This window comes from Enhydra lutris, unplaced genomic scaffold (genome assembly GCF_002288905.1).
Source record: "Enhydra lutris kenyoni isolate GAN:26980312 unplaced genomic scaffold, ASM228890v2 scaffoldscaffold2, whole genome shotgun sequence".
Lineage (NCBI taxonomy): Eukaryota > Metazoa > Chordata > Mammalia > Carnivora > Mustelidae > Enhydra > Enhydra lutris.
Genome location: NW_019154086.1, coordinates 38186667 through 38258755, shown reverse-complemented (window position 1 = coordinate 38258755; position 72089 = coordinate 38186667). Strand labels below are relative to the sequence as shown.

At 40.6% G+C, this 72089-nt stretch overlaps 1 protein-coding gene across 1 annotated transcript; it reads right to left on the bottom strand.

The window, feature by feature from the left end:
• Positions 1-20917: 20917 nt before the first annotated feature.
• Positions 20918-52610, bottom strand: LOC111152052 (glutamate rich 6). The gene is made up of 14 exons (XM_022510338.1): positions 52196-52610; positions 51093-51150; positions 45597-45688; positions 42981-43043; positions 42667-42722; positions 42459-42575; positions 39880-39993; positions 38776-38933; positions 38266-38336; positions 37166-37311; positions 30594-30679; positions 28541-28696; positions 25817-26045; positions 20918-21181 (listed from the first exon to the last, which is right to left on the bottom strand). The coding sequence occupies exons 1-14, from the start codon at positions 52608-52610 to the stop codon at positions 20918-20920; spliced, it is 2025 nt and encodes a 674-aa protein (XP_022366046.1).
• Positions 52611-72089: the final 19479 nt, after the last annotated feature.

The window sequence follows — 72089 nt, the reverse complement described above, 5'->3', positions numbered from 1 at the left end:
ATCCCTGGAGATTCTGATTCGGTTGGTCTGAGATGGGACCAGGAAATTTGCATTTCAGACAAGCTTCTGGGTAACACTGGCAGCTGTCAGTCTGTGGTCCTAACTGAGGACCCCTGTACCTAGAACACAAGGCAAAAGAATTAATGACTTATCCGGGAAGAGAATGTAATTCATGTAGCAGAAGAAAATTTTTTCTATTTGCTTCCCATTAATAGAAAGAGGGGTGCATGGGTGGCTCAGTTGTTCAAGCATCTGCCTTTGGCTCAGGTCATATCTCAGGGTCCTGGGATCAAGCCCCACATGGGCTCTCTGCTCAGCAGGGAGCCCGCTTCTCCCTCTCCCTCTGCCTCTCTGCCTGCTTGTGCCTGCTCTCTCATTCTCAAATAAATAAATAAAATAATTTTTGAAAAAAGGATGACTTAATAAGAATTCAGCAAAATGGGAACTCAAAGAGGAGAGACACAATGAAATGATTATGTTTCTAGAAAACATTGAGGACTTCATTGTCCCAAGTGATCTGTTTTATCACTGCAGCTTATTTGTTAGTTAAACTTTGTTGAGTTTGCATTTTGAAACCTTTTAGATGGATGTTTTAAAAGGAAATGTTAAATCTTTGGATATAAAATTGATTTTAATTGCTAGATTTTCCCGGACGCTACATGATGCTTATATTTCATAGTCAAAACCAATCTTGATTTTTTTTTTTAAAGATTTTATTTATTTATTTGAGAGAGAGAACAAGCAGGAAAAGGGGCAGAAGGAGAGGGAGAATCAGACTCCCCGCTGGCCAGGGAGCTTGTTCTGGGACTCTACCCCGGGACCCTGGGGACCCTGACGCAAGCTGAGGGCAGATACCCAACCCACTGACCCACCCAGGTGGCCCACCAAGCTTGATTTTTACATAAAACAAATTATTCATTTTTATTTTTTAAATATTGTATTTATTTATTTAACAGAGAGAGAGAGCACAAGCAGGGGGAGTGGCAGGCAGAGGGAAATGGAGAAGCAGGCTCCCCACTGAGCAGAGAGCCCCTTGTGGGCTTCCTTGTTGGGGCTGTATCCCTGGGACCTGGGATCATGACCTGAGCCAAAGGCAGACACTTAACTGACTGAGCCACCCATGCATCCCAAAACAAATCTATTTAAATGCTTATAGTTCTGAGTAGAGAAATGTATATACTTCTAGTTTCATTGTAGTAACCATACCAGAACCCATAAAATCAGGGGATACCCAATCTGAACTTAATTCAACCTTCCCACCAAAGCAAAGGATTTATTAGTTCATGTAACTGAAAAATCCATTGTAGAGTTGTCTTTGGGATTCAAATGTGATTGTCTGAACTCTCCATCTAAGTTGGTCTTACTTCTCCATGAGCCTTCACCTAAGTGGGAGAAGACTGTGGGGGGCTGGGGTGAATGGGAGAGGAATGAACATGGATAAAGTCTCAGAAAACTACTCTGGTGCAACTTCAGTCACAGTCTTATCTTTGAATCCTATTTCTCACTTGATAGCCACTTTAAAAATATTGGGCTCTGTTAACCCTTTGTTTCCTCTAATTACTCTCTCCACCCAATCTCCTGTTATTCAGGATTATAATTCTTTAAGATAAATTTATGGTTTTGTAGTTATAAACTGCTCAGATTAAGTGTTTAGTTATTTGGGAATTAATCTGGAATGGATAGAGCCAGCATTGTGTTGCTTGGCCTGGTTAATACAGGTATTAGAACCTGGGCAGCCAGTTCTCAAATTCCCTCAGGCGGCCACTGGCTGTGCTCATTGACTTTGTGTACTAGCAACACATACTAAAGAAAAAAAACAATTACTATTCCTTTGTTTATTGTTACTCTTGAGTTGCTAGGAGCACATCTGTTTGTAGGTAAGTGTGCTGATGACATTTTCTAGAGACGGAATCTAGAGTCACTTTTTTTAAGGTATTAAAATATATGCTTAAACAATAGGTTACAGATAAATGTGATTGTCCCAGTAAAATTCTGTAATATATAGAAATCTGGTGTTGTAAAAGATTTTGAGATGTACTTCAGTATTTGAAGGAAAAGGCAGGAGAGGCTAAGTATCTTGCTGTGATTCTATAGTTTGTGCAGTGCTAAAACAAAAAGAAAAACAACTACATCCTTGGTGCAGCTTGGGGAAGAAAGAATGACAGCAAAGAGGGCTTCATTAGAAATTACTTTGGGTAGGAAGAGACAGTAACAAATCAGACTTAAAATTTTAATCTCAGCTTCACTTCACGACTGTTTATTTACTTTTACTTTAGCTAAGATGGACTGGAATTTTCCAAATCAACCAAACTAAAAAAGGCGAGGGAGTACAGGAAACACCAGGAGAGAAGGCAAGGTGACATGACAAATTCTTATCCTAACACAAGCAAATGCAAGTTACAGATTAACTCAGCCTGTTTCCCCACCTGGAAAGACCCTTTCCTAAAATCGGATTTACGAATTGTGGTTTTCCTGACCATTTATGCTCTCTACTGCTTGTGTGATAATTGCAAAAGCCTATGGAGAGATTTCCATTTACTTGTCCTAGGCAGGGAAGTTACCTCATCCATAAGATGAGTTTAAAAACACCATGCCTGCCTCTGAGCTCGAGTTTGGATCATATGTTATCTTTAGGCTCTTGGATTTTTAATTCAGTGAAGATTCTTCATGTCACCGAATTAGGGTTTCTCAGTGTTTCTCTTGAAGCACAGGTCTGCCTGGGACCATGGCTCGATGGGACCCAAGTGCAAAAAAACTTTGTTGATATCTTTTAGGTTAAAATCCATGCAAAAAAACCCTCATTTCACTCCAAATCGTTCAAACTAGTTTTAACATAAAAATTTTGTTTTATTCTTAATAACTTTCTAAAGCTTCAAGCAAAATTCATAGTCTTAAAAAACTTTCTCCTCAGGCTACGTGTAACTTCGGTTCCATTGCATCTATTTCTCTTGGGGTTTGCAGGAGTGTGCTTGTGTGTACACATCCTAGGAAACAACGTGATCTATGTTATAGACTCACTTTCTTTAAGTTTATATGAACTTTCTGTATAATCTGCAGTAAAGCACTATGCTCAAGAATTACTATAGTAACTGAAGGAGTATGTTCCAGGAAATTTGTTTCCAGAAGATGCATGTGGAAAGATCATATGAGAAGCACAACTGTGAGTTATAAAATGTTATATAGAGTCACAATACTGAAAAGCTAATTAAATACAGCGTAAAGTAATGACAAACATGCTGAGAACTTAAGCCTCTGAAAGTCTTGAAGGAGGGCAAAAATGGCGGTCCAATAAATGCCTCCTACAAGTGAATGGGTAGATGAAGGAATGGGTTTTGTTGCGCCATTGGTTCTCAACTGGGAGTTTTACTCTGTAGGGGACATTGGTGATGAGATACTTTTGATTGTTACGACTGGGAGGCAGGGGTTCATTGTTCCTGTCAGCTGTGTGTAGAGCCAGAGATGCAGCAGCAAAATAACCTATAATGTCGGAGACAGCTTCTTACTGCAGTGAATAATCTGGTCTAAAATGCCAGTAGGGCTAGTGTTGAGAACTGTGGGTTAAGGTTAGGAGAGTTGGAGGAGAGTGCTGGGAAAGGGAAAAAAAACAACTAAGACTAGTCAGGGGGCACATGCTCAGAGAAATGCTTGTGCAGAGTGGCCTCTTGGGGTCCTGGAATGGAGCCTCGCAACCACAGCCTCTAGTTACAACTTAGGCAGGCAGATAATAGCTGAATCTGCCCAATGGGGTGAGAGAGGGCAGCCCTTCTTTTCTACTCAAGCCTGAAAGGGATTTGCTATCAGACCTAGTGTGCCTTCAAAGCATCTCCTTTGCCTCTTTGAGAAGTTTTTCTGTGTTAATATTTTAAATTACCTTGACAGAGCAAGTCTTTCATTCCAATAATGAAATAAAGGCTAAATTGAAGGTGACTAACATTTTCGTGGGAAAGACTCAGATGTAACATGCCAACAAAGAGAAATGGCTCTGATTAAATCCTTTTTCTTTTTGAATAGGGGAAGATGCAGGGGAACTTTGAGAACTTAAAGTTGATAGTGAGCCACCTGAGAGGGCAGAAGGGGGTACAGAAAGAAGAGGTTTCACAGTGCTTTCTAGGGAAGTTCCTATTCCTTGAAATGTGTGGGAAAGTAAAGCTGTGATTAGAAGCAGCTTTGAAATGTTTATAACTTAAGGGGAAAAAAAAAGACTTTTGGTGTAGAGTCCCTCGCTACCCCTCTCCCCCCAAAGCTTTTGTATTAATGAGTTGGATGGTAAGAAGTGGTAACATTCTGAACCACTGGAGTCCAGAAATGCTTTCCAACAAACAAGATAACCTGTATTTTAATCCTCTGGGCTTCTACCTTTCCTTAGGCTGACTGAATGGGGAAAACTAGCTTTGGAATCTGCACTGAGAGCCAAGCAAATCTACACTTGTAAGTCAACCCTATTCTTGGAATTTTCCACCTTCAGAATAACATTTTCATTTAGTTTCTTAAAAGCTTTTTTTGGAGGGTTTCCTATGTGTTTGGTAACGAGGAAGATAAAAGTTGTGAAGATGTGTAACACAATTTCTCCATTCAGGGAGCTTATAGCAGAAGAGACAACCACTCAAAAATAAAAACAGCAAAACATGTTAAATCCTGGTAAAAGAAGCCTCACAAGAGGGCTACGGGAACAGAGGGATGAGGCATTGGATTTAAATCCTTGAAGACAGAATTTTCAATAAATTGGTGTGTAGGGGGAAGGCACAGAAGGATCAGCATCTCAGCACAGAGGCACAGGGTCTTTGTGGTAATGCCTGTAGGGGAAGGGGGCTGGAGCATAGCATATTGGAGGGTGGGGGCAAAGGAGGAAGGATGGGTAATATGGTAGGAAATAGGCTAGAAAGGGAAGCTGGGGAAAGATGATTGAGGGCATTAAGAGCTGAGGAACTGGGGGGCATTCTGTGGATGATAGCCACGGAAACTTTTTGTGCAGATGAGTGATACGATCAGATCTGGATTTTAAATGATTCTGCCTATAGTGAGGATATGGGGGTGGGAATGGAGGGGCAGCAGCAGAGGGAAAAGAAATATCCAGAGGCTCTTAACAAAAACATTATTATTCTGGCATTCTCTTTGTATTTCTTTAGACATCTTTGACCTTGGAAATATATAAAGTAATTTATTCAATTAAAAAATCACTGTCAGCTTTTGTGTTCTTTTAGTCCCTTTGTATTCCAGGGTTTTCTTTTATCTTAGGGTTCAGTGTCATGCCGAAACTAGACTCCCTCAGAATTCTCCTCCTTAAATCTAAAGTTTCATGTTTATGATCTAGCTTTTAACCCTTGGATATCATTTACATTCCTCTTGGTATCTGTTTTCTGTTGCTTGGTTAAGGAGTGTCCCTTCTTGCCCTGCGAGCATGAAATTCACTGTAATTAAAGTGCCTGTGATTTAGTGTGATTGTTCTTTCTTGTTTTTCTGAGAAGTCATCCTTGCCCTTTGTGGCCCATCCCAGAATATAATCTTGGCTTTAATCTCCAGGGACAATACATGTCCCCTGAGTACTGATTTCAGGAAGGGCACTGACCCTAGACATTCACTGGAGGGATTAATTTTTCTTAATTAATTCCAAGGAAAATTATATGATAGAAAGTAAATTGATTACCCTTTTGGACTAAATGAGAACTCCATGTCAGTACAAGTATGAATAGGACTAGAAGTGCTATCATGCTGAAATCTGAAATCTTGCTAGGGCTATGCTGGGTGTCTGATACATATAGGATCCTCACTCCCACCCCAATCAAGATGGTATAACATACTTGTTTTTTTTCTTGGAGAATAGTGGGTGGTGACTGAAGATTTCTCAAGTGTCCCTCATGGTGGGGTTGTGACTCTCCATCTTTTCCTCTTCTCCATAATTTCTGAAAATAATTTAGTTAAGAGATACAAAACGTGTTGCAAAGAGACTCGTGCTTCTGGCCATGATGGATTAACTGGAACTGAACTAGCCTTTCTGAATAAAGTAGAGGTAGATGAAATATGTGAAACAGCTGTTTTCAGAAATGGGACAGCAGGCAGTGCAGGACCTTGATCTCTAAGAGGAAAATAGCAAGGAACCACATATAGTGGTCCAGGATTTCTCTTGGAGGCTGTATTGGCCCAGGGTGCTCTAACAAAATACCACAGAATGCTTGGCTTAAACAACAGGAATTTATGTTCTCACAGTTCTGAAAATTAGAAGGCCAAAGTCAAGGTGAGATCAGGGTTGGTTCCTGGTGAGGCCTCCCTTCTGGCTTGTAGGTGACTGTTTACTCACTGTGTCCTCACGTGATTTTTCTTCTGTGCCCACATGGAGAGAGAGAGAGAAAGGTGTCTCTGCTGTCTTGTCTTATAAGGACACCAGTCCTACAGGATTAGGTCCTCATTCTTATGAGCTTACTTACTTTAATTACCTTACTAAAGGCCCTATCTCTGAATATAGCCACACTGAGGGCTTCGACATATTGGAGGGAACACAATTCAGTCCATAACAGGGGCACTTTCCAGACCAAGGTACAGAGATACCAAGCAGAACATAGTAATTTTACCAAGATGAGGATGCAGATTGGAGTTCAAAGTGGTGGCTAGAATTTTGGGGCAGAAACCATAGAAGTGGGAGCTATGTGAAGAAAGACACACAAAAGTCTCTGTAGGAGTTTCCTTGAGTATTGCTGAAACCCCAGGAGGCTACAGAAAGAACGGGGAGTTGTAGGCTGAACAAGTCCCAGAGCTCAAAAGGACTGGGAAACATTTGTGTTCTGAGCTGCCAGAATGGAGTTATACATATAGGGCATTCAGTTGAGACGCTGGAAGGGTCACACCTTGGCAGTAGGGCTAAACTAGCCCAGAGTAAAGACTGCCCTCACTCACACTTGTGAGCTTAATAACAAACCTTGAGCTTAATAACAAGCCTTGGAAGGCTCAACATGATTTAAAATTAAACCAAATGCCTCACAGAACACTCTTAACACCCTGTAAAAGAAACAACAAAATTTAACACTCCCAACAAAGAATTTGCAATGTTGATTTAATAAGATATGACTGCACATAGAAAGCAGGAAAATGTGAGTCATAGCCATTTGAAAAACCAATAAATAGAAATCACCCAGAAATGACTAAAATGATAGAATAAGCAGATTTTAATATATTTTTTTTAACGATTTTATTCATTCCTTGTGAGAGAGAGAGAGAGCGTGAGGCAGAGAGAGAAGCAGCCTCCCTTCTGAGTAAGGAGCCACATGTGGGACTTGATCCCAGGACTCTGGGATCATGATCTGGGCTGAAGGCAGACACACAACTGACTGAGCCATTCAGGCATCCCTCATATAATTTTTTATACATATGTTCAAATATTTAAAAACATGAATACGATGATGAGAGAAATTGAATGTATAAAAAAAGAACCAAATGGAATTTCTAGCAGTGAAAGAATGCATTACCTTTTATGAATAATTCACCAGAGGAGCTTAAGAGAAGATTAAACATTGATGAAAAGATTGGTGAACTTGAAGATATGGCAAAGGAAACTAAACTGAAGGAAGAGACCAAAGACTGAAAAAATTAACAGAACATCAGTGACCTGTGGGACCTACTATGAGATACAATTTTTGAGTAACTAGAATCTCAAAGGGGCAGGGAGAAGAAAATATTTGAAAAATAATGGAAATATTATTCCATTATTCCATAATGGAAATACTTGAAAAATAATGAAAAATGTTCCAAAATTTTAAAAGTTTTATTGAAATATCATTCACATGGCATACAATTCACTCTTTAAAACTATACTGTCTGGGGCGCCTGGGTGGCTCAGTGGGTTAAGCCTCTGCCTTCTGCTCGGGTCATGGTCTCAGGGTCCTGGGATTGAGCCCCACGTCGGCCTCTCTGCTCAGCGGGGAGCCTGCTTTCCCCTCTCTGTCTGTCTCTCTGCCTACTTGTGAGCTCTCTCTCTGTGTCAAATAAATAAATAAAATCTTAAAAAAAAAAAAAACTATACTGTCTGAGGTTTAGTATATTTACAGGCTTATGGAACTACCACTATAACCTAATTTTATTTATTTATTTATTTATTTATTTAAAGATTTTATTTTATTTTATTTTATTTAAAGAGAGAGAGAGAGACTGAGAGAGTGAATACAAGCAGGGGAAGTGGAAGAAGAGAAGCAGGCTTCCTGCTGAGCAGGGAGCCCGATGTGGGGCTCCATCCCACGATCCTGGGATCATGACCTGAGCCAAAGGCAAACGCTTAACGACTGAGCCACCCAGGTGCCCCACTACGACCTAATTTTAAGTCATTTCTGTCCTTCCTAAAACAAACCCCTGCAATCACAGTCAGTTTTAGAGTATTTACATCACCTCAAAGAGAAAGCCTATGCCCATTACCTATCCTCTCCCTACTCTGGCATCCTCCAGCTGGAGGCAACCCTAATTTATGTCCTGTCTCTATAGATATGTTAATTCTGGATAATTCATATAAGTGAAGTCATCATGTAATATGTGGTCTTGCCTGACTAGTTTCTTTCACTTAGTGTAATATTTTCAAGTTTCATCCATGTTGTAGCGTGTGGTCAGTACTTTTTATTGCTGAATACTATTTTCTTATATGGATACACCACATTCTATTGCATCAGTTGATGAACTTTGCCTGGTAAGAATAATGCTGCTATTAACATTTGTGTGAAAGTTTTGTGTGGAAATATGTTTTCAGTTCCCTTGGATATATACCTAGGAGTGGAGTTACCAGGTATTTTGGTAACTTTATGTTTATTATTTTGAGGAATGAACAGACTGTTTTCCAAAGTGGCTGTACCATTTTACGTTCCCACTAGCATTGTATAAGTAGTATATTTCTCTACATCCTTGGCCAGCACTTGTTATCTTATCTCACTGATTATAGCCATCCTTGTGGTTATGATGTAGTATTTCATTGAGGGTTTTATTTGCATTTTTTTCTTGGTACCAGATGATGTTGATCTCCTATTGGCCATTTGTATATCTTCCTTGGAGAAACTTCTATTCAGATCTTTTGCCCATTTTTAAGTGGGTTATTTGTCTTATTTCTGAGTTGTAAGAGTTCTTTATATATTCTGCAAACTAGATTTTTGTTAGATATGTGATTTGCAAATTTTTTCTCCCATTCTGCAGGTTGTCATTTTCCTTTATGTCTTTTGAAGCACAAAAAGTTTTAGATTTAATTTATTTATTTGACAGAGAGAGAGAGAGAGATCACAAGCAGGCAGAGAGAGGGCGGGGGAAGCAGGCTCCCTGCCGAGCAGAGAGCCCGATGCGGGCTCGATCCCACAACTCCGGCATCATGACCTGAGCTGAAGGCAGAGGCTTAACCCACTGAGCCACCCAGGCGCCCCTGAAGCACAAAAAGTTTTAATATTGATGAATTGATGTCTTTTCCTTTTGGTGTCATGTCTGAGAAACCATTGCCTAATTCAAGGTCATCGAGATTTATGCTTACGTTTTATTCTAATGGTCTTATAGTTTTAGTTCTTTTTTTTTAAAATATTTTATTTATTTGACAGAGAGAGAGAGATCACAAGTAGGCAGAGAGGCAGCAGAGAGAGGGGGTAGCAGGCTCCCTGCCAAGCAGAGAGCCCGATGCGGGGCTCGATCCCACGACTCCGGGATCATGACCTGAGCCGAAGGCAGAGGCTTAACCCACTGAGCCACCCAGGCACCCCTATAGTTTTAGTTCTTAAAGTTAGGTCTGGGATCATTTTGCATTAATCTTTGTATTTGGGTGGGAGGGGGGACTTTTGGGGGGGGTATGTGAATATCCAGTTATCCCAGACCATTTGTTGAAAAGACTATTTTTCATTGTTGAATTGTGCTCTCACCTTGTCAAAAATCAATTGACTATAAATGCAAGAGTTTATAATGGATTCTCAATTCTGTTCCATTGATCTGTATGTCTAGTCATATGCCAGGATGACACTGTCTTGATCACTGTAGTTTTGTAGTAAGGTTTTTTGGCTTTTTTCTTAAGATTTTTTTTTTTTTTTTTTTTTTTTTGAGAGAAAGAGGGGAGGGGCAGAGGGAGAGAGAGAGAGAGAGAGAAATAGAATCTCCAGCAGACTCCCTGCTGAGCACGAGCCCGCCTGATACAGGGCTCAGTGCAGGGCTTAATCTAACAAACCTGAGATGGTAACATGAGCTAAAATCAGGAGTTGGATGCTTAACCGACTGAGCCACCCAGGTGCCCCTGTAGCGAGTTTTAAAATAGGGGTGTTTGAGTCCTTCAGCTTTCTTCTGCCTTTTCAAAACTGTTTGGGGTATTCTGGGTCCCTTGCATTTCCACATGAATTTTAGGATTAGTTTGTCAATTTCTACAAAACCAGGATTTGGGTAGAAATTATGTCACTCTGTAGATTGGTTTGGAGTATATTGCCATCCTAACAATATTAAGTCTTCTGATCCACGAACATGTGTGTTACTCCATTTACTTAGGTTTTAATTTCTTTAAACGTTGTTTTGTAAATTTCAGTGTATAAGTCTTGGCTTCTTTTGTTATAATAATGACAAGGTATTTTACTTTTTGGTGGTATCATAAATGGAACTGTTTTCTTAATTTCATTTCAGAATGTTCATTGCTGGTGTGTAGAAATACAATTTATTTTTGAATAGTAATCCTGTGTTCTGTAACTTGACTGAAGTTGTTTATTCATTTTAATACTTGTTTGTATGTGTGGATTACTTTGGGTTTTCTGTATATAAGATCATTTCATCCACAAATAGAGATAGTTTTACTTTTTTCTTTTTTGATCTGGATACTTTTTATTTCTTTTTCTTGCCCTGTCAGAACCTCCAGTACAATGATAATTAGAAGTAACTAGAGCAGACATCCTTCTCTTTTCTGATCTTTGTGGAAAGCATCCAGTCTTTCACCTTTAAGCCTGATCCTAGCTGTTAAGTTTCCAGAGATGTCCTCTGTCAGGGTGAGGAAGTTCCCTGCTTTTTCTGCATTAATTGAAATGATCATATTTTCTCCCTTTTATATTATATTATGGTCTGTTACATTAATTTTCAGATGTTAAACCAATCTTATATTTCTGGGATAAATTTCACTTGGTCATGTGTATAATCTTTTTTATATGTTGCTGGATTTGGTTTGCTAGCATTTGTTGAAAATTTTTACATCTCTTTTCACAAGCAATATAGATCTTTACTTTCCTGTGCAATTTTTGTCTGATTTGCTATCAGGATAATACTGGCCTCAAAAAATGGGTTTGGGGGGGGATGCCTGGGTGGCTCAGTGGGTTAAAGCCTCTGCCTTCAGCTCAGGTCATGATCCGAGAGTCCTGGGATTGAGTCCCGCATCAGGTTCTCTGCTCAGCGGGGAGCCTGCTTCCTCCTCTCTCTCTCTCTCTCTCTCTGCCTGGCTCTCTGCCTACTTGTGGTCTCTGTCCATCAAATAAATAAAATCTTTTAAAAAAAAATGGGTTTGGAAGTGTCTATTCCTACTCTATTTTCTGGAACTTGTGAAGAATTCATATTAATTCTTCTCTGACTATTTGGTAAAATTTACCAGAGACACTATCTTTTCTTTGGGCCTGATAAGCCTTTCTTTGTGGAAATCTAAAAATTACTAATTTGATCTCTTATTATTATAGACCAAATCACATTTCCCATTTCATTTTATGTCAGTTTCAGTATTTTGTGTAACCTGGCAATTTCTCCATTTCATTTAAATTATCTGTTATGTTAGCATACAGCCACTCCTAGTTTTCCCTCATAATCCTTTTTATTTCTGTAAGTTTGGTAAATGTCCCCTCTTTTATTCCTGTTTGAAGTACTTTGAGTCTTCTCTCCTCCTTTGGCTGGTCTAGCTAAAGGATTGTCAATTCTGTTGGTCCTTTCAAAGAACCAAATTTTGGTTTCATTGATTTTTTTTTTTTTCCTATTGCTTTCTACCTTCTGGAAACCAATAATGAGAAAAATCTTTAAAGCAGCCAGTGGAACAGCAGACACATTGCTCGTAGAGGCAGATAAGCCCTGCAGTACAGCAGATGATGGAACAGCCTTACACTTGAAATAGTTGCATTGATTCTTTAGAGAAGTTGATTAAACAAAAAAAACCACATTTCCTTTGAGTCTGAGGATGTCCGCTTGATCTCTGCATGAGGCAGGCAGTATGCTTTACGAGAAAACCCTTTGCTGTCCCTGAATTCCTGACAACCGCTGTGTCCCAGAGTTCTTCAGAGTAGAGATGGTGATTTGTCTTTCTAGCACAAAGGGAGAGAACACAAGGAGTAGGCCCTGCTGCCCCTCCCTGCAGTGCTGGTCCCAGTGTCGGCAGGAGTCTCTTCTCATTATGATGCTTTTAGGGAAATGGTTTTTCTCCCTGATGTTAGCCCTAATCCAGTCGTTATCAATCCAGCTGCCCTGGAGAATCAGCCAGGAAGCTTTAAAAAAAAAATACTGAGGCCCATCTACATACCAGGCCAATTTAAATTTAGAATCCAGGCCATCTGATTTTGTGCATGTGTATGTGTATATGTGTATTAACTATAAAAAATACGCATTTATATAAATACAAAATGTATTTATATTTGTATGTTGTGTGTGGTTGTTTTTGTTTGTTTAGTTATTATGTGGAACTTTAAAAATATATCCCAAAGTGGAAAGAATAGTGATCATCATACTGGTGGTGTGTTGAGGAAGAGCTAGTTCGTATATTTTTTAAATACATTAAGGGTGGGTGTCACATTAAGGTTGGTGGCATTTAGATTCCACTGACTTCATCTTAGAAAGTAATGTTTTATTTCAAATTGTCAAGATTCACAGTATATTAGAAATTATGTTCATCACAACCTCTTAAACTTATTATGAATCCTTATAGACATCAATAAAGGATATGCAAGGGAGAACATGCATTAAAAATTTTTTTTAAGGGCACGAGAAGGGAAAAGTCTGACCATCACTCACCTGGATAGATTGCTATTTTCTTTTTGGAGGGCCTATGGCCGTTCACTCAGATATAATTTTAAACCTTGTCTTTGTAGTTCATTGAAGCAGAAACAGATCCATACTCTACATACAATTTCATCTGTTTTAGGATTGATAAACAATAAATGCGGCAGAAACTTAAATGTGCCCTTACAGAATTGTGTGCGTATGTTTGATCTAGCACTTTTTTCTTCTCTTCTCTTTTTTTTTAAAGATTTTATTTATTCATTTCACAGAGAGAGCAACAGGCAGAGTGAGAGGGAGAAGCAGGTTCTCTGCAGAGAAGGAAGCCGGATGTGGGACTTGATCCCAGGGCTCTGGGATCAAGACTCAAGCCAAAGGCAGCGGCCAAAGGAACTGAGCCACTCAGGCCATCCTGATCTAGCACTCTGTTACCTAATCTGTGGGTAACAGAGAAGCCAATGTGTTTGTATGATACAAAGTTACTATCACTGTTTTTAATATTTATTAATATAATTTTAATAGTAATAATGAAATTCTCTTCTGAAATCAACTTTCCATTCCTATTACTACTTTTAAATTATTCTGTGATCTATTTCTAATTCTCTTGGTCCTCAGAAGAGAGGTGAGGTCATTTCCTGGTTTAGGAAGGACTGTGTGAACAGGCTGCTTGTGTCCTTGCACGGGCTTTGCTGGGTCTCCGTAGCAATCACAGTGGCTCCCATCACTGAGCACTGTACCTGTATTCTCTCTAATGGCCATGATAGCTGTGGGAAGTTGATTTTATCTTTTTCAGTTTATAGCTGAGAGTACTGAGGCTCACAGAGATTAAGTAACTAGCCCAAGGACATATGGCTAGTTGGTGGAGAGGCAGGACTCACCCCTGGATGGTCTAACCGATGATTTCTACTTCAGCACATGGCTCTCGGAGTTCTGGCTCTGGGCAAAGAGCATCCAGGTGAGGAACAGAAGGAAGAACATTGGATCAGATCAGAAGACCAAGGCTCTCTTTCTAGTTCACTGCCTGGTCAGTTGTGAGACCTAAGTAAGACACTTAGCATCTTTCAGTCTGTGTTGTTGGAAATTTGCAGGATTATGTGAGATTTAAACTGTAATCAATATAGGAGTATGAGAGAGGATTAGTTTACTCTGTCTCCAGCTCTTACTTTGTTGTACAATTAGTCAGATACCATCATATCTATCTTTTGACCACAGAGGAGTTCATAATAAATCATTTGATTTTACGGAATTAGGAATGAGATTTTTTTCCCCCCATCTCCCCATTGTAGCATTGAATGCTACAATGAATGGATTGTCAAGAGCTTGGAAGTGTATGGAAGTGTGTAGTATCCCTGCTTAATTCTGGCGTTGGGGAAAGGAGTCAGGTAATGTGGACACAGGGAAATGTAGCACATCTTCTTAAATAGAAGAATATCAAGTGTGAGTATTCTAGGTACATGAATTGAATGAACCTGAGTAAAGAATTTCTAAATTGTTCATGTTAAGCTCTGAATCTGGTCTCTGTCTCTGGTGAATTATGTAAGGATAGAGTTAAAAAACAAGAATGTCATGTATTAAAGAAACATCACTTATTCTTTGGATGAGAAGAAATTTCTAAGTTCTGGCTTACATGATCTGATTCCCAACTCTAATTTTAAGAATCCAGTTAAAGCTTCTGCTGATTCAAAGGATTGTTGCTTCTCCTAAAAAATTCTTCAAGTGTCCTATATGTTTGCTTGCCTGCTTCTGGCTAGCCTTTTAAAAGAGAAAAGAAGAGCATTTGGGATATTAAAAATTCTTTATATATAAAGAATTAATGGAGGCCCATGAACTTACCACCTTGCTTGAGAGATAGTCAAAGCCCCTGCATCCCTCTCCCCATCACGTGTCCCTCCAGTGGGAAGCACCAGCCTGAAACCTGATGTCTACCACTGCCATGCCTCTCTTCGTAATAGGTGTATCTACTTCAATGATATGTGGGATTGCTTGACATGTTTTAAGACTTTATATAAATAGAATAATGCTGAAAGTATTCCTCTTCCCTTTTATGATTTTTTCCTTCAAAATGAGAATGTTTTTGAGGGTTTATATTAATTCAGATAGATCTAGTTTATTCATTTTCACTGTTGTATGGAATTCCACTGTATGGAGACATCGTGTCTAGTTTGGGCTGCTGTAACAAAGCACCACAGGCTTAATAACTTATAAACAACATGAATTTATTTCTTAACAGTTCTGGAAGCTGAAAGTCTGAGATCACGGTGCCAGTATAGTTGGGTTCTGGTGAAAGCCCTTCTCTGGGTTGCAGACTGATTCCTCCTTTTATTCGTACGTGGAGGAAAGAGCGTGAGCTAATTCTGTGGATTCTTCTGTTAAGGTCTAGCTCCATTCTAAAGGGCTTTGTCTTTACGACTAAATAATCTCCCAAAGGCCCCCACCTCCAAAGACCACTAATTAGGAATTAGATTTCAACATAGGAGTTTTGGAGGAACACAAACATTCAGTCCATAACACTCCACAATTTACCCATTCTTCTGTTGATGGATAGTTTGTTTTGCTGTTACAAACTGTGGCAGTGCGCAAGCTTGTTTTTGTCTCCTTATGTTGGGTATACACGTCCTCAGCTTTACTAGGTAGATTGCTGGCCAAAGTGATAGCTGCCAGTTTATATTTTCTCCAGAGGTACTTGAGTGTTCCCATGGCTTTTCATCCTTGCTCCCAGCTGTCGTTACTGGATAGAACAGAGAAAAAGTGCAGGGTGATGAGCAGTCAGATGCCCTTAAAGAACAAGTGTCTGTAGAATAAAATCCAAACTCCTTAGGCGTGGTACACACGCCTCTGCCTTACCTGGCTTCCTCTTACCTGGCCAGCCTCTCCAACCTCACCTCATTCCGGATGTCCTTCTATGGTGGGGACATGCAGGCAAACTCCTTTCCACCTCCGAACTGGCTGTTTTCTGCGCCTGGAACACTCCTTCCAGCTCCATGCATGACTGGTTTCTTCTCAACCTTTGTATAGCAACCCCTCGGAGAGGCCTTCTCTGATCACATAATACAAATGTAGTCCTTTTCTATTTATCTTCCTACTTACCCTATAGCTCTCATTCACATTACTGGGTTTGTTTGTGGGTTTTGGTTTTTTTTTTTTTTTCCATTGTATTTATCAGAATTTGAAATTTGTTTTTGCTCACTGGAATATAAACTCTGCAAAGGCCACATACAATGCCTGACATGTGCCAAACTTTTATTGAGTGAATGAATGTATATATGGATGCCTTCTCCACTTGGTGACTTGTTACCCTACCTCTTCCTGTCACTTCTCCCACATTCACTGTCCCAGCATTTTGCTGACCACTGGTGTGTAGATTAGGGTGAATGTAGAGGACCCTGATGGTGTCCATACAGACACCCTGTCTAGTGCTATCCGTTTCCTTCTGACATGTCCCAAGATCTCATGCATTGACTCTATCCACAGTTGAACCTTTCTCTTTGGACTGAAGTCAGGTCATCCCCCTGTACCTGCAATGCCCAGAACTAGTGACTCCTACCATTTTTCTGGAGGTCATTGTGGCTTCCATAAGTACTTAGCAAAGGATGAGGTTTGCCTGACTCACCTCTGGCCCTTTCTTGCTAACTGATAGGTGTGGAAGACTCCTCAAGGCACGGAGGATAGATTCATTTACTAATGTCCAGGCAGTGGTGACTTTGTGGGCATCATTTCAGTCACTTGTGATTCCTGCATCCAATTGACATACTAAAGGGATTACTTGTTGCTTATGGAGAAAATACTGTGATTATTCTGAGATCAGTCAGTTGATTCACTCACCTTCCTGGGCTGGGACAGGTGGTCTCTTTTGGGTGCTCCCTGTACTACTCCCAATCACTGCACTTACCTCATTGTTCTGTTATGCTCTCTTTTTCCCTGAGAAGAGGAGACTGTGAATTTAAGCATTGTATCACCAATGCTTGGCACAAAGAGGTCATTTAATGTTTATTAAGCAGATGAACAAATAAATGGATGGGGTGAATTCTGACCTGGAATGAAAACCGATTTATTAATATATTTGATTTATACAGAGAGAGTTGCCAGCTGTGTGTCTAACTGAAATTTGTAAGCAGTCATAGCTCAGCTCTAGAGAAAACCAGGTTCTCCACACACTGTTGAGGTAAGAACTAGCCTTTGAATAGGGCACTGTTAGTCTGTCCTAAACCCACAATGCCAAGCACGGCTGGAGCATCGATGAGACACCCAGAATTCCACTCCAGGCCGTTTATGTCCCTGGTAAAGATTTCACTTTGTTTCTTCATTCAGCATTTGTCAGGTGTTGGTATGTTTTCACATGAACAAGGGAGCAAGAGGCCGATTGTTTTCCCACTGTGTTATCACTTTGCTTAATAGTTTCACAGAGGATGTGCCTGGGGTATTCAGAAAATGACTCATTTGAGCATCATCACTGAAGAATCTGGATGGATGTTGCACTGTTTTCATTTCCCAGGGCCAGTCCTGTAGAGCAGTATGTAAAAAGCGGGTGCGAATAGCAGTGTTGCTTTGCACCTAGACTCTTATGTGCATCGTCTACTGCTGGGCCACCACGAGGTGTGACAGAGAGAGTTCAGCGGTTCTCTTCCTGGCTGTGGACACACATACAGTCTCTTTATCACCCTCTTTTGATTTGCCAGTTTGGCTTCAATCAGGGTATCCTAATTCCTAGATTTCACTCTGAATCATAGGGGAAGAAAATGGTTAAGACATTCCCCATCGCTTCTCAACCTGAAGGTCAAGTGTAGTATCTGATAAGACACTCCCTCCAAGGAAGCACGGAATTTGAGGAGAGTTACCTTTTCATTATAAGAAGACTAGAGGATGTGTTTTTGGAAGTTTAACTCATTTCATATTGCCTCAGTTATATTTACATGCTTTAAAATTATTTTATTTTCCTATATTGAATATATTCCTAAAAGATTCCTTACATTGTTTCTGGAATAAGGTAGAGCAGAAAATGTACATACATAATATTTGTTGTAGGAAAATGAAACAATAGAATGATAATAGATTTAGTTTGAAGTAAAATACATTTTTAAATCACCTTTTGTGTATTATCTAACATAGTTGGAGAAAAGCACAGTTCATTTCTGTGTTTTACAAATTATTATTATTATTATTATTATTTTAATATTTATTTGAGAGAAAAAGAACAAAGAGGGAGTAAGAGGGAGAAGTAGGCTCCTTGCTGAGCAGGGAGCCCAGTGCCAGGCCCAATCCCAGGACCTTGAGATCATGACCTGAGCCCAAGGCAGATGCCCAACTGACTGAGCCACACAGGCACCCCTAAAAATTATTATTAAAATATAAAATTTGCTTCTGAATGTTCACTGAAGGCAGGGGGAGCCTCGGGGCTCAGTCGGTTAAGCATCTGCCTCTGGCTCAGGTCATGATCCCGGGGTCCAGGGATAGAGTCCTGCATCAGGCTCCCTGCTTAGTGAGGAGTCTACTTCTCCTTCTCCCTCTGCCACTCCCCTTTTTTGTGCTCTCTCTCTCTCTCTGTCAAGTAAATTAAAAAAAAAAAAAAAATCTTTGAAAAACGTATCCATACATAAATCCAGATAAGGGACTAGAAACTAGCAATAGAGCACCATATTAAAGATGGCTATTTCCCTGTGGTGGGATTATGAGTACTTTTAACATCTTTATACTTCTGTAATCTCCCAGATTCTCTACGAGTTCATATTACTTTTGTTAGCAGAAAAGACCACCAATGAAACGGACTTTAAAATATTTAGTTCATATATCATAAAAAGTTTGCACAGGCTGATACACTGGATATGGTTTTACATTCTGATCCCAGCAGGGCTTTGCTGAACACACTGCTGCCACCTTTACCTGGAGCAAAGAATTATAATTTCTTTGCTTATCAGTTACATTGAAGTGCATATATGTCTTCTTAAAATGTGATCACTTTATCGGTCAAAAATGTATACAAAAAATCTAAAATATGCATAAACAAAAATAAAAGTCCTAATCCTGAGATCAGAAATAAAAAGAGACAAACCTTTATGCTTTAAGTACATCAGTGATTTCTTTAATTGTTTACATCTGGAAAAACCTACACATGTGAAGTGTTTTCTTCTCCCTCAATTTATTAAAATAACACTAAAGTATTAGTATATAACAACTTTATGGCCATAAGAGTAATTTTTTTGAAGAGCTTGTTATTATATTAAAAAAAAAGACCAACCACCCATGAATTAACAGACTGGATTATTCAAAAATGAGATTGCCTAAAACAGCCATATGGAAAAGCAGACATTGATATATAAAATCTATGGCATACCCCAATCCACTTTTTGTACATATTATCGTCGTATTATTATACTGTATCATTATTGTTATTTTAACAGTACAATCCTTTAAATAAAACTGCCCTGAGATATGATCCTAATAGATTAGGGTTAATAGATTAATAGATTTAGATATGTTTTTCACTTGGAAACATTTTTTTTTTAAAGATTTTATTTATTTATTAGACAGAGATCACAAGTAGGCAGAGAAGCAGGCAGAGAGAGAGAGAGAGGAAGGGAAGCAGGCTCCCTGCTGAGCAGAGAGCCCGATGCGGGGCTCAATCCCAGGACCCTGAGACCATGACCTGAGCTGAAGGCAGAGGCTTAACCCACTGAGCCCCAGGCGCCCCAACTTTTTTTTTTTTTTTTTTTTTTGACAGATTACAAGTAGGCAGAGAGGCAGTCAGAGAGAGAGGAAGCAGGCTCCCTGCTGAGCAGAGAGCCCTATGTGGGGCTTGATCCCAGGACCCTGGGATCATGACCTGAGCCGAAGGCAGAGGCTTTAACCCACTGAGCCACCCAGGCGCCCCGGAAACATTTTATTTTTAATACATTTTTAAAGAAGCAACATCAATTTCCTTATTACATGTAGTTATTTTTAAAGTTAATTTTGAAAAGTGAAAGCTTTATCTGATCTGAAGAGTAATCAGAGTATGAAAGTGAAGATAATTTTAAATAAATTCTGTCACTAAACATGAAGCAGATTGATTAAAGATGTCGTTTCATTACCCTGCCAGTCCCCAATTAAGGCCTCATTCAGTGTCCACTATGGGTTTAGCATCCCCAAATAATTCTTACTGATGTACAAAAACCAGATTCAGTTAAGGCTTTGTTGTGATTAAGTGTTGTACTACATGCTACTTTTTCAGAGCTGTACAGATACATATTAGTTCAATTAGTTTAATACTTGTCTCACTTGATAGAAACTAAAAGTTCATCAGTGAAAAGGAAGAGGGGAGAAGGCAAAAATAAAATTGAAACATTTAGCATTGATCAAGATGTGAGTCTAGGAACCTCTGTGCGTTCCCCAGCCAGAGGCACTTACTTTGCGAGGTGGGAGAGCAGCAGCCTGGATCAGGCAGGAGGGGTGGACATGGGGTAGATGGCACTTTCCTGTGATCCTGTGCTCCTGAAGCTGCAGCAGGGGTTTTCCTTGACCTTCACTTCCGGAGCCTTTCGGATGGGTTTTGGAAGCATTTAATCCTGCTTTCTTTCTATTTTTTTTTTTTAAGAGTTTATTTATTTATTTGACAGAGATCACAAGTAGGCAAGGAGGCAGGCAGAGAGAGAGAGGGGGGAAAGCAGGCTCCCTGCTGAGCAGAGAGCCTGATGCAGGACTCCATCCCAGGAACCTGGGATCATGACCTGAGCCCAAGGCAGAAGCTTTAACCCACTGAGCCACCCAGGCACCCTGCTTTCTGTTTTTCTGATAGAACTCTGATAATGGACACTTAGGAAAGATTATGCTCATTTTCTGGTGTCCTGAAAGTGAGTAGTTTTCCAACTATGAATGTAAGCTACTGATGACTCAGGATGTGTTCTAAATTTATAATAAACCATATTTCTTGGTATTTCCTGGTCATTATACTTTTCTTGAAATCTCTCGCACCCCCTCCCAAAATAACAAAAAATGAAGGTATCATCATTTAAGTATTTTCATTTATTATAGCTGATATTGTGTTCATTGTATCTTTTTTTATACCAGAATTGTGACAAAGGGCAATTAGTTTTACAGAAAGTGAAGAAAGATAGGAAGGTTGCTTTAATTTTTCCCAAACCTGGCTGGAGGGAAAATTCGCACATCCTTCAAGTTTATGAAACAGGCGCCGAATCTTTATTAAGTTGGCCAGCAGCAGCAGATCATCCCCATTCAGGTACCGGAGAACTGGAATCTCCTCAGGGTTAGGGAACTTTGCAGAAAAGAGAAAGAGAAGGGAAGCTCAGGGCCCGCCTGTGGCAGCGGGGAGTTTGTGAGGAGGCAGCACCAATTTGCAGTAGGATTCCCTTGATTCCTTATCTACAAAGCCGGGTGGGAGGGGGGATAAGGTTGGGCTGCAGTGTTAATCTAATCTGAAGGAGGAATGAGCTAAAATGCTGTGGAGATTTGAGAGACCAGAGCAGGCCTGACCACATAGAATTTGAATACTTTCAAACACTCACATTTTATTCAAGTAATTTATCAGCATAGAATGTATCAGCATATGCTGAGGGGAGCACCAAGATTCCTCGAGCACAGCCCCTTGCTGGAGAGATGCCCAGTGGGGAGAGCATGGTCAGTGCTGGACTGGAGGCTAGGAAGGCGCTGAGCAGGCGGCCTTCCTCAGAGAAGGGTAGTTTTCCTACCTGAGTTTTCAGGTAGGACCTGGACCGCTGAAACTCCTTTCCTTCTAAAATGTGCCCCTGCCCTGAGGAAGCCATTCCACGTTAACCTTTCCTTGACCCTCCCTTGGCCTCTGCTATTCCACTTCCTCACAGCCTTTGGTGATTCAGGCTGATGTCCGAATTCCTGCAGCTGCAGGAAGGGGAATGATCTGTCAGGACGGTTTTGCCTGTGTGTGCCCACATGTGGATTCAGGACCAGCTTAGGAGGGGCGTTTAGCCTTAGTTGGGGTGGGTAAATGCAACCTGCCGCCATCAGTGTTACCACCTACCTACAAGAGACTCAAGAACGCACAGCATTCCCTTCTGCATCGGAAGGTAAGAAGGGAGGGAGGGAGGAACAGGGAGTATGAGACAAGAATAACAAGGAATGGGCCAGCATTTAGAAGTTCCCTTCAATCCCGATTCCATAGAATCACAGAAAACTTTTTAAGAGAGTAAATCAATGATGGTTCTAGGAAATAGAAAAGATTCTGATCAGCAGGAATAATCTTACAAAATTCCTGAATATCAAAAAACAGATGGGACCATATCCATAGAGAGGTAATATGATCAAATAAAACCGCTAACCCAGAACACATCCAGAAATGAGAAGGAGGAGGGACCCTGAGGTAAATACTAGAACAATCAGTTGATCAGTTGGGAGGCAGCCCTTACGAGGGTGGGGCTGTACCTGTTTTCAATCATTGTGCCCCCCGGGCTGCACAGGCTGGAGCTGGAAGTCTGGCCCTGGGGCTAGCCTTCTCCCCCTCAACATATACCACTTTCCCAAAGGCCCCACAAACAAACTTCAGTAAGTAAAATATGCAGGAAAGTAGGGATTCTCAAATACAAAATGAACACACAACCTGGAATCACCAAATATATGAGGAAATTTGAGGCTGTGAGAGAGAGGCCAGATAAACCTATCAGAGATACCAATATTCAAAGAGACAGTAGCCAGAGGAAGACTCTTGAATATGGATGGTTAATATTTTCTGAGGGAGAGAATTCTTGTCAAAGAGAAGCAATAACTAGAGGACTTGGAAATTCTATGCACATAGGAAAAAGATGTGTTAATTTTTTTTTTAGAAAAGATTTATTTATTTATTTGACAGAGGGCAATCACAAGTAGGCAGAGAAGCAGGCAGAGAGAGAGGAGAAAGAAGGCTCCCTGCTGAGCAGAGAGCCTGATGCAGGGCTCGATCCCAGGACCCTGGGATCATGACCTGAGCTGAAGGCAGAGGCTTTAACCCTCTGAGCCCCCCAGGTGCCTGATGTGCTAACAATTTTAGAGTGATCATTAAAATGTATTAAAAGGTTGAGTCTGTTAGGTTGAGGAAAGCAACAAAATCCAGTTATATATCGTTTGCAAGAGACACATCTAACTTAAAATTGTATAAAAACATTGAAAATCAAATAATGCAATAAAAACAAAAAAACCACACCAAGCAAATGCTAACTAAAAAGAAAGCTGGTATAGCAATTTAACATCATACAGAATAGCATTTAAGGCAAAAGTCACTTGTACGGACATTGGGAATAATACATGTTGAAAATATAATATTTTTGTCAAAATAAAGACAACTTCACTGATAACACTGAATCTCATAATGGGCGGAGCTGAAGAACTAATAGGTGAGGTGGAAGATCCGGCTGGCCCAAGGCAGAAGGCACAACGCACCAAGGAGATAGTCAACATCTTGAATTTCCTAACCACAGCCTTAAGAATCAACTGGGGAAGACCAGAAGCAGGGAGACTCATTAGGAAGCTCTTATGATTTAAACAAGAGATGAACTCGGCACAAGAGGCAGACAAGAGGGTTGATGTTAGAGCAAATGAGAAGTTTTGAGACCAAGGCTTTGAGACCGGAGGGGTAGGGGACATGGGGTTTATAGGACCTGCAGGGAATAGATGTGAGGCTCTGACGTGGAGAGAAGGAATACTGCTCCAAAGTGGCCTCAGCAGGGAAGGAGTGCAGGTGTCACCGTCTGAGGTGAAGACTGGGTGGAGGGGGGTGGGCATTCTCTAGGATCTAATTTCCCCAAGTTTTTAATGCCTTCTTACACATGCAAATGGAGATGCAGGGTTGGAATCCAGGATGTGAAAGCTAAAAGTTCAGGAGAGAGAAAATGAGTATCAAGATGGAGGTGGTATTGGAAGGGCAGGAGACTCCATGAGACCACCTGAGGAGGGATTCACCTAGGGATATGAAGAAGAGCCCCCAGGGGGAGGCCTGGAGCCCCTCAATATGTAGAAAATGCAGAGGTAAAGAGAGCAAAGAAAAAGGAGAAGGAACAGTTCCCGAGGTGGAAGGAAAATCAAGGGAAGCAAGGCAAGAAATGCTTCCAAAAAGAGGAAATGAGTAACTAGCTGGTACCACTGGGAGGCCACTCCATGTGGCAAAAATTATACTGCATATAAAATGTTATGGAGCCATTAAGAATAAAATAGACAAATAACGCTTGGAAATGTAGACATGGAAAAACCTCTAATACTCCTTAAGTGGAAACCAAAAACAGAATCCCCCCCCAACAATACAAGCAATATGATCCAATTTTTATGGTAACAAAGATGTGTATGAATAATTTATAAATACATTGAACAGAGAAATACTAAATTTGGGGTAGTAATGACTTTTAAGAAAGGGGTTAGAATAGATGATGAAAGGATGAAAGTGGAATCTTGACTTTTCACTCGATTTCTATATTATCTGAATCTTCGAATATGAGAATATTTAACATATCACTTTGGTAATTTTTAAAAACCTAAAGAAAGGCTGATCATGAGGATAATGAGAAATGGAACATCATTTTTTTTTTTGGCATCAAAATGACTCTTCTGATTAAAATTCATTTCTAAGGAACAAAGGGGGAGAGAACATTTTTTACATTTTTGGTAAGAAGGCATTTACCATGAATGTAACCAGAAAGAAGCCTGTCTCATCAATTTCTAACAAATAAAGAAGCTTGTCTGGAGCATAAACAGAGGACCCCAATAGCCAGACAGATGGAAAGTGGCTGGAATAGTGCTGAGTGCGTGGTAGACCCTCTTGAGGGTTTGGAGTTGGCAGACTCAGAAGTGTCCCTTTTGATTGGTCTCTATGAGATATTCCTGCCTGTGCTGAATATGGAGGTCATATTTCCACTTATTTAAAAATGTAGAAGTTTTCGAGGTTGACAACACCTTTGAAGTCTGGAGCAATCTCTTCCTTTTAATAATTGGTGAAACAAAGGGCTTTGAGTTTAAGGGACTTGTTCAGAGCCACACCCTAGATATGCTACATAGACCTCTATTTATCTCTCTCTCTCTCTCTCCATATATATATTTCAACATTATTGAGTTATAACTGACAAACTCTGTGTGGAGCTATCATTTATTGAATACTTAGTTGGTACCAAGCACCATGCTATAAGATCTATACTTTGTATTATTGTTGAATATTTGGCAATCTGTTTGGTGGGAATCATTATCCCCATCTTATAGATGAGGGAACTGAAGTTCTATCACCTACTTAGCTAAGTGGCAGAGTTGAAGTATGAAACTATGTCCCTGTAACCTGAAGGCCACGTTCTTAACCACTGCCACTCACTGACAGTGTATTCTAGGCCATGCCCTGGGTAGGGTAGAGCAATCCATAAGGCAGAGATTTTGTCCTGGAGCTCACCATCTGGTAGGCAAGGCAGCCACAAGGGCAAGTAAGGCAGCATGGTCCATCAAATGCAGGGAGAGAGGTGAGTACATGAACACCCCCAGGGAAAGCCATGATGGACCCTGATTGGGCAAAGGTCTAGGTGGTCTGGGAAGTGTCTCCAAGGAGACGGAACTTATACTTGGTCTTTAACATGGTTGGAACCCAGGGTCTCCTGACTCAGCCCAGGGCTTTCTGCCAGAGCACAAAGGAAAAACAAGCACAGTACAAAATGCTAAACCCAAACCCCCAAAGTAGCACTACTTGGTCACAGAGTAAACACAGTAAATGTTAGTTTTATCCACTCTGTACTACAAGGAATTTCTGAAGAACAAACAATAAGGTTTTTCACTATGTGTTTTTTTCATTGAATTCCAAAACTCTTAGTGGATAGCAGATTACACACAAGTATAATCTCTCAGTCATAATACTAACAAGAATCATTTACTCTCATTATTCTAAATGGTTTGAACTGTTTTCAAAAAATGTACCTACCTTCACTTTGGTCCCAACACTGATTCTTGCCTGTTGGCCCATTGCTAGAAAAGTGATTGAAATCTTGTCTTGTTCTAAGATGCGAATTCCAATGTAATGGTTCAAAGCCAGAAAGACAGGTTTAAATGAAACAAAGGGTGAGGAAGCAACAGAACTGGACCAATTCCAAGCCCTTATTCTGTTGCCAGCTTGATCTGAGTATTGACCTCCCAAGATATTGATGTATACCCTGGGCAGAAAGGAAATTGAAAATTATAAACCATCATATTTTACTTTAACCTTGAAATTAGCCCTGTTGCTTGCTAGCCAAGGGGAGCAGAAGTTTATGCTAGCCAGCGGCATACAAATAGTGCAGAACCTCAGGTGATCTTGTGAGCGGTGATACTGTGACTGGATTTTATACTAATTTAGAGTGATGGATCCAATCCAAGACCTACTGATAAACCAAACTGGGTCCCAAAGATGGAACCACGATGGTAAAGGGATCTGGAAAACGGTGTGCTAGGAAAAAGGAAGGGGGAGCAGGAAAGGTTTACTTTGGACAAGAAGACATGGAGGTGAGGCAAGCAGGCTGTATCTGAAGAGGGGAGAAGACCAGTGCTTAAATTTTCCCCAGGACACAATGAAGACCAGTGGCTGTTCAGTCCTAGGGAAGACCCCATTGGCCTCAGTACAGGACAGCTGTGTTCTAACAGTACCCAGTGACCAGGAGCCAGGAGTCCTCCTAGGAGGGTTCTCGTCAGGGCTGGGTGTGGGCAGGAGAGACTCTGGGAACATCTCTGAAATGGCTCAGGATGCCAGTGAAGAGCCTTGTGATGGAGCACAAATTAGAGCTTGGACTAACGGGGCCTCTGTAGTCTCTTGGCATAGCTGATGCCGCATTTACTACATTATATACATATCAGGCCCGGCACAGCCTGAGTCTCAGTGGCACTAGGGACTGCCATTCTACTTAGTTATCTCCTCGTGCTCTCTCACTGTCTTCCAACTTGGATCTCCATCCCTTTCTTGAGAGGGAATACGTATAGCTCTGGGTATTTAGAAAGTTTGCTGAATTTGATAATAAATTATTTTTTTTAAACTAGATGAATTGGCTATCAGGGGTCCTAGAGTAAGATAATATCTTATTTCCCCACTGCTGATTAGTGACAGTAATCTAATAACAGAAGTGTAAATGAGAAATTGAGGTGATGATCTTATTGTATGTGGGAGGAAGAAGTTTCCTTTCATCTTGAAATGTGGATGAAAATAAAACTTGGGTAAAATTATGTAGACAAATTGTTCACTTAATAACATTCTTTGAGTCTGTATCATGTACATGCTTGTAGGGACAAAGATTCAGAGTGTGACTTCAAAGACCATCTGTCCAAGAGGGGAGATGGACTCGCTACACGAAAGGCAGAGGCAGGTAGAAGGGGCTATGAGAGTATACAGAAGTCACATTAGAGGGTCGGGTATTCAATTAGTGGGTCAGGGGACTTCACAGACAGGAGAACAGTCCTAGAAACCAATGAAAATCTGGTGACAATTAAGACAGTGCCCCACCACATGTAATATAGAATTGCTATTGAACCCTGAATGATAAATAGAAATTCTCCAGTACACATAGGGATAATGGACTGCTGCTTTAGACCTAAAAACACAAGTGTCTTAACTTTCTCAAGTACTGGTAGAATGTCCAGATTTTGTCAATTATGAACAGAGTTTCTCAAGATGAGATAGTTATTCCTGTACATAATTTAAAGGGAGAGTGTATGTCTTTCTGAAAAGTTCAGGAAGTTGGAACTGCATTTGAAGTTAGAACCCAAATTTCACTTTCTCAGGCTAAATAATATGAGGCAAAGTCACAGAGTAGATAAGTTCATAGATCAAAATGGGATCAGGATCTGTAGACATTTTGTAGGTATGTTATTGTAAGTTATAGCTATAGGAATATTGGAATAGTTATAGATATATCTCAAAACATAACACACAGAAAAACTATAACAACACAGTATGGCAGCTTCCATTATAAATTATTTCCATAGATGATGTAGTATAACATTATCAGGCATCTTGTATAACATTATCAGGTTTCTAGAGAAACCACCTGGGTTCGTATCCCAAATCCCTCATGTGACCATATAATTTGTTTGGAGATTTTTTTTTTCTAATACTGAAATACTGAAATCACAAAGTTCATATATTCTTACTGTTTATAGAAAGAATATGATGAGATTTTTGTTTTGTAGCTGTCTGGGATTTTTCCACTGAGAAGATATGGGACGACATAAAAAAAAACTTCTCTGAGTTGAACATTACTATCTAAAGACCACTAACTTAAAAAATTCTTACATTCTGTTTACTTTTATCATTTGAAAGAAAAAAAGAAACCCTCCAGCTATAAGATGAATAAATTCTAGGGATTTAATGTACTGCATAGAGATATAGTTAATACTGTATATATATTTGAACATTGCTGAGAGAGTATATCTTCAGTGTTCTCAACACAAAAAAGAAGTGGTAATTATGTGACATGATGGAGGTGTTAGCTAATGCAATGTGATAATCATTTTGCAATATGTAAGTGTATCAAATCAACACATTTTATGTTTTTAACTTCTATGGTGTTATGTCAATTATATCTCAATAAAGTTGGAAAAAATGAAAGAAAAATAAATTTTCAAAACCAGTCCCCCCTCCCAACTCCTGCAAAATGGCAGCAGGAGAAACCTAGAAGCCTACCAGACATTTCCATTGGGATGATAGCATGAACTTCTCCCAGAAGAATCTAACAATGCCAGGATCGCAGGGTCAGTTGGCATATCTTCTTGGACTATACAAGTAAAACCATTTATTTTGTTGGGCACTCGGATGATGGCTAGGTTTCCAGATGGGTAACTGAGATCAGATAAGGTCCTTTGAGTTGTTCTAATGTCCCTTGACTATTCCGAGAATAAATTCAATTTATGAGAGAGGCTTTGAAACCATTCTAGAATAGGAGCTACAAAAAGCATTTTATGCTTTTTATGGGATCAGAATACATTTACAAGATGCAAAAAGTCTCAACAAAATACCAGCAAATGGAATCTAGCAATGTATAAAAAGAATTATATACTATGCCAAAGTGGAGTTTATCCCAGGAATGCAAGGTTGGCTTGACATCTAAAAATCAATCAATGAAATGTATTGTATTGATAGAATAAAGAGCAAAAAAAAAGTGATAATCTCAATATACACAGAAAAAATATTTGACAAAATCCAATACCTTTTCATGAAAAATAACTCAATGAAGTAGGAAAAAAAGGGAAACTTCTCAACCTGATAATGTCTAACAAAAACCCACAGTTGACATGATACTTAATGGCAGGAGGCTGAGTGATTTCCCCCTAAGATTAGGAAACAAATGAAAATGTCTATTCTTCCCACTTCTATTCAACATTACACTGAAGGGTCTAACTAGAGATATTTTATGAAAGAAGAAACGAAAGGCATCCAGATTGGAAAGGAACAATGTGAAACTATCCTGCTCTTGTATATAGAAATTCCTAAGGAATCCACGGAACAATATATTAGACTAATAAACGAGTTCAGCAGGGTTATAGGCTACAAGACCAATGTACAAAAATTAAATTGTACTTCTGTATACTAGCAGGGAGCATTCTGAAAATGTAATTAAGAAAATAGTCCCATTTACAATAGCATCAAAACGAATAGAGTCTACTGAGGATAATTTACTGTTAATACTCAGTCCTATCTAAGCTGATCAGAGAAGATTAGAGGAAAGATAAACACAAGATTGACTCTGAGTCATTTTGAGAATTAAGAATTCTTCAAGAGAATTAAGAATTAAAGACAGGGCCTGAAATGATAACTAATGATAAAAGCTGAAAGGTGTTATGTAAAATTTATTGATGTAATTAAAATAAGACCTACACTTTTTCTCATGGGGCCTTACCTAAAACTTCATTATACTTCCTATGCCATGAAAGTCATTTTTCTGCTTGATTATTGGGGTTTGATTAAACTTTTAGGAAACTATAACCAAACATGTCTTTCTCCTATAAAAGTGGGGCCTTCAGCCACCAAAAATCTCTCCTCATTTCATAGCTCTGTTTTTTACTTTCCTTCATGTATTAAATGGCCTTTATGTCAAAATAGTCAATGGCTTGGCCATGAGGTGGAGGTTCAAGTGATGAATAACTTAGTGTTCCATAAAATGGATATCGAATTTTTGTATTAAAAAGTAATGTGCTGCTCAGAGATGTATAAATTGGTACACATTTTCTAGGGGACAAAATCTATCAAAGCTTTAAAATGCCTAATTTCTCAGTCAGAGTTTCTACCCCTAGACATTCAATTCAAGGAAATAAGTGAAAAGTATACAATGAAGTCTGCACAGAGTTGTTCATTTAGCTGTTGCATATAATAGCAAAAAATTGTGATACTGCCTTTGAGGTTAGGTTAAATGAATTATAGTACATCTCTATAATGAAATACCTTGTGGTTATAAAACCAGTGGTGTATTTCTATCTTTATTACATATTATATGCTCATAACATTGTTATTTAATATTATATAAAGAGGGCAAGTTGAACAATATGAATAATGAGTTGAAGAATTGACTTTTAAAGAATTATATATATATATATGCTCATAGAAAAAAGGAAAGGTGTATAAAAAAGATGTTAACGGCTTTTCTCTAGATGACAGGGTTTGGGGTAATATTCTTTCTTTATAGTTTTGTATATATCATATATATAATAAAGCTAATAAAAATAACTCATTGAAAGGATACAATATTTGTGTTGTTCCATCAGGAAATGAAGTCAGAAACTTGCTCCCATGTTTGTAGTGCTTCTCCAAGAGCTCTTTCCTCATGATCTATGTATGTACAACAGAAAATGAAAGGTCCCTTAATGTTAATTGTTCCAGATACAGTGTATTAATTATGATAATAACAGGCATTGGTTGCTTGCTAGGCAGTGATACAAACCATTTCTTAATTTAAATTTTCGGCCCTGCAAGAGTGACAAGGAACAATCTTAAGAATCAATCATTAAAGATTATTCCTAGCCCCTGCAGATAACTTGATAAAAGCTTTCAGGCAGGCATCTGACATTACATATCTGTTTGAAAGGCTTTTAAAAAAATTTTTTTTTACCTTATTCACATATTACTCTAGAAACAGAAAATTAAAGAGCAGCCCTAGCACAATGGAATATCTTGGCATATGACATATCGGATAAAGGGCTAGTGTCCAAAATCTATAAAGAACTTAGCAAACTCAACACCCAAAGAACAAATAATCCAATCAAGAAATGGGCAGAGGACATGAACAGACATTTCTGCAAAGAAGACATCCAGATGGCGAACAGACACATGAAAAAGTGCTCCACATCACTCGGCATCAGGGAAATACAAATCAAAACCACAATGAGATACCACCTCACACCAGTCAGAATGGCTAAAATTAACAAGTCAGGAAATGACAGATGCTGGCGAGGATGCGGAGAAAGGGGAACCCTCCTACACTGTTGGTGGGAATGCAAGCTGGTGCAACCACTCTGGAAAACAGCATGGAGGTTCCTCAAAATGTTGAAAATAGAACTACCCTATGACCCAGCAATTGCACTGCTGGGTATTTACCCTAAAGATACAAACGTAGTGATCCGAAGGGGCACGTGCACCCGAATGTTTATAGCAGCAATGTCTACAATAGCCAAACTATGGAAAGAACCTAGATGTCCATCAACAGATGAATGGATAAAGAAGATGTGGTATATATACACAATGGAATACTATGCAGCCATCAAAAGAAATGAAATCTTGCCATTTGCGACGACGTGGATGGAACTAGAGGGTATCATGCTTAGCGAAATAAGTCAATCGGAGAAAGACAACTATCATATGATCTCCCTGATATGAGGGAGAGGAGATGCAACATGGTGGGTTAAGGGGGTAGGAGAAGAGTAAATGAAACAAGATGGGATTGGGAGGGAGACAAACCATAAGTGACTCTTATGTGCTGATTGTAGTAGTGGTTACGTAACTGCCAAAATTCAGAGCACTGTACATCTAAAAAAGGTGAATTCAACTGTATATAAATTATACTTCGACAGAGTGTCTTTGAACTCAAGTACAATCTGTAGCATCTGGTCTCTCTTCAGGATTGCTCTTAAAGTTATTTGAGTAAAACACTGATGGCATATGAGAAGAAGAAAAAAATACAGGGAGATAATCCTTATTATATCTCCAATTTTAACTATTTTATATGTAGTACTTAATAGGGAAATGAGTTTGTGCCCAGTAACATTTTATAATGAAAGATTCTTTTTAATCCTAATCTTGTATTGATTCAATACAATTGATTATATTGAATTACAATTGTTGTATTGAATTACAACAATGTAATCGATTCAAGGATTTCTAGGGCTAAACAATGAAACCACTGAAATATGTAAGTGTTGCCATTTATTTTGGAAGATAACACATTTTTATTCATTTTTAAAGTTATGAATATGAAATACATTAAGAACAGTGCTAAAACATGCTGTTTTGTTAGTGAGTAATTATGAAGTGAACACCCATCGTTATCGCCAACCAGGTCAAGAAATAGAATAATGCCAGTACTCTAGGAGCCCCTTCTGTGTGTCTATCTCAAAGTCTTTCTTTCCTAGACATAACCACTACTCTGACTTCATAGTCATTTCCTTGCACTTTTGCAATTTCTAAACAATATAGCTTTAATTTTTCTTATTTTGAATTTTACATAAGTAAAAATATACATCATGTGTCTTTAATATTTTGTTTCTTTCTGTTAATATCATGTGTGAGTTTCATGCATGTTCTAGTGTGTAGCTGTGGTCCACTAACTTTCGTTTGTGTATAGTATTTCAGGGTATGAATTTATCCCTATTTATTTAATGGTTGCCTGAGTCATTCCCAGTTTTTGACTATTGTAAACTGAGAACATTCTTATGCATGTATGCAGGTACTCAGTTCCCCTTGGATATTATGACCATTTGAGAAAAATGGGCCAAAAAAACTCTTGAACACTTCTGAAAGGAGAAATCTCAAATGGTCAATAAATGAAAAGGTACTCAACATCATTAGTAACCTGGAAAATTAAAACCACAATTAGAGATCAGTATATATCTATCATACTAGCAAAGAAAATGTAAATTCTGATAGTACTGACTATTGGAAAGGATGAAGAACAAGAGTCACTATTGTTGGCCTCTAGTGGATCAATGTAATACAGTCCAACAACTTGGAAATCATTTTGGCTTTATCTAGTAAAGTGAAAGACAGGCATAGCCTGGGATTCAGCAATTCCATTTCTGGGTATAGTATCTGAGAGAAGGGTAAATATTATAGCTTAACTTCAGACTTGGATAAATTAAGTTTACTTGCTGAAAATTTTTAGGGTAGCCAGAAAAATAACAGAGGCAGAGAGTATAACTCCCAAGCTTGTAGAGGTAGAACAAAAAACAGAATGATATATTTTAAATACCCCTCCCCAAAAGACAAGAAAGGATAAAGGAAAAGAAAAACACATAACAGGGAACAAACAGAAAATATCAAAGAATGTCAGTAATTATGTGTAAATAGACTAAGTACTTCAGTTAATAAAAAAAAGAATGTCAGATTAGTTTTAGTTCTCTTTTTAAGGAAAAATTCCAACCATATATTTTTTACAAGAGACAAATCTAAAATCTAAGTATATAAAAAGATTATAAATAAAAAATGATATATGAAAATACTGAATAGTATTACTAGAGATAAAGAAGATTACTTCATAATGATAAAAGTTTAAATCCACTGGGAAGATATAACATTACAAAATATTTTTCCCATACTTAGATAATTTCAACATATATAAAGCAAAATTTCACAAAAGGAAAAGGAAAAATTAAAAATTCCATAATCATAATGGGATATTTTAGCCTACCTCTCTCAAAAATTACAAGGATTTTTAGACCAGAAGGTAATAAAAAAATAAAATATTTGAATAACACCTTTCATAAATTTGACCTAATGTTCATGGATTGGAAGATTAAGTATTTTAATGATGACTTTCTTCCCAAATTGATTTATAGATCCAATGTAACTACAATTCACATTTTAACAAGATTGTAGTATTTGTATGTGTTGAGGTAAGGGAGGTCCTCACAAGTTGATTCTAAAATTTATAGGAAATACCAAGAATTTAGAAGAGCCAAGATATTCTTAAAGAAGAAGACTGAGAAAGAGGAATGTGATCTACCAGATATTAAGATGTATCACAAATTAGAGTAATTAAGACAGTGTAAGGTTGGGGCACAATAAAGAAATCTATGATACAGGATAGAGAGTCCAGGGGTGCCTGGGTGGCTAGGTGGGTTGAGCCTCTGCCTTTGGCTCAGGTCATGATCTCAGGGTCCTGGGATCGAGACCCACATCAGGCTCTCTTCTCAGCGGGGAGCCTGCTTTCCCCTCTCTCTGCCTGCTGCTCTGCCTACTTGTGATCTCTCTCTCTCTGTCAAATAAATAAATAAAATCTAAAAAAAATAGAGTCCAGAATCAAGATCATGCAGTCATAAACATCTGATGTGGGACAGCTGTGCCAGTGCATGGTAATGGAGAAAGGAAAATCTTTTCCATACATGGTGCTAGATACAACCAGGTATATATATATATATATATTTACACACACACACACGCACATATATTTCAAGATTTTATTTACTTATTTGAGAGAGAGAGACAGTGAGCATGAGGGGAGGGGTAGAGGGAGATGGAGAAGCAGACTCCCCACTGAGCGGGGAGGCTGATTCGGGACTCCATCCCAGGACCCTGGGATCATGACATGAGACAAAGGCAGACGCTTAACCAACTGAGTCACCCAGGTGCCTCTCTATATTTTTAAAATGAAATTAGAACCACTACCTCACATTATATGTAAAACCCAATTCCAAGTGGATTAAAGACTTAAATGTGAAATGCAGAACTACAGAGATTTCTTTAACATAGGAGAATAACTTTATTATCTCAGGTCAGGGAAAGATTTACCAACCAATGAAAAAAAGCAGTATCCATGAAGGATTTGATAAATTACAGTTAAAATGGTGAAGGATAAACCAAGAAGGGAAAAATAGTTGCAGCAATATGACATACAAAGGACTCCTATCCTAAATGTATGAAGTATTTTTATAAATCAACATGAAAGAAAAAGTCTAATGTACCACTTTTTCTCTTCATTTTTCTTGAATATCAGACCATCCAATTACACAAAGCATATTCTTTTGAATTTCCTTTAATGTGGGGCTACTAGTGACAAATTTTCTTTGACTTTACTAGACAATATCTTTTTTGGACACATTTTCTTGAAAAATACTTAACCGGTTATAGACTTCTAGACTGACTGCTTTTTTCTTTAAGCATGCTAAAGACATTCCACTGCCTTCTGGCTTCAATTCCTGCTATTGGGAGGTTATCTGAGAGTGTAATTCTTCTTTGAATATAAACAGAACTTCTTGTTCTCTGCTGCTTTTAAGATTTTTTTTTTTCCTTCTGTGTTCCCCAGTTTTGCTCTCACATGTCTAGGATTTTTTTTTTCTTTATTTCATCTTGATTGGGATTCATTGGGCTTCTTAAGCCTGTGGGTTATTCTCATTGATCAGTTCAGAAAATTATCCATTATCTCTTCAGATACTGCCTCTTCCTGATTATCTTTCTCCTCTCCTTTTGGAATTTTGAATAGATATGTTTTAGACACCTCATTTTCATATCATATCATAAATTTTATTCTGTATTCTTTACCTATTTTTATTCCCATAGAGAATTTTATAATTTTTTTAAAAATCTTTTTTCCAGGTCATTAGTTCTCTTCTTAGTTGGGCCTAACCTGTGTTTAACTGTCATCTTTCAAGTTTTTAACTTCAGTTTTTATTTTTCATTTCTATAAGTTCCATTTTTTTCTTTATAAACTGATTCTGTCACGATAGTTTTCTGTTCCCTCCATATATCTTAAAGCTGATATTTTATTTTCATGAGCATAGTTTAATTTCCAAAGTCTTTGCAGGTCTTTTTTTAATTAGATATTATTCTTCCGGTTTTCAATTGTGGTGTTGAGTTTTCTTGTGTTCTTGATTCTTTGTCACTTTGTGCTAGTAACTGAACCTGAAGGATAATTTGCAGGAGAAATTGGAGGGCCAGGCAGGTGACTCTCCTCCCGACAGGATTTGGGTTTGATTCTGTCAGTCACCTCGGTTCACTGCCATGGCTTAAATTCTAAATTATACCCAAGAGAAACAAATATGGTCTCCATAAGTTAGTTTCTAGAGATCTATTCTGAAAAATATACTTATATAAAAAGCCACTTATACACAAAGATATTCAAAGCAGTATTACTTAATATAGCAAAAAAATTGTTAACCTGCATGTCTAATAATAGGGGAATGGTTAGACAAACTACATTAAAAAAACCACACAGATACTGAAATGCTGTTAATGTAAGCTATATAAGATCATGGAAATATTTTTTAATGAAAATTTTTAAATAAACTCTTAATTTTAGAACAGTTTTAGATTTACAAAAAAAATTGTGAAATAGTACAAAATATATCTCAAACCCAGTAGTGTATCCTATTATTCACATCTTACATGAGTATGGTACCTTTGTTATAGTGAAGGAAACAATATTGGTACAATATTATTAACTAAAGTCCTTACTTTATTCAGATTTCATAGAAATATTTTTATAATAAATTTAAAAATGAGATAAAAATTACACATGTAATATAATTACAAGTGTTATTAACAAAAATCAATGGGTAAAAGTCTAGAACAGTGCCATCTAATAGAACTTTTGGTGATCAAAAGAGTGTTCTGTACCATCAGTATGGTAGCTGTAGTCACACACAGCTGTTCAGCACTAGAAATGTGACTAGTGTGACTGAAGAATTCCATTTTAAATTTTATTTAATTTTAGTTATTTTAAATTTAGATAGCCATATGTAGTAGTTGCTACCCTATGGGAGAGTGTGAATCTAGAAAATATTGGAATATTAAAAACGAACTGGGGAAGTGCTTGAGGCTTTTGGTGATTTTTCCCCACTTCTTTTTAGTTTTTAAGGGTTCTAAATGTTCCAATGATCACATTTTAAAATAAAAACACTTTAACTAAAATAGCTCACCATAAATGTATGTAAAAGCATTGTTACAAAGTCTAGTAGAAGTTAAAAAGCCAAGTCTGTACCATTTCTTCTTGACAAAGAGTTAAATGTGTTCTGTAGCCAACCTGTTATATTCATTATGACAGCTTTTACAATTTTAGGAAAAACTGATTTTAAAGAGTTGTGAGTAAAAAAATTACAAGAGAATTACCTTTCCACCTGCTATTCTAGCATCACAGCAAACAATGGAAATTTTTCTGTTTTCTAGTTGGAAATCAAGTAGTCTGTCAGCAATTGGCTCTTTTTCCGGAATATCCACAGAAAGTTGATAAGAAATTGTTTTTAAGTGCTTTGAATCTAATGGGAAAAGAATCACATGAAAGTGGATATTTGTTTAAAATGTTCGAAAACCTCTCTTCTAAAATGAAATTTCAAACCCTATTACAAAAGGATCACTTCATCAGACTTTTTTAATGGAAGAAAAATGACGTCCTTCATTAAATTAAAGTGAGTATCTTCTTTTGTTAAAAAAATGAAAACGTTCCTTTGTTAAAAGAAGAAAGATAATTTTTTATTAAGTGGAATTTTCTGGCCTTATGTTTAGTAGGAAATAGTGGAATATCAAGGAACTTTATAGTAGAGATTTAGTTTAAACCACAACAAACATTGATCTTTTCTAAGTATCTTTTCAATAGCTCTGAGTGGTAGAGGAGCAACCCCATGTTCAGAAAGATTAAGTAATTTACCCCAAATCAGCCAGCCTAAGGGAAAAGAGCAAGGATATAAATCAAGAACTTCTGATTCTAAAAATCAGTGCTCCTTCAATTTTACCCCTAACTAGAACAACTTTACAGCTACCTGTAAAGTGGTCTATAGATGTTGCTAATTTATTTCGATCAATAACAACAGTAAGCAGAAGACAAAAACCTCCAAAAGCCACATAACCGAAATACCAGATTTTCTGAACCATTTTAACTGAGGCATTGACTAGAATGAACATTTTGTTTATTTTTTAATTATTACTATTTTTTAGATTTTATTTACTTGAGACAGAGCAAGCGAGAGAGAGAGAGAGAGAGAGAGAGAGAGAGAGGAGAGAGAAGGAGAAGGGGGAGGGGCAGAGCAGGCTCAATCCCAGAACTCCCGGATCATGACCTGAGTCAAAAAGGCAGACCCTTAATGACTGAGCCTCCCAGGCATCCCTGGAATTAACATTTTAAATATTATTTTTTAAATAAACCAATTTCAGCTCTTAGTCATCTGAGCTTTCTATGTTCAACTGATGGATAACATCAGCGTTGAGGAACTCACCTTCTTCAGAAAAATTAGTCTGTTCATTTGTCATTATTGCAAATTGTCTGGCCATTTGTCGCTCCTGTTTTCTACAAAATTGAAAAATATGATGCAAAAGTCTGAAATGTGTTTTGAAGCTTAAAACAGAATTTTAGTACAAATTTTAACTGTTTAAATGCTGCTCCTTATTATTTTTATCTTTAAATACTTGTGAATCCAGGCATTTGATCAGTACATACGGGTCTCTACTCTTTAGTCAACAAATTTCTCCAACATGGGAATTCTAAATTGAGCTGAGAATTTGCAGTTGGTAGATTTCTACTTTAACTTGGTGCGTTCACAGAGTTTCTGGGAGCTTCTGAATCTCAGTAACATCCACCAGGAATTTTAATGGGTTTGCTTTGACCAATTTTTATTTCTTTACTGGGAACACATCTTCAAAATTATAAATTTTGAAAAAACAAGGTTCATCGACAAAAAGCCCTCTTCTTCAGTGGGCCTGAGGTTCAATATCAAAGGCTCAGTTACCTCCGTAGGGCTTTTTCCTTTGCTTTGAGTCTGTCAGCTTCACTGCCATGGGCTGCGTGAGGGTTAATACAGATTAATTCTGCTGTAGGGCCCTGGGTTTTTTTCTTTTCCTCATAGATGTAGTCAATCAGATTTTGAAAATACCTACAACAGGAGACCTGAAAAATAAAGAGGCCATTTTTCATCTCACTAATCCTCAATGAAGATAATTAGAGAGGGAAAAAACAAAAAAAAACAAAAATGGCTAATGCATTTTGGATAACGATCAATGGTTACTTTTTTTGGTAACAGCTTTCTTGAGATAGAGTTCACATACCATAATTCACATCCATTTCAAGTGTACAAGCCACGGGTTTTTAGTGAATTCACAGAGTTGTGCAAAACGATCGCTGCAGACAACTTTTAGAACATGAACCCTTATCCCTCGACACTTCCTCCCCATCCTCTTCTCCTCTCAGCCCTTCAAAGCCACTAACCTGCATTCTGCATAGGTTTCCTGTGTGTACAGTTCATATAAGTGGAATCAGACACTTGTGGTACTTTATGATCGGCTTTTGCTTAGCATAACGTTTTCAAGTTTCATCTATGTTGGATCAATACTTCGTTCTTTTTATGACTGAATAGTATTCCATTATATGGATACACCACATTTATTGACCTGTTTATCAGCTGATGGTTATTTGGGTTGTTTTCACTTTTCAGCTGTTATGAATCATGTTACTATGCACATTGGTGTCCAAGTTTTTGTGGAGGTAGAGGTTGTCAGTTCTCCTGGACATAAACCAAGAAGTGTAGTTGCTGGGCTGTAGGTAACTATGTATTTAACTTTTCAAGGAATTGCCAGACTGTTTCTCGAAGGCCAAACCATATTATCTTCCAGTTTCTCTACATCCTTGCCAACATTTGTTAGTATTATTCGTCTTTCTGATTATAGCCATCAGAGGGGGTATGAAAAGTTGTCCTGTTGTGATTATGATTTACATTTCCCCACCAGGTAACATGTAACCCTGTTAAGCCTTGTAATGCAAGGGAAGATGCAGGAGAAAATACTTCATACGTTTAAAAATAACACCATTTCCTCCAAGAACCTGCTTTAGAACTTACTTCTTCTATTGATTCCGAGTTACTGTCATCAGAGATAATATCCATATTGGAAAGAAATGTTCTTAGGTTGCCCCCACAAAATTCACACTGGGGTGATATTTCCTCCTCTTCTTCCTTCAGGGAGGGGAAAGCAAAAATGAATCAATGCCCACAAGGAGGCCCAGAGCTTCTGGGAGCAGCAGGAGTCAGGGCTCTGGATGGGGCCAGCAAATGTCCAGTAGGGGAGCAGGGGTGGGGCTGGGGGATGTGCCAACCTGTCAGGATCCCTGGGGGCTGAAATAGTTGGTGGGGAACTTGCAGGGGGCTGAGATCCTATACCAGAAGGCACCAAACTAGCAAGGTCTGTATATTCCAGTAATGAGACATTATTTCTATTCAAGGGCTGAAGAGGCAGAGGTAGTGTTTTGAGGGCCTCTGTCTCGTTCACCAGAGCACAGAGAGCCCATTGGGAACTTGTGGGTCCTTAGGGTGCCTCCTCAGTGAAGAAAGAAAGTTGCACAAATGACTTTACTATTGACATCAGAGTCCGGTTGGGGGGTGTGTGACTGGATGCAGGAGACAAAGGATAACACACATTAGGCCCAGATTGGGGTTCTGAATTCTCCTGTCTGTGCTGTGAGGATAATTTTGAAGGGGCGTGGGAGGCCACAGGAAGCAACAGGAGACTTGGAGTTAGGGGCTCAAGGGTTGAGGCACTATGGCCATGTGAGTGTCTGAGGTCACGACTGTGACTGCAGGAGCTTCTGGGCAGGCCAGCAGCCAAGCCCAGCATAGGCCTCCAAGAGAAACCCATCTCATGCGTGGCTCACAGGTCTCCAGCACTACCAGGCCAGCTGTATCTTCTGTTCTCTGGGACTGGCAAAATGGCCACTGTGGGGCCAAAGGGTGGATGAGGTGTCCGGTGCCACCAAGCGTTCATCACTGGGGAGCGAGGGCTACTGTCTTGAGGCTGTTGAACTACCCGATAATAAGTACTGTGCATGGCTGAAAGTGGAACACTTTGGGAGGCGTGGGTAAAGCCCCGCCCTGGGCAGATGGTGGTGGAACGTCTAGTTTGTCTCCCATGTGACAGGACAGGCGGAAAGAGAGTGTGGCGATGCCATTTCCCTACCAGGGTCTGGGTCATTAGCTTTTCAGCCCATAGTCCCTTCAACCCTTCACCTGCGGGAGAAGGAAGGTGGAGATTCTTCCAAAGATCATGGGGGGGCTGGCCTCTGCACCTGAAGAGGCTGCAGCTGGAAAGGAGAGCTGGCAGGCCAGCACCTGGCGCCCCTGTCATAGCCCTATGAGATCTGCTGTGTGTAAAGATCTGGGGGCCAGTGTAGGGACCACTCCCCTGGAAGAAAGGCCACCAGGCTTTCTTCATGTTCAAGACCATCTCTGGGGGTCAGCAGAAGAAAACCCCAGACACTTCCTTGGGTACAAGCTTTTGTGGTTCAGCAAGAGGAAGGAGCTAGGTTTGAATCAAGAATTTCAGTCTGAAGAGTCTGAAGGATGAGCCCAAAGTTTAGAAAAACCTGGACAAATGTAAACAGCAAATACTGACCAATATTACATTCCATGGCATGTTTAGTATGTCCGCCTCATTAGACTTGTAGAGTTTAATGTGCTGCCCCAAGCGGCTATGAGCAGCATGGGGTGTGTCCACCCAGCATTCCCACACACACACATCTGCCTCACACCGCTTCCCACGATGGCTGGTCTTATTTCCAGGGAGTAAGCCTGCACATTTAGTGTACCCCAAAGTAAATAATGAAGGAGGTTCCAGTCTGGGGACGATGAAGCTCTCTCCATGTAGCCAAACCACTCGAGTTTGGAAATAATCATATCACCCATCAGTCCCTCCCAGCTCTGGTGCAGCAGGACAGTGTGCAGTCCTGTTGGAATTATGAGGGCGGCCTTTCCCTTGCCCACCAGGCAGAGGCAGTAAATGGTCACTTAAGGTGATCAAGTATGGCAGACATTCACCTTTGTTTCCAGGCCTTGTGGCCACTGTTACAGGAAGAATTGTGTCCCCTGAAACAACAGTTTGGAAGTCCCAACCCCTGGTCCCTGGGAATGGGGCTTTATGTAGATATGGGGTCTTTGCGGATGTAAGCAAGTGAGGATGAGGTCATTAGGTCATAATCCAACAGGTCTGGTGTCCTTGGAGAAGAGGGACACCGGGACGCAGACACACAGAGAATGCCGGGACAGCTGAGGCGACATAGGAGTGGAACAGCTTCAAGCCAAGGCAGGCCAGGGTTCCATGGCCACGCTGGAAGCTAGGAAGAGGCAAGGAAGCATGCTGTCTGAGAGGGTGGACTGGCTGGCGCATGGACTTTGAACTTCTAGCCTTCAGAACTGTGAGACAGTAAGTTGCCGTGGTTTTAAGCCACCTGGTTGGCGGTACTTAGTTCCAGCGGCCCCAGCAGACAGACACAGCCACCCTGAGTGCCGTTCCACATAAAAGAGCTCTTTGCCTGGCTTTGTTTTTTAGAGTATGTTCATATCTTCTGGGCAAATTGTCGTGTGGCTTATTACATTATGTATTAATAAACGAAATTTTAAAATTTTAAAACAATACGAATTAAAATCACCTTGAAGTTAATGCCTAAATTGGAACTCTCAGGTTTGAATGTCAGAATGGATGGTGGCCCGATGCTAGGCAATGTTCTCAGAGAAGGCTCAAACAGGGTGATGAAATCTTCTTTAAACTACATTTTTAGAAAGAGAGAGAATTGATGTTTGAATAAGTGATATTTACCATGAACACTGTTGACTATTGGACTGATAAACATTTCTTACCTCCAGCTCACATAAAATACTCAGTCTTCGCTCTTCTGGATTAATTACCCATTTTTCTGAAGAGAAAAGCATCAATTTAGAAAGAAAGTATAAAATCTTTGTAACAGAGTCTTCTACTCTCTCGTCACCCACTACCCATCTCAAACACACACACACACACTTTTACAATGTCTTGAACCCTTTTCCCCACCTCCTCAGGTAAATTCTTAGGGGAGGGCATTTTGAGGGGGGCGGGCACCATCCCAGTTAAGGGTGGTTCCCCAGTGGCAGCTGGCCTTCGCGGGCAGAGGGAAGGACTCCAAACATCCATTTACCTCTTAACTTAGAAGCCAGATTTTCAGGTTCAGTTTCTTTGATTACAGAGGTTGCTTCCTTCCCTGTAAAATGAGTGTGCATTTGTCATCAATCCTGACAAAGTGGGAAAGAAGTTTAATGTAAAAGAAAACATGCCTTTCGGAAAAAGAAATACCCTTATCTGTGTTTGTTTTACCTTTGACCTCATACCTTTTACTTTTTTTTTTTTTTTTTTTTTTTTGCCTTTTCCAAATAGCTTTTTATCAACTGTGGGGAACAGAGGAAAGCCACCACTGAAGGATCATATTTAAAAATGTTTCCCTGTTCCTTTCTGGTCCTAGACTACTACAGAGATGCACACTTTACTTGATTATAAACGTTGTTTGCAGACTCTTTTGTTTCCCTCTTTCTAAAGTACTACTTTGTCTACCTTATGTCTGTTATTCTGTAAAAGACTTTTCAGGTTGAAGGGTGCTCAGGATTCTCCTTTAAGACACTGAACTCAACCATGAGGATTATTCCCTCCACAGATTCCATGGCAGTACTGAAAATGGGGAAGGTAACCATCAGCAACTTTGAATAAATGTCTAGAAGATTTAAACGGATAGAACTGGAATGATGGAAACCAACCAGATCAACCTATAGTGGGACAGAGGTATGGGGAGGGAGCTGGCCTGTTTGCTCACAGAGCCAGGGCCAGCAAGGACTGCAGTTGGAGAAAGAAGTGGGTTTCAGAAAATGATGCACTTCCTATGTGGAGTATCTGGAAAAATTTTAAATGTGGTTTAGGTATTTTGGCCAACAGAAATACCAGCACAGGTAAAAAAAAAATGTATGCACAAAGATTTTTATTAAGGCATGAGTTGTTAAGGGGAAGAGCTCAAAACATCAAACCAAACCAAACCAACTCTGAAATATCTAGCAATCAGTTTTATTACATAAGCCACAATAACTGTATATAAAGTAACACTATGCTGTTGTTTCAATGAATTAGATTGATCTTTCATGACATGGAAAGGTGTCCATCATGCACTGCTAAGTAAAAAAGTTAAAGAAGAGATAAAGTTGACATTACTCATGGGAAATGTTAATTGTTCCGCAGACTTTCAACTTACAAACTATTAGCATTAGTAAAGAAATTTCAGCAATGGGTGGGTCAGATACAAGATTAATATATAGAAATCAATAATTTTCCTATGCATTGACAATAATTAGAAAATATAATGGGGAAAAAAGTGTCCAATTGTTACATCAATACAGGACTATAAAACACCTAGGAATAAACTAGGAAGAGCTGCATGAGTCCTTTATGGGGAAAACCCCCCCCACAAAACTATGAAAGAAGATCTGAAAGGAATGGAGGGGCACACTTAGGCTCACTAGGTTCCTGCTTGGTTCAGACTGAGCGGCCATCAGATGAGGTGGCCCTGCCGCCTTCCTTGGTAGCCTAGGTAAGCAAACTGAAATCCACACCAGTCAATTCCTATAAATGCCTCAAGGTTAAGAACAGCCAATGGGGACAGCCAACGAGGCTTCCCAAATATCTCAAACCCATAAGCTCTCCAATTAAAAAATTTCCTTGTTCTGCTCCGGGGTCTTCTCTGTAAGAACCTCCCCCTGCCCCCGCTCTTGTCTGGGGAGCGCTCCTAACTATCTCCTGTTGGGCACTACTCCATTTCAATCTATGTTTGCTCAAACTTAGACATCTGAAAATGCCTCAGTTTATATTGTAACACTGCTAAGATGGGGTGACAAATCAACTTGTCAAGTTCCATTGAGAAATCCCATCAGAATTACTGTGTAGATTAATTTGGGAATGATTAACATCTTTTTAGGATTTGGTCCATTTTCCTGTTAGATTTTGTCACTCTTCTGTGCAAACCCTGTAGTGTCTTTCTATTGCGTTCCCATTTATAAAGATCTGGTCCTCAATTGTCCCTTTGACCCTCAGATCCTCCTCCTACTTACTTCCCTGCAGCCACACTGACTGCCCCCTTGCTCTGGGAGGAGGCCCGTGCTAGTGCAGTCCGTGTGCCTGGAGTCCTCTTTCCCTGGAAACCGTTCTGGCTCATTTCTCTCACATCCTTGAGGTCTTTGCTCAAGTATTTTAGCTTCTCAGTGAAGATTTCCCTGAGCACCCGCGTCACCTTGCACCCCTCCCAACCAACATCTCCTGTCCCTTCCTCTGCTTTTTCTCCTTAGCATGTCTATTGTCTAATGTACTATGTATTTGTGTATTATCTACCTCACCATCCCCCCCACACACCTTCCACACTTTAACACCAGATCACTGAGACAGGGTTTTTTTTTCTTGTTTTTCTTCATTGCCATTTCCCTAAAACCGGGTCTGGACTATGATGGGTGCTTGGCACGTGGTAGGTGCTCGATAAGCCTCTGATGAATACGTGACATAATATAAAAAAATAAAAAAGTTCAAAGAAAAGGCTATTCATAATTCCTTATACTGGGATAAATTAAAATTTTCATTTTTATATATTTCTTAATGGTTCGCATTTAGAAACAGCATGCATTTTACTTCTTAATAAAAAATGAAGACATATATCAAAACATAAGGGCAGATTTTTTCTTGATGCGAACATATCGCCAAGCCAAAGCTAAGAAATCAAACTACTCACTCCTCCGCCTTTTGCCAGAAAATTCTTGAAGCCAGCTTTCTTCTGTTTGTACTGATGTTGGAATTCCTGGATACAAAGTGTGATACATAGTCCTGAAGTTTAGACAAAGTGTTAGTTTTGAGTATATCTAAAGAGTTGTTAGCAGTTCTTCGGAACAGAGCACATTTTAACAGTCAAATACTGCAGGTACGTAGGAGAGCCTGGTTTCTATTTTCTTTGAAATATATTCTTCCATTGTTATCTCTCAGTAAAGTCAGGCACAGTGTGTTTTCATCATAGGGCAGTGTTCCTGAGTCCCAGATGCTCCCAATACCATATCCCCACCCCACCCCACCCCCGCCCAGGGAATAAATTACCACCACTATATCAGTGCATGTGTGTTGGTGGTGACAGTGATGGAATGTGTTTAAACATTTATTTGAATTTAAATGAGACATATTGTACATTTTATTTATTTAAGTAATTTCTATATCCAACATGGGGCTTGAACTCTCAATGCTGAGATCAAGAGTGCTGTGCTCCTCCAGTTGAGCCAGCCAGGTGTCCCACTTAAATAGGTTAAAAATAATCCAAACCTTTTTTTTTTTTTAAGGGTTGAAGCTCAATGCTTTGTAATCAAACAATTGGTATTATTTCTACAAGTAGTTCAGTTACTTGAGTTATCACTGACATGATAGAAAGGCAGAAATATATTGATTTTTACTAGTTAAGATGACTGTTACCAGTAATAAGTGAGTAATAACTATTGCTTCAAGTTTCTTTGCCTCTTTGAATTTCAATTTTTTGTAATAATTTGCTGGATCTTCTGAAGTTATCAAATCTTTTTCAAATAACTGAGTTAATTTTAGGTTCTCACTTTTTTTTTTTTAAAACCATTCTTCGTTCTCTTTATGTCTCTACCTTCCTTTTTTAATGCTTGGTTCCTTGGCACATTGCATCACTGGGATGTTTTAATCCTGAAATGACTATGTCTTGTAATAAGTGAAGAATAACTCTGCCAAAGCCACCTCTGCAAATCTCTGGGGGAGTCCTGTTTATCTCACCTACCAGATAAATAAGTTATGGGGACCAAGGGTAAAGGCATATATATATATATATATATATATATATATATATATATATACACACACACACACACACACACACACACACACATACATACACATACAAACATATATATACATACATATATAAAGATTTTACTTATTTACTTATTTATTTATCAGAGAGAGAGAGAAAGCACACACAAGCAGGTGGAGCGGCAGGCCAAGGGAGAGGGAAAAGCAGGCTCCCCACCAAGCAAGACCCTAACGTGGGCCTTGATCATAGGACCCTGGGATCATGACCTGAGCCAAAGGCAGATGCTTAACCAACTGAGCCACCCTGGTGTCCCAAGGGAAAAGGCATATTAAAGAGCAATCCCTAGACAGCATTGAATGTTTGGCGCTTTTTTCCCGAATTCAATGGTTAGCAAAATCAATACATTATCCACCAAAGGCTCTTTGCCTTCCTGAAACCAATATCAAAGATTGTTTCTGAAATTCTGTGTAAAGATGGCGGGTGACGGAGGATAACAAAATTAATGTTTATAGAGATCTTACTATGTAGTAGTCCCTTCACAACAGTTGCTTTACTCATTTTATTTCATTCCAATTAACAAAAACTAATCAAGGCTGTATTAATATTCCCTTTCTCCAGGCAAGGAAACTGAGGCTCTAGGGAACTTCTGAAACATTGCATAGGGCAGATGGAGATGGGGCCCTGACCTGTTCGGCTTCAAAATCTGTGTTTCTCCACATTCATCTGCCGCCTACAGTTGGCCCCATTTTCAACCAGAATAGTAATAGGGCAATTAAAAATAGGTGAGCCAATAGTGGTTGCATTTTTATGACTTTTTAAGGATAGATTTCCTCAAAAACGCAATCTCATGAAATTCACCAGAGAATGCTTGGAAATATAAAAGAAGCGTCTTCTTAGGAAGATTTATGAGGGGAAATTATGAATTTGATCAAGTAAAGAGATGTTCCCACATCATATGAAGTTCAGGTCAAGATGGCATTTGAGCACCCAGTTCCCTCCCTATCCAAGATCTTACTGAAATAACAAACACAAACAAACAAACAAACAAACACAAAAATAGCCCTGGAGGGGCGCCTGAGTGCCTCAGTCTTTTAAGGTCCCACAGTCCTGGGATAGAGCCCTGGAGCCCCTCATCAGGCTTCCTGCTGGCGGAGAGCCTGCTTCTCCCTCTCCCTCTGTCTCCTGGCTGGTGTGCTCACTTTCTCTCTGTTAAATAAACAAATAAAATCTTTAAAAAAAAAAAAAAAAAGCCCTGGGAAATAAGAAACATGTCATCAGTAGACCAGTAATATTGAAGTCCTTAAAGAACAAAAATAAATGGCTTTCACTTGATGGAAAACCAGAGTGGAGAACACCACAGCTTCAGAAAAAAGAGGTAAGTAAAGTTCTTCTGGGAAGTTCTTCGCTCAGACTCAACCAAATGCAGTGAGGAGGGAGCTAGGGACTGCCATCAGAGGAGTTCAAGAAGTCAACTCAAAGCAGTTGGCCAGCGCCACAGCCAGGCCCCTTCTCCCCTTATACAGGAAGGTTGTTTTATTTCCAGATGAAGCCCAAAGAACTGCTTCCTACAAAGAGCGGGCAGCTTCTCCAGGGAGATTTTGGGTCTGAAAGAGAAGCAGAGCACAATGAGAGTTTCCACAGGACCTGCCGGATAGGCCTGGATGAGGAAGGAGGAAGGGACACCCCACCCAGAAATGAAATGCCTGAAGAACTCTGACCACGCAGCAATGTGTTCTTATCCTAACTCTGGTAATAGCGGGGCATCCAGCTTGCCTGCTTCCTGCCAACACTCCAGGAGAGGCTGGCTCTGACAGGCCCCATCCACCCACGCATGCACGAATCACCACCAAGCCTCCAGGACTGCTGTGAGGAACTACTCAGCTGCAGAAAGACTCCATTCTGGCTGCCTACCGGCCATTCATTTATAAATACAAACTGATAACCCAGGCTTACCAGTCACCTAAGGGCAATCAGTAGTATGGAAGAGAAGCACCAAGATAAACAGAACTCATCCTGAAAAGAAAGAACTTCAAAGAACAAAAAAGAATACTCTCAAAAAAGATTTACAAGCCAACAACTATTTGAACAGCGACACAGAGCAAGATCTGGTTCTTGGAAATGACAAATATGAACAAGGAAATAAAAATTTTTGTACAAGGGCTGCGTATTATCTTATAAATACCCCAAATCTTAAAGATATCTGAGGGGGCCAACAGCTATCCAGTAGGAGTTCTAAAGGAAAGAACAGAGACAAATGAAAGAAGGAATCAAATGCCACAAGTATCTGAGAATCAGAAGGATCAGCAATACCAGGTACTAAAAGGCAAAGAAACAATATCTTCAGAGCTCTGAGGAAAAGGGCTTTAAATGTATTCTTTTATGCTATGTTATATTATTAATTAAGTATGAGAGTAAAATGAAGAAATCTCCAGACAGGCAAGAACTCAGGAGTTTGACTACCTATGAGATCTGCATGAGATAATTACCTGAGGAGTTTCTCCAGCTAAGAGGAAAGGAATAGAAGCTGGGAATCAAGAAAATGTGGCCACTGCACCCAACTCAGGAAAGCTGAAGACAATTAAAAACAACTGAGAGGTGAAAAGTTCTCCTTTTAGGAGCCAAGTTTTACTAGCATAGGATTTTTTTTTTTTTTTTTTTTTTTTTTGGTGCACTAATCCAATCATGAAATTATATTGTTGATTGGCTTTCAATTTTTATAATTAACCTGTACTGACTTAATTATGATTATAAAACACAATATGAACATAACAAAACTTGGCAAAGTAAAATGACTTTATATGACTATATATTAAACATTAATATTGTTTGTTATAAAATGTATATAATGTGTTAATTGGGATAGGAAGGAGTGTGAGGAGAGATAGAAGAAAGTAGAAGTGCATTAGTGGGTTAACTTTTCATAATAAGAGTTAATAGGTAGGGGGCGCCTGGGTGGCTCAGTGGGTTAAGCCGCTGCCTTCGGCTCAGGTCATGATCTCAGGGTCCTGGGATCGAGTCCCGCATCGGGCTCTCTGCTTAGCAGGGAGCCTGCTTCCCTCTCTCTCTCTCTCTGCCTGCCTCTCTGTCTACTTGTGATCTCTCTCTGTCAAATGAATGGATAAAATCTTTAAAAAAAAAATAAAAAATAAAAATAAAAATAAAAGAGTTAATAGGTAGGGCTCCTAGGTGGCTTAGTTGGTTAAGCAACTGCCGCTGTTTGGCCTCACGTCATGATCCCGGAATCCCGGGATAGAGTCCTGCATGGGGCTCCCAGTGGAGCTGGGAGTCTGCTTCTCCCTCTGACCTTCTCCCCTCTCATGCTCTCTCTCTCTCTCTCAAATAAATAAATAAAATTTTTTTTAAAAAAAGGAGTTAATAGGTAGTCGCTAAAGTTGATAAATCAGATAGTAGAGATTTAAATACCTTAAAATCCTAAAGGCTAGAAAAACTAAAAATAACATCACTACCAAAAATGAAGAGGAGAGAAATAGTATGAGTTATAATCCTCATCTTTCATGGGTGGGAGGCCCATAAATATGTCACAAATGGATAAATCAAAGAATGAAAATACACTATTTAAATTTATATTGGAGTGGCGTCTGGCTGGCCAAAGTCGGTATAGCACGCAACTCTTGACCTTGGGGTTGTGAGTTTGAGCCCCACATTGGGTAAAGAGATTAGTTAAAAATAAAATCTTAAAAAAAAATACAAATAAAATTATATTGGAAACAAACTGTTAACAATATGTTAACTGGTGAGTGGGAGTGTGGGGATGAAGAAGGGCATGGAAATTTTTTATTTTATACCTTTGTATACTTTAATATTTTAACCATGTACATATTTTTTTCTTAAAAAGTTGAATTAAAAGGATAAATAAAAACATAAAAGTGGGACAGAACAATCCTGGTGCTTAGGAATTTAGAATTTGCTTGTAAAAGCAAAGTTTAGGTGAATAGTAATTCAAGATTGTGGACTCAGGTTTGGTGTGAGGTTTCAGGGAAGATTTATAAACATGTCCCCAAAGGTATTTCTCTGGTCTCTTCCTGTGCTTGAAGGCTAATAGCAAGAATAAGACCATAATTTCCAGTCTCCTTCACAGAATATGTCTGTAATCACGGTCTCATTTAGCAAATAGAGACCTAGGTCCTAAACGTTCAGAACCCTTGCTATTGTCTACCTGGCAGAGTGTTATTATTTCATGTTTTATGAAGTGGACATGCCATGTCTGCACGTAAATGGACAGGGACCTTGTCTCTATCCCCAAAGTGTCTAACAGTATGGTTTTTTAAAAAAAACCTTTTTGAATAAATTACTTGTAAGTGCCCTGGATTATTTTACTCTATTTCCAGACATGTTTATCCAAGAGGTAAACACCATCAGCTTCCAAAAATAATATGAAAGCAAAACATTTCTTACCTATTTAAATTCGTTTCAGAAAAGTCTTTCCTAAATGTCTGGAATATTTTAGGAAAACCTGTTGAATGAAACATTAAACAATTTATCCACTCTTCCTAGATCAGTGGTTCTCAGAAGGGCAATTTCTCCCCCCACCCCCCCCCCCAGGAGACCTCTGGCAACATCTAAAGACATTTGTGATTATCATAGAGTGGGGGCTAAGGGCGTAGTCCCCGCTAGAGGCAAGGGAAGCTACCAAACATCTATAAAGCAGAGGACAGCCCCCTCCCACGCTCTGCCCAACAGAGGAGGATCCTGGCAGAAATGTCAACACTGGGAGGTTGAGAATCCTCTAGATAACTGCCCTGCCTCTTTTTTTTAAAGATTTTATTTATTTATTTGACAGGGACAGATCACAAGTAGGCAGAGAGGCAGGCAGAGAGAGAGAGAGAGAGGGAAGCAGGCTCCCTGCCGAGCAGAGAGCCCGATGCGGGACTCGATCCCAGGACCCTGAGATCATGACCTGAGCCGAAGGCAGCGGCTTAACCCACTGAGCCACCCAGGCGCCCCCTGCCTTTCTTTTTAAGGAAGTGACTAGTGTGGTTTTAGCACAGGAACTTAAACACGAAGTAGGTTTTTTGGAGGACGGTCTTAGAAGCATAACACTCTAAAGGCACTACTGTTCCAGGAGTGGGACGTTCGTGTGTGTGTGTGTGTGTGTGTGTGTGTGTGTGTGTGTGTGTAAAAGAGGTTGGGGGGATGGGGGACCGTGGGGTGGGGGGAGATAGAAAGAGGGAGGGAGAAGAAGGGAGGGAGAGGGAGGGAGGAAACAAAATCGCGGCCAGATTGCACAGAGGAGTACTACCAAATGCGCTCCATATGGCACCACCCAAACTTCAGTTTCGCCCAGCGTTTCAACGATGTCCTAAACTCTGAGCCATCACAAAGGCTCGGGCAAGATTTCAGTGTCTCTGACAGAAGGGCCGGAGATAGACTGGGATGTGTGTGGAGTGTGCATGTATTTAGAAACCAGCCGCGCAAGGAGACCAAGGCTCTGGAGTCGGGGGACTCGCAGCCCTGAGGGCCCGGGAAGCCTTAGAGGAAGGGGCGGGCAGGGGCTGTACTTTTCTGGGGAGTGGAGGTGCTCCACTGCGAGCTCCAGCTCTGGGTCTTGCTCTGCGACGGTCTCGACGTCTGGCTGAGCGGCGGGGTCGGGCTCAGGCTGGGGCTCAGGATGCTGGCAAAGCGGGGAAGGTAGGGCTCTGAATTTTCGCCATTGCTGTCACCGAGCTCCACAGCCTTCCAGAAGTACTCATCGCTGAACGTCCCGTGGACCTCCACCTTCTTCTCCGCGTCCGCGGCCTCCTCCTCCTCTTCCTCCTCTTCCTCCTCCTCCACCACCTCTTCCTCCTCCACCTCCTCTTCCATCTCTGCCAACACCTCCTCTTCCTCCTCTTCCTCCTCTTCCTCCTCTTCCTCCGGCCGGTCCTCTTCCGACTCGGGCTTTCTGAAGCTGCGACGCGAGTGCAAGCTGGCCATGGCTGGCGGGAAGCGGGGCGGCCGGTAGCTCAGTGGCCCGCGCTGCCGCGGGTCTAGGCGGGAGAGCGCACGAGCTATTGTGCGTCTGTCTCCCTGGGCAACCGACCGCCGAGCGCTTCCGAGCCCCGGGATTTAAAGCCGCAGCACCCGCGGGGCGGGGGCAGTGAGCTGCTAAGGAGCCAGGACCAAGGGCAAGCTTCTTTCTCACCTGCTTTCTCCTCGCAGCCTGTGGCGAACTGACTTCCCTTTCCTCTCAGGTCCTTTGAAGCGTGTTTGTTTGTTTGTTTGTTTGTGTGAGTGGGGTAGCGGGAGTCACTAATGACATCGTGAGGCCACTTGGTATGGTTGAGGCTGGATTTTGGTTTTTGAGTGGATACATGTTTGTTGGAACTTACTGTAAAACTTTGTTACAAAAACAGGCACCGGCCTTTGGGTCGCAGTTTGCTGCTTTGCTTTTTAAAATGGTTTTATCTCGATTAATGAGATTTTGGGTGCCCCTTAAATTTTGTGCCCGAGATGGGTGCCTTGCTCTAGACCCAGTCACGCTTGTCGCAAAGCCTGAGGCATCTGGCTACTCTAAGTACCACCTGTGTCTTTCCGGGGGCTTTGTTTTCAGTTTATTGTATTTTTTTGGTAAAATATTTGTATATACACAAGGAGGTAGATAGAATGATAGGTAATGTACGTTGTTTACTTACCACCCAGACTGGAACATACATCTTCACTGTAGAGTTCAGCATCCTTTGAAAGGCCTCTCACGTCTGAGAAACGTTCCTGGTGAGAGAAATTGTGTTTTTGCTATTTGACTTCACCTCTAAGGTAAAGGAAGCAAACTGAGATTCTCTGTGGCTGAGGACACCTGGCTGTTGTGAAAAGGGCCTGGACTGACCCTTATATTAAGTGAACAGGGTTAGGTCTAGAAGTCTTCTTGTCTGATCTCTGTTAAATCACTTGACCTTGTTCAACTTCAATTTCCCTGGGGGTAAATTGGGAATAATTATACTTTACCCCTGAGATGTTTGTGGATATCAGTGAATGTGAAATGACAGCCTATAACTGTTGGAGCCTTTCAGCCAAAGACCATCCTAGGAACACACATGTACTTAAATACATTATCACCGATTATAGCAAGGTGTCTTAGTAAGAGCGTAGTAGGGTGTAGCCTTTAGTTAGATGATTCAGGAGAAGGTCTAAGCAAGCAGCGTTTTGCTTTGAATTGGATGCTGTCAGAAAGTGGGAGCTGTTCTATGATGGAGTATTTTGTGGTGGCTTGGTGACTTTATTTTTATGATTAGACAAAACCATGAAGTCGCTTTGTTTTATTTCATTTTGTCATGGTGTCAGAGGGACCTTGTGTTTTGCTTAGTTTGGGAGGCTATATCAAAATAGAAACAGGGTGGTTTATAGATGACAGAAATCTATTCTCATGGTTCTAGAGGCTGGGATGAACAAGATCAAACAGACTTGATGTCTAGTGAGAATCTGCTTCCGGGTTCATACGCCTCTGTCTTTTGGCTCTGTCCTCATGTGGCAAAAGCAACAAGGGAACTCCTTGGGGCCTCTTTTATTTTTATTTTATTTTATTTTTTTAAATTTTTTATTTTTTTATAAGCATATAATGTATTTTTATCCCCAGGGGTACAGGTCTGTGAATCGCCAGGTTTACACACTTCACAGCACTTACCATAGCACATACCCTCCCCAAAGTCCATAACCCACCTTCCTCTCCCCACCCTCCTCCCCCCAGCAACCCTCAGTTTGTTTTGTGAGATTAAGAATCACTTATGGTTTGTCTCCCTCCCGATCCCATCTTGTTTCATTTATTCTTCTCCTACCCCCCTAACCCCCAACGTTGCATCTCCACTTCCTCATATCAGGGAGATCATATGATAGTTGTCTTTCTCTGATTGACTTATTTCACTAAGCATGATACCCTCTAGTTCCATCCACATCGTTGCAAATGGCAAGATTTCATTTCTTTTGATGGCTGCATAGTATTCCATTGTATATATATACCACATCTTCTTTATCCATTCGTCTGTTGATGGACATCTAGGTTCTTTCCATAGTTTGGCTTTTGTAGACATTGCTGCTATAAACATTCAGGTGCATGTGCCCCTTCGGATCACTACGTTTGTATCTTTAGGGTAAATACCCAGTAGTGCAATTGCTGGGTCATAAGGTAGTTCTATTTTCAACTTTTTGAGGAACCTCCATGCTGTTTTCCAGAGTGGTTGCACCAGCTTGCATTCCCACCAACAGTGTAGGAGGGTTCTTTGGGGCCTCTTTTAGAAGAGCACTAATTCCATTCATGAAGACTCTCCCCTTAGGACCTAATCACCTTCCAAAGGCTCCACCTCCAAATACCATCACCATGGAAATCAGGTTTCATCGTAAAAGAGGGCAACTAGTCGACAGCTTCTTGTCTGAGGTTGTTATTCTTCCAGAATATTTCTGTCCAACAGGAAGACAAAATGACCTGGCTGCATCAGACCAGCTTGTAACAATCATGAGCTCTAGCTGTGAATATTAGGTCAGTTCCTGACATCAGGGACTCCCATTTATGAGCTTTCCAGCCCAGAAGACTTGTACTAACAGGGCTCTCAAGGGAGCAGGAAGTGAGAAGATAGGTATGGAGAATCACAGGCAATATGATTGCCAAATACTTAATGAGCACTAGGAGCTAGCCCTCTGCTGGTGCTGGGCCATGGCTGTGAAGAAGAAAGGGACGGTCCCCACCCTCACTACGCCAGGACAGTACCTGCACCTTGGCAGGAGTCTGGCAAGCTATGGGGTCCTGAGGCAGGACAGGGCAGATGAAGGCACAAAACCGCCCATGCACTCCAGAAAATCAGAGGGAAAGATATTGTAATATTCTTGGAAGAAGGAGAGTTCTCATAGGCTAGCAAAGCAGTCGGTACAGATAAGAGATAGTTTTGCTGCTCTGGAAGGAAGAGTGAAATGTGGAGAGGAGGCGTTTGGAGAGGAGGCGAAAAGCAGTTGAAAGCATGTCAGCAGGCTCAGGGCAGGAAAGGGGGCTGGCACAGGGAAGTGCGGTAGAGAGGACGAAGTACAAATAAGATAAATGGTTTTTTTTTGTTTTTTTTTTTTTTTAAAGCCCAACCTTTTTCTGGGCAATAAAAGCATTTTGATGCCAGAAGGGCCCTTTGAGGTGACACAATTCACCAGCTACTTGTGCGTGGGGAAGTGACTTGTTCCAGAGGAGGCAAGCGTATTTCTTCCCAGGGTCCTAAGAGAGCAGAATGGAAATGAGATGTGGGTGTGTGTGGGGTAGGGGGCAGGAAGGAGAGAGCAAGTGTGAAAGTACTTGTGCTTAGTCTGTGTTGCCTGCCCTTAGCTTGGTTCAGTGACGGTTACAGCATTTTCTCAATCGTGTAGTGAACTCATTTTTATGTAAGCCTTATTTAGGACCTTTGTTAAGGCCTTTTTGAAAGTCTTAGGAATCCTTTTCTTTGGATCCATTTACTCTACAAAAAAATTTATTTCCTTTTCATGGAACATCATTCTCTGTTTTGGCCAATGAGACACAAGATGGCACAGCGCCATTATTGTTTCCTTTCCCTGGCCCAGGAGCTCTCTGAAACTGGAGGCCTGGGACTGGAGAACCGGGCACCGCCCCTCACTAACTCACTCCAAGCTTGTTCAGCGTTGGTCCCTCAATTTGAGATTCCCGATCTGCCTAATTCACGGGGCTGTTTTGTTATACAATTTGGTTATTATTTTTATTGTATTATACATATGTTAAAATTTTTTCTTGTTGAGAACTAATCTTTTTTTTATTCTATTTTTTTAAAAAAGATTTATTTATCACAGAGAGAGTGCGAGCGAGCGAGGAGGGGTTGGGAGGGGAACACAGAGGGAGAGAGAAAGAAGCAGACTCCCTGCTGAGCATGGAGGCCCGTGTGCAGCTCAATCCCATAACTCTGAGATCATGACCTGAGCCAAAGTCAAGAGTCAGTCACTTAACCGACCAAGCCACCTAGGTGCCCCTTGTGTTTTACTTTTAGAAAAACACAGTTTTGTTTAGAAAATAATGTTACTTTTATAATCTGTAAAATGTTTTAGGTGCTTCCAATCTAAGTTGATTTTTAAACATTTTTTTCTTCTCAAAAGTATATAGTCCTATATAATTGTTCTTTGTTGTCATCATTTGGTATATTGTTTCTCTTTCTGTTTGCCGTTGTCTGTCTGAAGACGGACATGAATACATCTACCTTGAGAAAGGCAAGAGAGAGAATTTTTGCCCAGTGCAAACAATACTTGCAGGCAGGATATTTTGGTAGATAGCTCTCAGCTCAGAAGGAAAGCACTGGGACCCTTCAGAATGCCTTGGTTAAGCATTGCTCTCATTCATAATAGAGGAACAATAGCAAAGAACCACAGCCTTGATGAGGGCTGAGGAGTAATGAGCCTGGCTATGTCCATTTGGGTTGCTCTGACAAAATACCACAGACTGGGTGGCTTTTTATAAACAATAGGCCTTTATTTCTCACAGTTCTGGAGACTTGAATGTCCCCCGTCCAGGTGGGGGCAGATTTAGTATCTGGTGAGAGCCTGCTTCTGGGTTCATATACCTCTGTTCCCTCCCCTACCCCTCTTCAGGTGGTGGAAGGGGAGGGGGCTCTGTGGGGTCTTTTCTGAGAACCGGAATCCCATTCACAAGGGCTCTACCCTTAGGGCCCAAGCACCTCCCAAAGGCCCGACCTCCTAATACCACCACATTGGGCTTTATTTAGTATTTCAACATAAGACTTTGGGGAGCACACAAGCATTCAGACCTTAACAATTAGCTATGAGAGGAATCTTTGTAAATGTCAGGACCCCCCCCCTTTCCCACAAGCTCCTTTCACAAGATGATTTCTGAAAGCATGCTTAATGCCTCTTAATTAGCAGTGACATCCACTTTATCTTTCCCTTTAATATTTTATATCAAACGCTATCTGCCCTGCTTGCTATGTGCGCAGCAGAGACTGCCTTGGGAAAGATGCTGTGGCAAACACCTGTCTCTACCCAAGTCCCTAAATCCTGCTGCTCTCTCCTCCCTGGTTTCTTATCATCTCACTAGTTCTTTAGAGGTCAAACCTGGCTTTAGAGCCCTTTTGCTTCCATCCCTTTCAATCTGTAAGCCTAACTCTAGTTATCGTTTCTTGTCTCTGGATTGTCTCTACAGTTACAGAGAAATAGATGCTCTTTATCCCCGCTGAAACTAACCAGTGAGGGCTATCCCTCCCCTTCCTGCCTCCTCCTTGACTTCCCTTCCTTCCTCCCATCCATCCATCCATCCATCCATCCCTCTAGTACACTCAGTAATTCAGTGATTTGTTTATTCAAAAAGCGTTTCTCAAGCCTGTGCTCTATAGCAGGCCCATTTCAGGTCTGAGGAAGCAGTGGTATACACGGTTTCTGTTCTCACTTGTGCTGCTTAGATTGGAGGAGGACCACACAGTAAATAATTAGTGTGCCTGAAGGTCAGAAGTGCTGTGGAGAAACAAAGTGAATGTGTGTAGGAGGGGTGCAGAGTTGTGGGTGAGAGTAGTCGCTTTTTGATAGAGGTGGGCACAGAAGACCTCTCTAGTAGGATAATATTTGGGCAGAGGCCTGAGGTAGCTGAGGGAGCTTGTCAGGGGGATCTCTGGGGAAGAATGTTCCAGGCACAGGAGGGAGTGTGAGGGTTGGAGGGGCAGGGTGGCTGGAGTGGAGGAAGCGAGTGATCCATTGTGGAGGGCCTTTGGCTTTTCCTTTGGGGAAGATGGGGAGCCATTAGAGGCTTTGAGCAAGGTGTGGTTACATTTAGAGTCTGCTAGACTCACTAGACTATGGGAGAGCAGGATCAGGGAGGATAGATAGGATGGAGATAAAAGGTTATGGTAATGGGCAATATGTTGGAAGTGCAGCCCTAGGGCCAAAGAAATACTCTTAGGAATACAGAGATGAGTAAGGAAGCAGAGAGGGAGGGGAGATGTGACAAGTTCTCAGATAACTGTAAGAGAAGATGAAACGTGTGGCCGGCTGCCAGACAGGCACAGAGGATGTCTTGGAGCTCATTGAATTCACTCCTGGGTAGGGACCAAGGGGAGGGGAATCAGGAGACACTCAGGAAGGAGGCAGCCGTTACCTGGTATGACCTGGTAGATTATTTCTAAGTCAGAGCCCCAGACATTTAAAAAGTAATATACGCTCACTACAGAAAATCTGGAAATGCAGAAAATAAAGATAAAAGGGTAAAAAGCTTACCCATATTTCTAGCATCTTGAAACAGACACTATTAACTTTTTGAGTTATTTTCTGTCAGCCATCTTTCTGTGCATATTTATTCATTTTACATCTTGGGAGTATATATAATTTTGTACCATGCTTTTCTTCATTTGAACATGACATCATAAACATTCTCCTCGTTTAATTTTTCTGTCATATCAGGCAGACACACCTCACTTTATTCCATAATTTTTGCATTCACTTAGAGAATTATTCAACAAATATTTGATCTCAGTGCTTTAGTCTCTGTGAGGATACGCCTGGGAGTAAGACCCATGAGGCCCTGGCCTTCATGAAGTTTATATTCTGGAAGGAACTTACAAGAAGGTGTTAAAGAAGGAAACAAATAAATAAGCAGTTCTATCTGTAAGATAGTAAATTTGTGCTGTTTTAAACAACCAAGTTTGTGGTAACTTATTATATCAGCAACCGGAAACCAATACACGAAGCCCTTTCCACCTCCAGGCTCTCGCTCTCCCCTCAGCTCTTCACGTGTCTGCTTCCTCCTCAGGCAGATCTTACTTCAAGCGGCATCCCCTCACAGGGAACCACTTCTGTCCTCCAACATGTCATCCTCTCATTTTTTTCGAATTCTCCCATAGAGCCTTTAGAAGGAACCAGCCCTACCTCCGTGCAGACTTTAGCCTTGCACTCATTGCAGAATTCTGACCACAGGAGAAAGGAAAATGGACAAATCAGTGGAGGGCAGGTAGAGGACCAAGTTTTCCCACTCTATCAGTTGGCTAGGGCTGCCATAGTGCAATACCACAGACTGGCTGGGTGAGGCAACAGAAATTAATTTTCTCATAGCTATAGAGGCTAGAAGTCATGACCAAGGATCCAGCAAATGTGGTTTCTGGTGAGAGCCCTCTTCCTGGCTTGCAGATGACTGCTTAGCTTTTTCTTCCTTGCTGCGTGAGCCCAGTGGAGGTGGGGGGTGGGCGGGTGGGCTTTCTGTTGTCTCTGCTTATAAGGACTCTAATTCCGTTGGACTAAGGCCCCACCCTTTTATCTCATCTAACTGTGATTGTTTCCTCAGAGGCCTCATCTCCAAATATAACCACCCTCAGAGTTAGGGCTTCAACATAAGCAATCTGGGGAAGGCACAAACATTCAGTCCACAACATCTACCTTGAAGGAAACAAAGGGGCCAAGGTTTCAGGTGAGCCATTGTGCCAGAGGTGATGACAGGCCTGAGAAAAGACGTCTGGATCTTGGTGACTGGATTGCTGTTTGTCAGGGCAGTTTCAGGGACAGGGCAGAAGGGTTCCCATTCTTCAAGAGCTTTTGTGTCCAAGAGGCAAATGCCAAGATGGGGAAAAGTCTGAAAAGAAAAGGGAAGAAGGAGCCCCAAGAAAGGAGCCCCTGGGGCGCCTGGGTGGCTCAGTGGGTTAAGCCTCTGCCTTCGGCTCAGGTCATGATCCCAGGGTCCTGGGATGGAGCCCCACATCGGGCTCTCTGCTCAGCAGGGAGCCTGCTTCCCCTCTTCTCTCTGCCTGCCTCTCTGCCTACTTGTGATCTCTCACCCTCTGTCAAATAAATAAAGAAAGGAGCCCCTAAAATCCATGGTTCAGGGCCTGGACTCAAGGAGCAAGGCTCCTTGGGTTTAAATCCCGGCCCTGAAACTGACCCTCAGCATGACCTGACACACCCACCTTCTCCGTGCCTCAGTCTCCACATCTGTAAAACAGGAGCAGTATTTAGTCCTCCTGACAAGCCCATGAGGTAGGCACTCATATTCTTTGTACTGATTTTACAGGCCAGTCATAAGGGTTCGATGAGTTAATATATGTAATATCTTAGAGCAGCCCCTGACGCACTGTAAATATTGCGTTATCCACTTACATTTGTGATAGTCCGCCATCTTGCAGGTAGAGTACAGTAACAGTTTGTGGATGGGCACAGCCTTGTAGATACCTCTTTGAAAACTTGTCAGCGATCCGAAAAATAAGTGAGGTCAGGAAAAGATAGATTAATAAATACTCAAGTGTATTTATGGCCTGAGAAGGAAGTGACAGGTTGATTATAAACTGTTTACATGTTCACTCTGCCCTGTCAGGGATGTCTGTTGGTGAACGGCTCAGCCAGAGTTCAGGTATAGGCCAATTTCCTAAGCGACGGGCCCCACTTCTCCTGCTGTGTCTTGTGAGACCTTTACCCACCCCTGGGTTCAGGTTGCACCAGAGGTCTTTGCGCTCCTTAGCGTACCTGCCATATCTTTCCTCAGGACCGGTAGGTAGCCTGCTCATCCTGCTCCCCATGTACCCCTCCCCTGTGCCTCACCTGGCTAACGCTTTCTTGATTTCCATAAACCTCCCCACTATACCCTGATGGCCCCTCTGCGACTCCTCTCAGGGGAAGGCACAGATCACAGGCAGTTCCTGCTTGTCTATTTGTCCGTCTGTACATAATGTAAGTCCCACCAGGGCAGGAAATGAATGTCTCTATCTTGTCCTCCAACATGTCTTGAAGGCCTCGTAGGTACTTAATAAAAGGGGCTGGATCACAGAAAATGAAATGGGTTTTAGGTATAATTTAGGATCCCTCACTTCACAGGGGAACAACCCTGGCTCAGAGAAGTGTGGTGGTTTATCTCAGGCCAGAACTAGTTAGTGAGGACTACAACTCAAGTCATCTGGCCCCCAGGCAATGTTGTCTTCCCAACACCACAGAAGGTCCACGTGTCCCTCGTGCTATTATGATCAGCCTGGGCCAATTTTTTAAAAATATGAAGTTTTAATGAAAATACACACATAGAATTTCTCAAACACATTAGGACAAGCTTTACTGATTAGATATTAATTAAAATATGAATAATTAGTATAAATGCCATAAACTTGGTGTGAAAGTCATCACATTTTCTTTTCCCAGTTAATCACTGAAGCCCTTAAATTAACTCACCTGCAGAGGCAGCTGCCCTCGGCTTTCCAGAGAGGATCATCCTCTTGCTAGTTGTGAAGCATCCCTCTCTTAGAATCATAAAGACAGAGCTCTTAGCCCCTTCTGTTCCCATCATAGTTGCCTCAGACCAGGTCCCAGGACCCACCACGTCTCAGACCTAGATCTCCTGTCAGCCTTGAAGTTGTGCACTTGAGGGAAGACCTTTTCCCTTAAACATCCAGAGCACAAAGGGTCTGAGAAGATGTTGGAGCTACTTGACCTTCTGACCAAATGATACAGCTTCTAGGAGACATCCCAGGAATTCCCAGGTGCCCTACACAGGCTCTCAAGGAGTCTGGTGGCTTAAATCAGCTACAAATTCCCACCCTCCCTGTTCATATACTCCTTTGCAACGTAGTTTTCCTCCTCCTGTCAAGAAGTGAGCCCATGTCTCTGCTCTGGAAGCTGGGGTTTCTCATGTGATTTGCTTTGGCAGTGGGGTATTAGCAAACATGATGTGGGTAGAAGCCCAGAGCCCTGGTTGGGAAGCTTAGCAGCTTTTGCTAAGCTTTTTTGCTGCTGGGACCCCTGAGATCACCATGTGATGAAGCCTGGGGTAGCCACTGGAAGATGTGAGACCACGTGGAGCCGGGACAAGCTGGTAGGGCTGAGGGCCCTCCCACCTACCAGCTACCAACCAGCTAAATGTGAATGAGAGCTCCAGCTCACACACCAACGGGTCACAGGGATGAGCCAGCTGGCCCAGGTCAGAAGACTTGCATGGCTGAACTACAGAAGCATGAACTAAATAAAATGGTGAGTTTTTTTGTTTGTTTTTGAAGTCACTAAGTTTTACAGTGGTTTATTGTATGGCAGTAGATGACAGAGTTAAAAGTAATTTTCTGTTGTAGCCTAGATAGTGTGGTAGCTGGAACTTCTCTAAAGAAATGAATAAACAGGGCACCTGGGTGGCTCAGTCATCAAGCGTCTGCTTTCGGCTCAGGTCATGATCCCAGGGTCTTGGGATTGAGCCCTGCATCGGGCTCCCTGCTTGGTGGGAAGCCTGCTTCTCCCTCTCCCTCTCCCCCTGCTTGTGTCACCTCTCTTACTGGGTCTCTCTCTCTGTCAAATAAATAAATAAATAAAATCTTTAAAAAAATGAATAACACACATTTGATATCCTTCAGTTACGGTAGCATCCTAGGTATGGATGGAGATACACACACGTATACATACACACAGAGGAGAGGGCTTTTTTCTCTTTTAATGTCAGAAACAAATAGCCCTGGGGAATAGGAATGAGTTAGGGGTAGGGGGGAAGTGAAGAAGCCCTTTAATTTTAGTTCTGTATACATGTCTATATAGATGTTTTTGCAATAAATAGATATTTACAAGACCACCTGGGTCATTTTTGGGTGGGGGAGGGGCAGGGGCAGAGGGAGAAGGGAGTATCTGAAGCAGCCTTCATACCCAGTATGGAGCCCAACACAGGGCACCATCTTGAGACCCTGAGATCATGACCTGAGGTGAAATCATGAGTCAGAGGCTTAACTGACTGAGCCACCTAGCGCCCAAGATACAAAATATTTGAATACATTTAAAATGTGTGTAGGTTCACTGTGATACTGCACAAATAACTGATTTCACTTGGTGATTATAGCCTATCAGTGGTTAAATAAATATTGACATCATGCTGAGGAGCTTCCATTTTGTTTCCAGCTTGTGGCCTAGGGGACCCAGTCCCCTTTTCTCTCAACCACAGTCTTTTGGGGCTTTTCTTCCCTCAGGAGATGAGAGGAGAGCATCTTTGTTAGAGGCTCACAGCAGCCTTGGGAAGCTCTCTGCCACATTTCAGTCCTTGCTCCTTGCATCCATTGGTGGGTGCAGGGTGGTGGAGGGAAGGTATGGGAGAAAGGGATGTAGGAGAAAGAAGTGGAAATGGGTTCTGTTATTTTGAGAGGTGAGGAAATAACTTCACATCTTTGGAGGGGTTGGGGGGGAGTGCCCAGGGGTTTGTTCAACCATCACCCCATTTGCTGACGCAGAAGCTCCTTCCACTGGATGACTCAGTAGGAAAGTTGTACAACCTTAGGTTTTGAGTGCAGAAGAGTGGAGAGCAGATGGGGTCTGGGATTTCCAAGGACAAAAACAAAACAAAACACAAAAACCAGTGTCATGCAGGAAAAAAAACCATGAATGAGCATAGAGGAAAATGTAGGTCTCTAAGGTTCTTTATTAAGGATGGGTTTAATTTAGAAACCTTCTGAAAGTTGACGTGTCCCCTTGCTTAATTTTATTACCTATCCACTCTTTGTCCCTGTCATTATAAAGGCCTCTGGTGGGCAGTGATTGTTCGTGATGGCCCAGCATTCCTTCTCTCTACTCATCTTTCTTGTGGAGAACCCATTTCATAGGATTTAGATGAGGATGATCTCAAAATCTCTCTCCATGATCAGGAGTCAGCCTACAGTTTCCTAATTCTAGGAAATTCCTAATTCTATTTGGAAATTATAGAATTCCAGAAAAAAATAGAATCTGTCCTGTCCTTTTTAATATTTTCAAATCCCCTGTTGAAATTCAGTCTTGTCTTTGGTCTATTTTAACCTTGTGAGCATAGCTGTTTTTAAGCCAATGTCCAGTAGCTCCGATATCCAGAACCCTTCAGGTAGGTTTCTGTTGTATCTTTTTCTGCTCATTCTGTAGTCATTATTATTCATGCAGTCTTGTCTCTTTAAATACCTGTTTTTTTTTTCTTTTGGATTTTTTTATATAGTTCACACATGTTACGTTAGTTTCAGGTGTACAACACAATGATTGAACATACTACATGTTCAGCTATGCTTACCACAAGTGTATCCATCACCATGATATGTGGTTATTATTATTATTTTTTGACTTGTGCCAGACATTGTTATTTGGAAAAATTGTAGAAGTAATTTGAGGTTTATAAAATATTATCTTTTGCTGGAGAGGAATGACATTTGCTTTAAGAAGGAACCTAGAAAGCCTCGTAATCCAGGATTACTTTAATCCAATTTCAGGTGATTATTGTGATTTAAAGCTAGATTGTGTCCCTATGAGGATTATACTACTTCCTCTTCATATTCTGCTGAAATGCAGCCGTCAGTGTCAGTGTCCCGTCTCAGGTGTGGTAACCCCACAGCACCACCTCTCTCCCATAGCTGGTAGGCTCTAATTCTCTCTCTCTCTTTTTTAAATGGCTAATTGTGGGATAAAGGAATTCATTTTTTTATTAAACTATAATGTATTATTTGCCCCAGGTCTGTGAATCAACAGTCTTACACAATTCACAGCACTCACCATAGCACATATACTCCCCAATGTCCATTAACCAGCCACCCTATCCCCTCCCTCCCCCCACCCCCCAGCAACCCTCAGTTTGTTTCCTGAGATTAAGAGTCTCTTATGATTGTCTCCCTCCCAGGTCCCATCTTGTTTCTTTTTTTTCCCCTCCCTACCCCCCATGACCCCCCGCCCTGCCTCTAAAATTCCTCATATCAGAGAGATCATATGATAATTGTCTTTCTCTAATTGACTTATTTTGCTTAGCATAATACCCTCTAGTTCCATTCACGTCATTGCAAATGGCAAGATTTCTTTTTTTGATAACTGCATAATATTCTAGTGTGTGTGTGTGTGTGTGTATGTATGTATACATATACATACATATATGCACATACCACATCTTCTTTATCCATTCATCTGTTGATGGACATCTAGATTCTTTCCATGGTTTGGCTATTGTGGACATTGCTGCTATAAACATTCGGGTGCCCGTGCCCCTTTGGATCACTACATTTGTATCTTTAGGGTAAATACCCAGTAGTCTGATTCCTGGGTCATAGGATACCTCTATTTTCAAACTTTTTGAGGAACCTCCATGCTGTTTTTCAGAGTGGCTGCACCAGGTTGCATTTCCACCAACAGTGTAGGAGGATTCCCCTTTCTCCGCATCTGTCGTTTCCTGACTTGTTAATTTTAGCCATTCTGACAGGTATGAGGTGGTATCTCATTGTGGTTTTGATATGTATTTCCCTGATGCCGAGTAATATGGAGCACTTTTTCATGTGTCTGTTGGCCATCTGGATGTCTTCTTTGCAGAAATGTCTGTTCATGTCCTCTGCCCATTTCTTGATTGGATTATTTGTTTTTTGGGTGTTGAGTTTGATAAGTTCTTTATAGATTTTTGGATACTAGCCCTTTATCTGATATATCATTTGTGAATATTTTCTCCCATTCTGTCAGTTATCATTTGGTTTTGTTGACTATTTCCTTTGCTGTGCAAAAGATTTGATCTTGATGAAGTCCCAAAAGTTCATTTTTGCCCTTGCTTCCCTTGCCTTTGACGATGTTCCTAGGAAGAATTTGCTGCAGCTGAGGTTGAAGAGGTTGCTGCCTGTGTTCTCCTCAAGGATTTTGATGGATTCCTTTCTCACATTGAGGTCTTTCATCCATTTTGAGTCTAGTTTTGTATGTGGTGTAAGGAAATGGTCCAGTTTAATTCTTCTGCATGTGGCTGTCCAATTTTCCCAACACCATTTGTTGAAGAGACTGTCTTTTTTCCATTGGACATTCTTTCTTACTTTGTCAAAGATAAGTTGACCATAGAGTTGAGGGTCTATTTCTGGGCTCTCTATTCTGTTCCATTGATCTATGCATCTGTTTTTGTACCGTACCATACTGTCTTGATGATGATAGTAGGAAGCTCTAGTCTCCATGTATTTGAGTTCTTTCCGACTTTCCTCTTGTGGTTGAATTCTAGTTTCAAAGCATTGTAGTCTGAAAATATGCAGGGAATGATCCCAATCTTTTGGTCCTGATTGAGACCTGATTTGTGACCGAGGATGTGATCTATTCTGGAGAATGTTCCATGTGCACTAGAGAAGAATGTGTATTCTGTTGCTTTGGGTTGGAATGTTCTGAATATGTCTGTGATGTCCATCTGGTCCAGTGTGTCATTTAAGGCCTTTATTTCCTTGTTGATCTTTTGCTTAGATGATCTGCCCATTTCAGTCCCCTACTATTATTGTATTATTGTCGATGTGTTTCTTTGATTTTGTTATTAATTGGTTTATATAATTGGGTGTTCCCATGTTAGGGGCATAGATATTTACAATTTTTAGATCTTCTTGTTGGACAGACCCTTTAAGTATGATTTAGTGGCCTTCCTCATCTCTTTTTATAGTCTTTGGCTTGATTGTCACCCCAGCTTTCTTTTGATGTCCATTAACATGGTAAATTGGTTTCCACCCTGTCACTTTGAATCTGGAGGTGTCTTTGGGTCTAAAATGAGTTTCTTGCAGACAGCGTATGAATGGGTCTTGTTTTTTTATCCATTCTGATACCCTGTGTATTTTGATTAGGACATTTAGCCCATTTACATTCAGGGTAACTATTGAAAGGTATGAATTTAGTGCCCTTGTATTGCCTTTAAGGTGACTGTTACTGTATATTGTCTCCGTTCCTTTCTGGTCTGTTACTTTTAGGCTCTCTCTTTGCTTTAAGGACCCCTTTCAATATTTCCTGTAGGGCTGGTTTGGTATTTGCAAATTCTTTTAATTTTTGTTTTTCCTGGAAGCTTTTTATCTCTCCTTCTGTTTTCAATGACAGCCCGCTGGATATAGTATTCTTGGCTGCATATTTTTCTTGTTTACTGCTCTGAATATATCATGCCAGTATTTTCTGGCCTGCCAGGTCTCTTTGGATAGGTCTGCTACCAATCTAATAATTCTACCATTGTATGTTACAGACCTCTTGTCCCAAGCTGCTTTCAGAATTTTCTTTGTCACTGAGACTTTTAAGTTTTACTATTAGATGACAGGGTGTGGGCTATTTTTATTGATTTTGGGGGGGGGTTCTCTGTGTCCCCTGGATTCCTGGATTTTGATGCATGTTCCCTTTGCCAAATTAGGGAAATTTCCCTCCTATAATTTGTTCCAATATTCCTTCTGCCCCTCTTTCTCTTTCTTCTTCTTGTGGGATCCCAATTATTCTAATATTGTTTCATCTTATGGTATCACTTATCTCTTGAATTCTCCCCTCACGGTCCAGTAGTTGTTTATCTTTCTTTTTCTCAGCTTCTTTATTCTCCATCATTTGGTCTTCTGTATCACTAATTCTCTCCTCTGCCTCATTTATCCTAGCAGTAAGAGCATCCATTTTTTATTGCACCTCATTAGTAGCTTTTTTAATGTCAACTTGGTTAGATTTTAGTTCTTTTATTTCTCCAGAATTGGATTCTCTATGTATCTTCCATGCTTTTTTGAGCCCAGCTAGCACCTTGATAATTGTCATTCTGAACTCTAGTTCTGACATAATAATATTAGTATTGATAAAATTATTATCAATTGGTACTGCCTCTTGTTTTTTTTTTTTTTTTTTGAGATGAGTTTTTCCACTTTGTCATTTTATCCATATAAGCATATAAGAATAGGGGGCGCCTGGGTGGCTCAGTGGGTTAAAGCCTCTGCCTTCAGCTCCGGTCATGATCTCAGGGTCCTGGGATCGAGCCCCGCATCGGGCTCTCTGCTCAGCAGGGAGCCTGCTTCCTGCCCCCCCCCACCTCTCTCTCTGCCTGCCTCTCTGCCTACTTGTGATCTCTCTCTGTCAAATAAATAAATAAAATCTTAAAAAAAAATGAGTATAAGAATAGATGAAGAGAGAAAAAATACTAAGAGGGTAACAATGACCCCAGAAAAAAAATACACTAACCAATTCAGAAGAGACCCAAAACCAGGGGAGAAGAAAGGAAGAAAAAAACAATGTAGATAAATATATATATATTTATATTTATATATTTACATTTATATACATTTAATATATAATATAAATATATATATATTTGCATATTTATATTTATATTTATATTATTTATATTATATATATAATATTTATATTTATATTTATATATTTATATATATATTAGGCTGGTGAATAGAACAGAGCCACACACTTGATTTTGGGTGTATTTTGGTCTGTTAGAAGAAACTGTCTCCCAGAATGTTAAAGAAAGAAAACATATATATACATAGAAATAAGGGTGAACATGATGAAGGGATGGAATATGACTGTAAAGATGAAAATTTAAAAAGATTCTAAAAAAGGATTGAGAAGAAGTTGGTTGAAGAAGAAAAAAAAAGAGGAAAGAATGTGATAAGGCTGGATACTAAAACAAAGCCATGTGCTAGATTTAGGGTATATTTTGCTCTATTAGAAGAAACTGTATCCCAAAATTTTAAAGAAAGAAAAAACTTATATGTATACAAAAAATAAGGTTAAGTACAATGAAGGGATAAAATATGACTATAACAATGAAAATTTAAAAAGTTTTAAAAAGGCATTGATAAGATAAAATAGTTAAAAAATATTGAGAAGAGGAAAGAGGAAAAAGTTAAAAAAATAGAATAAGAAAAAATAAAATTAAAAAGATTTAACTTTGAAAGACTAAAGGATCATGGGGAAAAAGCCATGAATTCTATGTGTTGCATTCCCCTAGCTCTGGACTTCTGTGCTTCTCATTGTTCAGTGAACTTGGTGTTGGCTGGATGTTCTTGCTGATCTGGCAGAAGGACTTGTTACAGTGATTCTCAAATGTCTTTGCTGGAGGCGGAATTGCACCGCCCTTGCCAGGGGACTGGCTAAGAATCTGCTCCGGTTTGCTCTCGGAGCTTTTGTTCACTGAGCACTTTCCGAAGAGCTCTGGAGGACGGGAATGAAAATGGCGGCCTCCCAGTCTCCCGCCCAGAGGAGCCGAGAGCTCAGCCCCTGGTCCTCAGTGCACCCTCAGAGAAAAGCAGTCAATCCCTCCCATCTCCCTGGTCTCCAGCTTTGCTCTGTGCTCACCCGGCCTGTGACTGAGCATTTCTCTCTCAGGCACTGGGTCCCGTTTGGAGTCTCCAAACCCAGTCGATTCCTGCAGCATGCTCCAGTGTTGCTCCTCCTTGGGGAGGAAGGTGAGTCTCCCTGGGTCTGCCGCTTGTGTGGTCCCTGCTCCAAGAGCAGTGGTCTGACTGTGCCTCAGGTCATGGTTTCAGGTAACTCTGAGCCGAAAGCCCCTCCTCGACTCCATCTCTGCAGCCGGCCTCCCTGCTCTGATACCTGGGGGCTCTGCCACACTCAGACACCCCCTGGTCTTTCTGTGACCCCAAAGGTCCTGAGACCACACTGTCCCCTTGAGGGCTCTACCCCCTGCTTAGCCTCTGGAGTGATATCCCTCAGTGGAGCAGACTTCTAAAAGTTCTGATTTTGTGCTCTGCTGTTCTACTGCTTGCTGGGAGCCAGCCACTTCCCCCGCATATATTGCCTTGGATTCAGTTCTTCGCTGCAGGAACTTGAGATCACTACCCCACCGCATGGGTCCTCTGATTCTCTTTTTTAAAAAAATTTCATTAGCTCATTCAAGGCTGTCAACAATCTTACTCAGCCTCTCAGTTACCTCTTCCAGAATTGGCAAATACCCAGGGAAAAAGCAAGTCCCAGCGTACCACTTTGGATTTCCCTCTTCTCTGCTATCTTAGCTTAGCTGTTTAAACTGTCTTGTTGCCTCTTTTGTGACTCTAAGTAGGTTTTTTAAAAAAATTAAGTAGACGTGTCTGGTTTTTGTAGTGGTCCTCAGTGGGAAAGTTGGTCCAAATTACCAAAGCCATCATTACTAGAAGTCCTTTATGTAAAGTGCCAACAGTCTTGGATGGGAATATATATAAAAGGTGTAGAGTGTATGAGAACGAGGCATGAAATCTTAGCCTTAGGAAAGGAAATGGGATTGAAGCTCTAGGAAGACAGCTCTGCCCACTAAAGAAGTATAGGCTAGGTTGTAGCAGAGTGAGATAGCAGTTCAAATGAAGTCACAATGTATTTATTTCTTTCTCACATAAAATCCAGAAGAATGTAGTTGAGGTTCTTGCGGTGGCTCTGACCTAGGGGCATCCAAGGACCTAGGTGTCCTCTATCTTGCTGCTCCAACAGAGCAAAGTCATCCTCACCCTCAGGGCCAATAACTACATTATCATTCCAGTTGGGGAGGGGGGAAGAGAGAGAAAGAGGAGGCTAACCGGGTTGTTGGGGATTTTTCAAGATATATAATCTGGAATTTGAATGCATCACTTCTTTTCTTGTGTTCTTGATCCAAACTAATTATTTGCATAGTCATCTCTAGAGATAAGAGAGGATGGATATGTAATTTCTTGCTGGAAAGCCTGCTGAGCTGTTAAAAGTTGTGGTGGAATGGGGTGGTGATGATTGTAATAGTAAGAGGGACAAGGAAAGAATGGATCCTGAGGATGGCGATCTCTATCATGACCCTGGTTAAGAGAGGTGGAGAATGAAGTCTCATACCCAGGTGGGCTCACGGGACAAGGAAGGGGAGACACCAAGTATGACTTAACACAAAAGAAGGGGCGCATGGTGTTTCTGTGTGCTAGGAGAAGATGAATTCGAGTCGAACTTGAGTATGCAACAGAATTACCTAGAAGGCTTGTCAAAATGTAGGTAGGTGGGCATCACTCCCTGGGGTTTTGGTTCTGTGGGCCCAAGGTGGTTCTGAGAATTTTTTGTTTCTAACAATTTGCTGGATGATGCTGATGTTACTGGTCTGGGGATCAAACACGGAGAGCACTCTGAGAGCCTGGGCTGCTTGGACTGGTTTTGCAAGCATTGACAAAGATGGGTGTATTGTATTATTATACCAATAATAACATAACTGAGCCCTGTGTTTTCCGTTGTGAAGTTCTGGAATCCTTCGCCGTTATATTACTGAGGACATGATAGACTAGATCAGCTCCTCACCATCCATGAGCATGACCACTCTACTTTTGATTTCCTCATACTCTGTTTCTGTCTCCAGGCTAAGACTGCTAGAATATCTTGCAAAGCCATTTAAACCTCTTCACTTGAAGCATCTCTGATAAGCAGATGTCACTGTGTGTTTGCTTCACAAAGGTAGGTGCACTGTATTATTGTTACAGCTGCTTATACATCTTTTAATGGGAACTATGAATATAGGCCTTGGTTCTTCAGGACAAAATGGAATGCGATTTATTTAGTTGTTTCCTCCCTTTTTGAGTTAGCTGAGTGGGGTAGTTGAATTTCTAGATGCTAATTTATAGAATGAAGTTGAAAACAAAGGCAGATCAGTTTGAAAAATAATTATGTTGGGGGTGCCTCGTGACTCAGTCAGTTAAGGACCTGATTCTTGATTTCGGCTAAGGTCGTGATCTCAATCGTGAGATTGAGCCTTGTGTGGGGCTCTTCTCTCTCTCCCTCTTCTTGTGCCCCCACCCACATGCTCTCTCTCCCTCTCTCAAA

Coding starts and splice junctions, on each gene's coding strand:
- LOC111152052 (XM_022510338.1), bottom strand. CDS start 52,610: ATGGCCAGCTTGCACTCGCGTCGCAGCTTCAGAAAGCCCGAGTCGGAA. Junction 45,689..51,092: donor TCTGAAACGAATTTAAATAG/GTAAGAAATGTT, acceptor TCTAAACTTCAG/GACTATGTATCACACTTTGT. Junction 42,723..42,980: donor TCTGGCTTCTAAGTTAAGAG/GTAAATGGATGT, acceptor TTTTCTCTTCAG/AAAAATGGGTAATTAATCCA.